Here is a 60948-nt window from a genome sequence, read left to right on the forward strand (position 1 = left end):
ATTTTTTTTGAAAAATTCAGTGCACAATGTTGTATGTTTAATATCTTTAGATAACTCGGTGTGTGTTTTAGCATTAATACTTATTGCATAATGGCAACTACCGAATCTATGTGTCGAAACAGACATTCGTATACCAGCCGTCAATCCATAAAGACCAGGTCCAGGTCAATAATCACAAGGCCAATTTCCAAAGCGACGTCGAACACAAACCACCAAAGAACTAAAAGTACGAAATTAGGAGAGAAGCAGTCAACAGTTTTAAACGATGCTTGCAAGTCATGCTCTCGACGAATGAGTGAAATCAATATTCAAATTGTGTATTATGCTGGTATATTAACTGTCAATAATCAAATGTGTATCTCATTTACGCTTTGATTGCAACTGTTCATATACCCAACGGGGCGCTCTATATACTGCCCTTGACCCCGGGTGAAGCGGAATTAGACAAAATCGGGAAGCGGAGTGCTAGAAATTCTTTACTCACTGTAAAACTTAACAGGGCCACGTCTGCAACAAAATGGTAGGTTCTGATCCCAAACTTCACAGGTGACATTGTAACCCTGCATAAACACATTTTATCAACTGCAACTCAAAATGATGGTTTCTGAAAGCCTCTAAGTCTGTGAATGAAGAAAATTTGTATGAAAACTTTAACCCTGAAAACTTTAACCTTAACCTAAGCCTAAATTTTTGTTGGTAAATCGTCATATTTTTGTTTATTTTACTTCTTAGATTAAATACACCTTGACTGGTTTGGGGGCCCAACAGTTTGGGAATCCAAGCGTTTTCCGGAAGTAAAATGACTCTAGATACGGCCCTGCTTAGAGCAAAGGCGTTTGATGGAATAACCTTGACACACTAGTGTTTGCAGTAATAATTTGTGACGTTGATTGAAATCGCCACATAACACACAGGATCTCACAAAGGCTGTACTAGATATGTACACGCCATATGCAGGACCCATCGGTGTATTGCTAAGTAAGGATAATTTACAAGGTCAAAATAGAAACTATCCCTCTCCTCGTAAAATCTGCGAGAGAAGAAACCGATTTGGTCTTTGCACAAATATTATTATAGATAAGATTTTCCATCAGTGGTTTATGTCTTTCACAGCCTTTGCTATATATTTCAATATACCGTTAAGATTGGGTTTGATGAGCATTACTCCTTCAAAGTTTCTGCATATAGTTGTACAGTGGCGTAGCGTGGATCTTCACGGGGTGGGGGGTGGGGGTGGGGGGGCGATTTGACAAAGAGCGGAACGACTATCACAGTCTTTTAGGCGAGGGGTCCAGGGGTCACCAAGGGCGGAAGCTCCCGCATATTAGATTGCCGGAGAGACAATCTGAATGATTTCGAAGTGTTTTGAATGCACATTTGCCAATGTTTACACATTCATTTTCACATTAAAAAAAAAAACAAACAAAACAACTCAAGTTCAGCTCAGGTGTGGTTAAAAACATGGCTGTCCCTGAATATATAGTATTTATTGTCATGAGTTCCAGCGTTACAAACAGTACAAGTAAAACTGCGGCATCTGTCTTGTCCACCAGACGGAAATGGCTACTGCTGCCTGCGCGGTACGATTTAAGAGAGGTAATTCTGTAAAACACGCCGTCTTCCACCGTAACAATATGGAATGGTTCACATAACAGGACTAAATAGGCCTATATACTATAAATAAATTGGTACGAAATTGAAATATTGGTCTATATAGGCTACAGCAAATATCTGTGGAATGAATGTTAATAGCTAAGTAACAAATAGGCTAAGAAAAATTTTTTTTGTCAATTTGAGCAGAAATTTTTGCGTCCGCACCCCCCCCCCACCCAGCCTACGCCCCTCACGTATGGGGAATATGTTAAAGCTGTCCGATTTCTATTATCATTTAACATTTACATACATGAATTATATATCAGCCAGCGCGGCGCAATGACCCAGGAGCGTCCCTCACCAATGTGGTCGCTGTCAGTTCAAGTCCAGGTCATGCTAGTTCTCTCTCCTGCCGTACATGAGAAGCTCTGCCAGCAAGCCACCTGCGGATGGTCGTGCGTTTGCCCATGGCTCTGTTCGATTTCCTCCCACCATAATGCTTGCCGCCTTCGTGTAAGTGAAATATTCTTGACTACGGCGTAAAACACCAACAAATAATTAATAAATAATTAAATATTTTTTCATTTCTGCTAGGTACATATAGGTATATAGTGTTTTGTGGAATACCCTGTATAACTTCATATAATCTCATAGGCAGATATTCTCAGCATATCACACAGCCACAGTACTGTATCTAATTTTTCGGAGAGATGTACATGTAAATCGATCATGTTTTGTGCTTAGACTGGTGTGAACATTTTAAAATAGGCTCTTCTCTTATATATATATGTACATTCTTACTTGTGATGAAAGCAGCTAGCACGTGTTCATTGCTAAAAATAGACTCCGGGCGATTCTAAAATTTTGATTGGTCCGCTATATTTAGCTGGGACTTACCAGTATATAAGGTGCATTAATGGCGGCGATTCGCTAGGAGTATAAATGAGCTTGACGGGATAAGGTAAGTTAATATAGCTAACTTTTATGTTACTTGTAGCTCTGGGTTTATCTCAACAGCTAATACTTACAGCTGTGCTGTAATTTCTCCCAGGCTAACTGCTGGTCATTTTTTTTTTCTCGTAAATTTTACTGCATATTTCACGATGTCGCTCATTGATGTTTACGTCAAATTACCGTCTGGTAGAGAACATCAGTTCAGAATCTTCAGCCGACAGATCTGGTGGAGAAAATCTACAAGAATGTTGCGGGAGAGGAAGGTGTTGGGATCGAAAGAGTACGCATCAAATACACGGGCAAAGTTCTCAAGAAATCGGACACCATCGGTTACAAGGGAATCTGCCGGGAAACCGTCTTGAAAGGGGAGGTAATACTTATATCCATGCACTGTCCAAACTTTACTCTTTATGTAGGGTGTCCCAGAAGTCGTGCACCATCCAGATTTTCATTTATTTTTTTTTTCTGTGTTTCAGATTTAATAGTGATTTTAAATTTTTTTCTTTCGTTCAGAGTTAATTATGGCTAATAAACTAACAGTACAAGAAAGAGCTGAATTGGTTTTTATGTTTGAAAGAGATGGGGCAACACACCGCTCTGTAGCTCAAGCATTCAACCTCAACCTAGATGGTGCGCGACTTCTGGGACACCCAATACTAGTATGTTGGTTGTTTCATAAAGTCAGAATTCCACCTTTGTTTTTCATTTCGTTTCATCTGGTTACCATCTCTGCCTGTAAATTTCACATGTACATATGACTTTTCTTTCCATCCCTAATCCTCAAGTATTTTTTTTCTTTTTTTTTTTGGTAATTTTTTTTGGATGTGAGTAATAAAATTAGGCTGTGTGCTAAATACTGATCGTTTCAGGAAAATAAAGGAAATAAGTACACAAAAAAAAACCATAGCAGCAGTATATTTTGTACGGAAGCCTATTGGTGCCACTGTGAATAGATAAAATGTGTCAAATTAAGTACTATTCCATTTTTAAAACGGATTCCAATTTGCTAATTCGATATTAGATAGATTGGTTATAGATTATAGATTGCTACTCTGTATTAACGCATTACACGTTTTCACGGCAAAGCCATAAGATTTGCTAATTCTTTATAATGGATTACTATATTGGATTAGTAATCCGTGATAACGAAATCTTATTATCCGTTAAAACGATATTATTGCCTTATGAAATACCATGGACAGGAGAACAATAGGATATCCAAATGGCATGAACCAAGACGAAAGTAAAAGGTGCACAAGTCGCAGTTAACGCCCGTTCTCAAAATGAGACGTTTACATCTGTACACAAGCATCTCTGTTAAACTTCATGCCACTTACATGAAGTCGTCATAAAGAATAGCCATATTTATAGTAATCCATTAAACTAAAAATAATCCATTGAAACGAAATAGTAATCCGTTTATAATGAATTAGCAAATCGTATTGCTATTCTGTCAAAATGAATTGGTAATCCATTCAAACGGACACATTATTTATTTAGAGTGGCACCAATAGGCTTCCTTAATTTTGTCATTTGTCACAATATTAACTTAAAATGTGTTCAAAGTTAACAAAAATTGTTTTATTATTTATTATTATTTTATTATTTCTTCTAATTTTGGGACTGCTCATTTTAACCAATGTATATGTAATTGTAGCGGGAATATTGAGTTCCTTTTTCCTCACATGGTTTTCACCATCTAATGAACAACATACTCATATCTTTACTTTTCCAGAAGGCTGGTAAAGAAGTGTAATATTCTACTGTCAACACTACTATCAGTCCCAAAATTAGAAGAATTAGGGTAACACTTGTACCATCTGTGATTTTGAGAAAAAGGTCATGAAAAACAAATATATACCAATTAACAGCGGCACACTATATTTTCAAGATCATTTTCCCCAAAGAGATGACAGTTATCATCAAGGATCCTTCAGGTGAAAGCTCCATGATAACTGTCACCAATGTAGATCCCATTCTGAAGCTGAAGCGAGAAATCTGTGGCAAATTGGGACACCCAACTTCACAGCAATCTCTACTGGTAATCACCTATATGAAGAATTTTTAAAATGTGTACACAACCACTTCAGTGGCTTAATGGTTATAGCGTCTGCCTTGAAGTCAGGAGACCACGGGATCAAACCCAGCTCGGGTCATACCAAAGACTTTAAAGATGGTACTTGCTGCTGCATCGCTGAGCACGGAGAGGTTAGAGCAAGAAAACATGACTGGTTGTCCTGGTGTCAGTATAATGTGACTGGGTGGGGTGTCATGTCTGGTGTCTTCGGCATAATACTTCAGCGGCGGCGGCACTTTGTCGGCATGGACTCATAAGAAGACAGGGTATATGTAGAGACACACCTTTGAATCTTTGAATTACCTACTCCTATCAGGTGAAACTGTAAGCAGCCACCCATGTGTGTACAGGAAACTTGCATACTGACTGACTATTAGTTTTGGTCGGCATTAAAATGTCTTTTTTTAATGTTTTGTCATTGAGATTATATTTCCTGTTTTTGTTTAATGGCCACCAGGATCCACAGTAGTGCTAAAGATGATATAAGTTTAACAACTTCATCCTCCCCCTCTTAATTGGCAGTTGTGTTTGTTTGAGCATCATTTTATTTATTTATTTGAGTGAATTTTCATGCTGTACTCATTTCACTTATACGATGGTGACCTGCATTATGGTGTGAGGAAACCAGGCAGAGCCGGTGGGGGGGAACCCATGACCATCTGCAGGTTGCTGACAGACCTTCCAATTATTTTAGGACAGACAAACAAATAAATGTGTTCTTTCCAGGCAGGTAATTAATGGCCACTTATTTCATTTGTTATAAATAAAATTTATTTGTTTGTGTAAATAATGAATTCTCACCTATCATTTCAGTACGGAGGTCGTTTGTTGACACCGGACACCCAGTCACTGATGGATGCTGGGGTAACACCTGAGGCTGTAATTAACCTCAAAGTAACAGACCCAACAGGTAAGTTGGCTGACCCTCTCATCCAAGATGTTCCCTCCCTTTATTGTGTTCGTTTCAATCATGCAGTCTGTTTGACTTAATGCCTTATGTAATGATTGTGCCTTGATGATCTGGTAAGAGCCACATGGACTGCCACAAGGCTATCCTCTCCAGGATGAAAAATCATTGGATTCAACTTGGTGATAGTCTTAGCAATTTAAGTGCTTCGTTTTTAGACTTTTATTTCTTGAATTATAGCACTTAATTTTGACTTATTTAAATTACTTATTTAAGTGGATTTAAGTAGCCTGAAAATATTTGCCATCTGATATTCTTGAAAACACTGCATTGAAGTGAATTGTCCATGCATTGTTTCAGTGAAATTTAGAATACATGGTTGTGGTTTGATGTTAATTTGGCAATATTTCAGTCATATTGTGGTGAGTGACATTAAAAGGTAAGAAGATAATATGACATGGTTCATATTGATAACAACTTGTTGTTTATTGTTTTTAGCGACATTTGGATGTAGGTACCAATTTGTTAAACATGTTAATGCTTGTTAACAATGTTAGTAATTAATGCACCAACATTGAAACGTCACTCTTGGTTTCCACCCACCATGATGCCGGCCGCCGTCGTATAAGTGAAATATTCTTGAGTATGGCGTAAAACACCAATCAATAAATAAATAAAATTGAAACGTCGCTAAAAAAACAAAATAAACAAGGAGTTATTTCCCTAATAAATCTGCATTATACCGTATTGTCCATTTCATTTGATATTTGATTTGTTTATTTATTTGATTGGTGTTTTACACGGTATTCAAGAGAGGAAGCCAGCCTAAGCTGGACTTGAACTCACAGTGAGCGCATTGGTCTACTGGGTCACTACGCTGCGCTAGCACACTAACTAACTGAGCCACGGATGTAATATTTGACCAACATATCCTATAATAGGGAGCTAGATGAATCCTATACCACTTTCTTCAAAGCGGTGTTTTCAGAAATGTTGGGCAGTTGTTTTCAGGCCTTGTCATTGTTTATTATGTGCACATATATAACCAAATTTCTTACATTAACCCGAAGTTCCTGCAGAAGATAATGATACAAACAGAACTGAGGCTGAAGCATCTGAAGAAACCAAAGAGGTGAGAAAAGTTTCATGTGGATGGAAAAACAATTTTTTAACATTAGTGAAGTGTGATTCTGTAATAGGGGAGTTTCGAGTTCAAACTCATTTATCATTGAAGGTATAAGAAGTTCAACTGTATCATGTAACCTGTTAAAATGTTAGGCAACTGTTGTTTATCACATTTACTGAAAAGATAGTGTTGAGAATCTGAATGTTTATGAACCTAAAAAGTTCCTAATAAGTAAATACGTGTCTTTTGTGCCTCTGGAAAAGGGTGAGACAAGTGATGAGTAAATCAATTTCAACAAAGGTTGCCTAACATTTTTCACCATTCACATGACACAGTAGGACTGTTGTTACCTTTGGTGACAAAAGAGTTCTAACTTGAAACTCCCCTTTTGCGTCTGAACAGTACATGTGTACAGTAATTTTGCAGAGGTTGGATTGTGGAAATCTTGGATTTAAGCGTACTTAAGCTAGTACATATATTGGCATTCATGTACGTTTGTTATGCTGGCTGGCTGCAGTTATCAGGCCATTGACCAGTACATGAAGTTGTGTGTTCAAATCCCACATTTGCTGTTCTGCTGTTGCTTTTAAGTCATGATGTTTGCCTGGTACCTGGCAAGGAGCAGTGGTTCTATCCAGCCATTCCGACTTCCTCCACCCATAAACCTAACTGATGTACTAGAAGTGAAATATTCTTGAGTACAGCAGAAAAAATATTTAATATTTTAATATTTTAATCAAAGAGATTAAATATATAAAATAAATATTTGGGCACAGATTTTTGTTGCATGTAATCTTGTGAACATGTCGTTGTCTGAAAATATCCCTTGTTAACTAATGGTAGTTGTGTCTTTCAAAATCCTTCAGGCCTTGGTAGTAATAAGAGGTAAACAGTACTTGTAATACCATTTAGGTGCAATCTTACATGAAGTTCCTGAGTGATTGCTGCCTTTGTGCTATACAACCTCCTTATAATTGGCACCTTTGGTTTTTGCTGCAATACAACCTCATTAAAATTGGCTCCTCTGGTTTTTGCTGCAAAACAACCTCGTTAAAATTGGCTCCTTTCATTTTTGCTGCTATACAATCTCTTGTTAAAATCGGCTCCTTTGGTTTTTTGCTGCAATACAATCTCGTTAAAATCGGTTCCTTTGGTTTTTTCTGCAAGACAACCTCGTTAAAATAGGCTTCTGTGGTTTTGGCTGCAATACAATCTCGTTAAAATTGGCTCCTTTGGTTTTTTGGCTGCAATACAATCTCTTGTTAAGATCAGCGCCTTTGGTTTTTGCTGCAATACAATCCGTTAAACTTGGCTCCTTTGGTTTTTGCTGCAATACAACCTCATTAAAATCGGCTCCTTTGGTTTTGGCTGCAATACAATCTCATTAAAATCGGCCCCTTTGGTTTTGGCTGCAATACAATCTCGTTAAAATTGGCTCCTTTGGTTTCTTGCTGCAATACAATCTCGTTAAAATCGGCTCCTATGGTTTTTTGGCTGCAATACAGTCTCGTTAAAATCGGTTCCTTTGGTTTTTGCTGCAATACAACCTCGTTAAAATTGGCTCCTTTCGTTTTTTGCTGCAATACAATCTCGTTAAAATCTGTTCCTATTGTTTTTGCTGCATTACAAAAGACAATTACATTACATTGCTGCTTTACAAAAGTTGACTTGGTTATATCCCTTTGTTTAGGGAGTCCGTCTGTCAAAAGAAAGAAGCCTCCGGAGGGAATTACTGACGTTATAGCCAGTCTTTTCAGCTGAATTGTTGGGTCTTGTTTAGGATAAATCTGTTACACAGTTACTCAGTGACAGGATACGGAAATGGCTGTACCACGTAACTGATAATACCTTGTACAGTAACATTGTCAGTGTATCTTTTGCTAAGAAGTTACAGTTAGTACCATCACTGGGTGATCACAGGCAATTTACTGTCTTTGTGTTGTTTTTTACAGGCAGTTCTGAGCAGTTTTAACTCGGCGGGACGCCCAGTAGAGGTTGTGTTTTCCTTTGACACTACGGGCAGTATGTACTCCTGTCTTACTGAGGTAAGTACTGTCTTAATATAAATTTGGTTGTTTTGATTTTTTTAGTGTGATTTTGCACATCAAGCACAAAATAAACTTTGTGTTTGTTTACCTTCTGTATTCATTTCTGTACCTGATTTGTTTGTTTGTGCATCCAGGTTCGTACCAAGCTGCGGCAGGCTTGCACCAGGTTGTTACGGGACATCCCGAACATCCGTATAGGAGTGATAGCGCATGGGGACTATTGTGATCAACGCTCTCAGTACGTCCTTCGCTCGGTGGATCTGACAAGGGATGTAGACAGCCTGTGTGCATTCGTAAACGACGTGCCATCCACGGGTGGAGGGGACACTCCTGAAGTAAGTGTTTTAAACAAACATTTTGTCTAAAAAAGGAAAAAGAGCTTGTGATTGGGCTAAATTTATTTATTTACTAGATTTCACCCCTTAAAAATAATTTTCTAAACTGCCCAAAGGGCTGTTGTGCTGTGCGAACACACTAACCACTATACCACAAAGGCCCCACCATTGACATGGTACACATTTATGTTGTAAAGGCAACACAAAAAAAGAAAACAAAAAAAAAGCAAGTGAAACACCATGAAGCACTGTTGATTTTTTTTTTTTTGGATTATTTATCAACATAATAAACTGTATTTGAAACTTCAGATTTTGCGGCAGCCTTTTCTGACCCAGTGACGTCACAAAAGGTTTTTGCCACTTACATGTAAACACGCATAGATTTCTAGATTTCATCATTTTCATGATACTGTAATTCTTCAACCATTTCACATGGGTGCTAAATTTTTATTCAAGCATATCCTGAAGACATTCTTCGTTGTAGACTGTTAAAATTGGCCAATCTACCCAATGTAGTTTTGTCTCCAAAATCAAATTACAAATGTGCATAAATTGCACTGAAAGTTGCTCTTTAATATGCGAAAAGACTGAGTAATTAGGGTATATGTGTACTTCTGATTCTGTAGTGCTATGAGTGGGTCCTCCGGAAAGCACAGACCTTAGATTGGTCAGATGAAGCTGCTAAAGCCTTGGTTGTCATTGGTGACTGTGAGCCCCACCCCCCAGGCTACACGGACCAGGGAATTAACTGGCACCAGGAATTGGATGTCCTCGTGGGTATGGATGTCAAGGTAAGTTGATGGGATTTCTAGATGGTCTTACATGAAGTTCATCAGGGATACCTTGCCTTCCTCCAATGTGGCATGGGGGTTGAGATGGTGGCGGGTGAACGAGCGGGACAACAAAGTTTTTCAGTTAAATATTATTGAAGGAGAATGTTTATGCCGAAAAATATGCATAAACCCACATTGTAGGTACAAGTTAGCAAAGATGCCCCCCAAAAATGTTTCTTTTATTATTGTCTGTAAAAGATACATGAAAAGGAACACCAAAATAAAGATTATGGTGGTAAGGGTACCGTAGTGAAGAAAGTTTTGAGGGATGTTTATTTTCTTATTAAACCTACTGTTTAATCATATTTGCCTTCAGTGGTGGAAAATTTTCAGAAATGACTCTTGTCCCAAACAGGCATGACAGCTGAATTGACAGTTATCACTGTTAATTTCATGATAGTCGGACTGCTGGGGTCTTAGAAAAACCTTAGTTCAAAACAACAAGAAAGCTTAAAAGTTTTTTTGTACTTTTCTACATTAAGAAATACCCTGTACTGCATATTAAGAAGTAAAACACAAATATTTCATGTATCTCTGAACAGGTGTACGGAGTTCAAGCTCAGAACCAGTCCGGCGTGAAGGAGTTTTATGAGGAGATGGCAGACAGAAGTGCTGGATGCTACATCAACTTCAAACATTTCAACCTTATCACAGATATGTTTTTGGCAGGTATGAGTAACGGGTGTAGATGTAATTATGTCCCCCCTCGTAATGAGCGGAGGTCATATAGCGATCGCTTTTCCCATCTATCCGTTCGCTTAAGTTAGTGCAGGGCATAGGATACTGACATTCACACAAAGCGAAAAATGACTTTTTCCGAACCTGATTTCCTCCCACCATAATGCTGGTCATTGTCAAATAAACTGATTTATTTTGGATGCTTAGCTAGATGAAGTTTTCTGTTTTGCCACAGCGGTGAGGGTTTAATGATAGAATAAATCAAGTAAGCTCTCAGTAAGGCATAATTTATTTTGGATGTTTCACACAAGAATTGTGTTTTTTTTTTATGTCATGCAGGTCAAGTTTAAAGGTGCCAAGAGTAAACTAGATATTTATTTTGTTATTTTTTTATTGTTGACCTCAGCATTTTTCTGCTATGTGATGCTGGTGAGGTTAAGGATAGAGAAATCCAGAGTATCCTGAATAAACCACCTTCCTTAGCCAGGTACCCGACAAAACCCTTTGCTTTTAAACACCATAGCTGAATCAGGGAGAGCTTGACTTGAGCCTGTGTCTGCCACCTTACTGGTCAGTCCAGAGAATAACACTTCACGCGGGCGCCCACTGCCATTGTACAGTTGTGTGTGCAGCATGGAGAACAGGCAGTATGAAGAATTTTACAAGTGTCACTGACACCAGCTCAGATAGATTAAATGTCAGATAGGCCACGCCAATTTGGGTTGTTGTTTAAGGGGTACAAGAAGATTTTTTTTGTTTTGTGTCGCAAGAACTGAAAAATAAAATTTGAAATAATGTACTTTGTGGAAAAATGTAGACTGACTATCTAGGCAATTTATGAAGACATGTTCACATGATAAGAAAGCCTCGGAAAATAAAAAAAATCATGAAAACATCAAGATCAGCCAAAATAAATAGATAGATATTCAGTTTTATTTTTATTCCATTTTGGCATTTCTTTTGGAGGTTGTTTGCACATAAAACACCAAAAAATTGGTGTCCCCTTAGATATATTGTTGATCATAGTGCAGCTATGTGGTGGTTTCCGTACATTTATGTGGTGGGTTGGTTTCAGTACATTTATGTGGTGGGTTGGTTTCATTACATTTATGTGGTGGTTTCATTACATTTATGTGGTGGGTTTGTTTCATTACATTTACGTGGTGGTTTCAGTACATTTATGTGGTGGGTTGGTTTCAGTACATTTATGTGGTGGGTTGGTTTCATTACATTTATGTGGTGGTTTCAGTACATTTATGTGGTGGGTTGGTTTCATTACATTTATGTGGTGGTTTCAGTACATTTATGTGGTGGGTTTGTTTCACTACATTTATGTGGTGGGTTTGTTTCACTACATTTATGTGGTGGGTTTGTTTCACTACATTTGTGTGGTGGGTTTGTTTCACTACATTTATGTGGTGGGTTTGTTTCACTACATTTGTGTGGTGGGTTTGTTTCACTTCATTTGTGTGGTGGGTTTGTTTCACTACATTTATGTAGTGGGTTTGTTTCACTACATTTGTATGGTGGATTTGTTTCACTACATTTATGTGGTGGTTTCAATGCAGTTATATGGTCGTCTTGTTTCAGTGTGTTACAAGGAGTCGAGTGCAGAACAGCTTGAGGCCTTCTGTGAAGAGGTGCGAGAAGATGGCAGAATGACAGAGGAAAAAGAAGCCATGTTCTCACAGCTAGAGAACACAACTCCGCAGAGAAAACAGAGCACTGGGCAGGTGGGCTATCTGCGAGAACATTTCTGAATGTAGAATTTATATCTGCACTATCATTTATTTGCCTAGGAGGCTTCTGTGGCCAAAGGTCAATCCTCTGTGGCGCGACAATCCAGGAGCCTCTCACCAATATGGTCACTGTGGGTTCAAGTCCAGCTCATGCTGGCTTCCTCCACGAATGGCCGAAGGTTTCCCGCGGGCTCTTCCCAGTTTCCTCCCACCATAATGCTGGCCACTGTTATATAAGTGAAATGTTCTTAAGTACGGTGTAAAATACCTATCAAATAAATAAATCAGAATTTGCCCTCACAAATGAATCCTACCCAGGAACTTGAAAGTTTCTTCCCAGTACCCACAAAAAAAAAAAAAAAAAAATGACCCTCTCTAATGCAACCAACATGTTGCTCCATGCTCATATCTGGTAATATTCGTTACTTAAATTCATGCTCGTATCTCTTGTAGCATTCCAGGCTGTTTGTCACTAGGCTCCATGCTCGTGTCTGTTGTATAATTTCAGGGTGTTCGTTATGTGGCCGCGCCCTGGTGGGACCCTCAGTTAGATACCAGCAAGAGACCTCAATACAAGTACACTGTGCAGACTGACTTGTGGGACACTTACACCAGCCCGCTGTCCTCCGTTACTCTACGTAAGCTTAACCACCAGCAATACACATATTTCAGGGTACAACATTGTAACAACAGAGAGAGCTCCCTTTTACATGACATTTTAGAACAGGGTAGGGTTAATGTGAGAACTTTTACCTGGGGTAGCATATAATATAGAAAACCATTTTTAAACAAGATTAGATTAATCTTCTAAATTTTGCTTTTGGTGTGAAATCTTGCAACAGTAATAATAGTCTGCCCGTAGATTTATACGAACACAAATGCTACCATGTTAAAAGATAGGTGAGTAGCTTTTTGCATTTGGACATCACTCTGTTGTCAGTATGAAAAATTGAAAACCCATAACCCTTTGTCTTTATATCTACTATAGTGTGGTGGCTGCACCTGCCTAATAAACTGCAGATTGATTGATGGATTGATGGATTGCTGTTTAACGCTGGTCTCAAGAATGTTTCACTCACACGTGTATGATTGACAGCCGTCCGGTTGAGCAGTGAAAAAAACAGGAGTGGCCAGAGTAAACTACCGACCTTTGCTTGGCAGGTGACAAACTTCTTGTTTCAGAGTTGCAGCCAAAACAGTAAGGGTTGGATTCGACCATGCAACAAAGTCAGCATCTTAACCATCTGAGCTAACAAGATTGGGAGTATTGTTATTCCCTTGATTGGTGTCTGGTGTTACTATGCGTGGTGTCTTTGACATGATGTTCCAGTGAGGCAGCACTTTAAATACCCTGTATACCCACAATAAAATGCCCAGCTGCTTTGAGACCTGTTATTATGATTGAAATAACATTATAAAGAGGTGCTAAATCCAAAGCGAACAAATTTACATTGTCTACCTTTAAATTCATACTTTTGTTAATACATTGTATATCCACATTTGAAAGCTCCAGCTGCAATGGGACAGTTTTGAGATGTGAGCAAAGTAATGTTATAACCAATATCAAATCCTTTTGAAAAGTTTAAGAATTGAAATCGTACAAAATCAATGATGTGTTGTGTGTAAACACATTCCTCACTATGTTAACAGGTGGCATGTGCCCATCTCCCGTTCACAGTCCACATACACGTAGTAAGAGCCACAAGAAGAAGAAGACAGGCTGTGAAGTGATGTGATGAGAGCAAGCAGAATTTATTATCTTCATCGTCTTCGTCATCTTCATCATTGAAGATCGTTTTGTGTATTATGAGGAGTTCCAAACCTGTGACTCTGAGACTCACTGTGAACAGCCAAGATATCATTGACTCATTGTCAACATCAGACTCGGATATAAGTCTTTCATTGTCAGCAGGCTAAGATATGAGTGGTTCATTGTCAACGGGCTTAGATATGATTGGTCCATTGGCAATAAGCTCAGATATGATTGGTCGAATTGGCAATAAGTTCAGATATGAGTGGTTCATTGGCAGCAGGATCAGATGGCTTAGGCTAAATGTCAGTATGCTCAAATGCCACTCACTGACAACAGATTGAGATATCCACGCTTGGAAATCAGTGATTCCTTTAAAGCAGGATCCTATACCAGTAACTCATTGTGAACAGGCTCAGATATCAGTGATTCCACTATCAGCAGACTCAGTGATTTGGAATCTGTTACTGCACTCAAGAATTTTCACTTCATTGTACGCTGACAGATAGGTGTGAGAGCAAGGAAATTAAGCTTAAGCCTGACAAAGACCACTGCTCTTTCCCAGGTACATTGTACCAAAGACGACAACAAGAGAATAAAGGTAAAATTAAAATTCCTCGCTATTATATTGTCCGATCTTAAATGTTCAGTCTCATTGTCAACAGGCTGACAATATTGGTTTTCTGACATCTTTATAATTGCTTAGTAGACTGCTTTGTGAAAGTCAGAGTTTAACTAGTTAAGGCCATTTTACATGTCTTCACACATGCAGGAGTGAAGAATATTTCTTCAAAGCAGCCTGGAAAAGCCTTCAAAAACCAGAGAGTTTCTTGCAACTACATGTATTTATGTGTAGGGAGCATTGTGTAGTGATGCGTGTATTACCTCCCTCGATGTGTCTCCAAACTAAATACATACTGGTAAACATAGGTCAACACTTCGTCATGAGCCAACACTCACTGACTGTGCAGGATATTCTCTACCAATCAAAAAACTATTTCACAATGTCCAGTCTTGCATGATTAAACTAGAGATATTTACTCTTGAACTTAAATTGTTGATTAATGTCAGTCTTAAATAAATATGTATCCCTTTCAGTATTGCTTAACTTATGTACATGTATGTATGCTTCGGGTTTTACGTACTTAATAAATTTTCAGTCATATGACAACGAGGAGTCCTGAGATATGTGTACATATAATGTTTCTTCTGGTAGCAGGGTGAGTTCATGTCGCTATAGTGCTGCTGCTGTCACTGAAATATCATGCAGAATACACCAGACATGACATCCCACATAGTTACATTATACTGACTCCGGGCCAAAAAGTCCCATTTCCTTGCTCTAACCTTTGTGCTGAGCGCCAAGTGAGGCAGCAACAAGTACCATGTTTAAAATTTTTAGTTTGACCCGATCTGGGTTTGATCTTGGGTCTCCCGACCTCGAGGAGTGGCCACAGAAACAGTTGTTGTATAAATGTATGTATATTGACATAAATGTATGATGAATATCAAGCTTAAATAAACATAATTTTTTTGGCACCTTAATGTGTTTGGTATTTATGTCTCTTTTCCAAATTGTTTTACAAATTTCTTGTAATATTATTACAACTGTTTATATAAGTCATATTACAAGGAAACATGAGTTCAAAATCGATTTTTTTATAAAGTTTTGTGAATGTCTGCCCTTCTGCTTTCTTTATCTGGTTACATGTGTACATGTGTCTTCAGTATCTTAGGGTGACTTTTATTAAAAGATATCATAATCCACAGGTACCAAAAATACACTTTTCATTTTTCCATTCATATTTTGGTTTCTTGGATCACTTGCTTTTAAGTAGGGTGGAGAATAAACTGTATTAAAGGTGAACAGCCGTATGTGGGGAAAGTCTGTCCAACCTGCGGATGGACGTAGGTTACCCCGGGCTCTGCCCAGTTTCCTCCGATCATACTGCTGGCCGCCGTATGAGTACGGCGTAAAACACCAATCAAATAAATAAATAAAGGTGAACAGTAAGTTTTATGAGAGCAGTTCGTCTGGTATACTTCTACAATTTCTCCAATACTAAGCATGGGAAGCTTTTGAAATTCATGTTTTTGTAGTAGATACTTTCAAGATTTGCACAGTTTTGTCTTTTTGTACTCCTAATAATCAACAAACTAGTATATGTTGTTCGTTCCCTTTCAAAAAAAGAATGCCTTGATGACTGGGGGTCAGGATCATCTGGATGCTTTGCCCATGGTGACATGATGAAAAATGACCAATGACACTCTTGGAGCCATTTTGCGCAATCTTACATTTGATTAAACTCACATGGTTTTTATAAATATGATGCGCAAGTCTGTATATCAAACCTGGAAAAGTTAATTGGTAACTTGCCAGTGCTCGTTTATTCCAGGCACTCTGGTTTCCTCCTCCCATAAAAGTGACAGCCATTACATAAGTAAAAAAAACTATGGCATCAAACAGCAATCAAATAAATAAAAATAACTAAACAGAAGTCATCATGTTTCTAGTCTTAGATGTATGGAAAACCAGTTTTACAGTTGGGCCAGCTTGTGTCCAGACAGCAGTCTCCATTGCACAACTGTGAATATTCAAAGATTGTGAAAAGTCCTATAAAAGTTTTGAGAATTACCAGGATTCACTTTCCCATGTAAATAGGTATAAATAAACCTCATTCTTTTGTCTTACACATGGGCTAAATGGAAAATCAGTGTTTTCATGAATTTGCTTTTTGGCAGAATTTTGGTCAAATCTCGAGCTCTCAAAACAATGAAGATAAATCTGTCTTAATGTAGATATACATGTACATTATGGTACTGTAATATTATTGAGGCCTGTAACTTGCCACAAAATAATACTACTTGGCGTGAAACAGATTCTCGTCATTTGAGTTCTAATCCAACATTTGCTGTAGCTTTACGTTTGCTATAGCTTTGCAACAGAAAGCGTACCCTCTGGGTACTTAAAGGGATACACAAGCTTTTCTGTTTGGCTGTTGTGAGAGATAGGCAAGTCCAGACTATGCTTTGCCTACGCTGACTTTTGGGTATGGTACATTTATTCAAGCGTGACCAAAGCCATATGATTTAACCCTGGAAAACCTATTTCCACTTGAACTAATCAGCATCAACTCAGTTGCCCTTTAAAAGTGGCTTTACCAGTATCTCATTCTATATAGGTTACAATATGGGAGTAACTGAAACATGCAGTCTGTCCGATCTTCAAATCTGCATGAGTGATTCATGTGGATAAGTGCTGAAGGCCGAATCTCTCATCGTACGCTTGGTTAACAAAGGTTAATTGATTACCAGCATAGTTCTTGCTAATTTAAGTGACGGCTGTCTAATATATTCAGCTAGCTAAATGATGCCCCTCCTTATTTAACATATTCGTTCTGACATTTATAGAATATGGAGGTAGTACATTTAGCAATGTTGAACCACTCCAGGGCGCTCTCTTTGGTCGATTTTCGCAGCTACTTGAGCGCATGAAACCAGATTTCGTTGCTACTGTTGTAACAGTCATTTGTCAAGTCATGTTACGGTATACATTTTCGGCCTCTGACAAGTGATACACACTGCTTAGATACACACAACTTTTAAATATTCGTAGCCGACTTGCCTATCTTTCGGATGAACCGTGGGTTTGAAACTTACTTGTCCTTCGGACTGCCCATGCAGATTGATTTTGTTTGATCATTGTGCGTCTGACGTGGCGAAAGTGAAAGTTTTGGCTGTCGACGGACCAATCAATGCCCTGAATCAACAAGTCTAACCTTTGACCGCGTTCTTTTCTACCTTCCGTAAGAGAGAGTTCCGACCATGGCGTAGTTGATGTGTTGGCGTCACTGCAACACGGAGGGTATCCAGGAAAGCGAATTGAATGACACTTCTGCAATAATTCTGACATTATGGCGACTTTTCGGTCTTTCAGATACAGGAAAATACCATGGAACATGCTGATCTTGTTCCTGTTCACATGCGGCCTTGTTTACTACTTCATTGTTTACAGGCATAACAGTTCGTGGAGCAAGCGATCGGACTCAAACAGCGAAACTCTGACATTCCGGCGCAACAGATTCATAACTTACAAAGAAAGTGAACGTTCTCGGAAAGGGCCGGGGGAAAACGGCGAGCCGGTTAACTTGGAAGGAGATGAAAAGCAGAGAGGAGAGGAACTGTACAAAAAAGAGGCCTTTAATATTGTTGCCAGTGATAAAATATCATTGGAAAGATCTCTACGCGATAATCGCGACCCAAAGTAAGTATAAATTGTCGATTAGTCTGTTTTTTTTTTCTGTCCAGTATTTGTCTGTCTGTTGGTAAGTCTGTCTGGTTTTTTTTTCCTTTGGCCTCCTGTCTTTTAGCATGTACCATTCACTTAAGGGGTGGTCTGAGTGCACAATGTCATTAACTTTATTGGGATATCAGTACAAATGTCAGTCATTATCACTGTCACAAATTTAATGGCGATTGTAGCATTGGACTTACATGTAGCTGACATTTGAATTGAATCTTGTAGCTGTAAAAGTGAGGTGTAAGATTGTGTAAGATTGCCATACACAGTATATGTTGTATTTCGGCTAGGTAGGGTACCGGTAAGTAATTATAATGCCAAATGGAGCCAAATTATCCATCCCTAGTCACACGTGTGAAAAATATGTCAGACTATTTCAGGTAGGTTCAGAGGCAAGACAGTTGTTCCTTTCCACTCCCCCATCCCCCTGAATAATCTTCAGGGAAGAGAAAAGAATGGTACTATTATCACAGGGGGTTAATGAAAGATCTGTTTCCATGAATCTCATGCAGTTACCACTGTCAGTCTGCAAAAAGAGAATTACTTATTACTAAGTAATATACATGTACTGTACATGGGAAGGTCTGCCAGCAACCTGCGGAAACTGGACAGAGCTCGGGGGAAATCCACGACCATCTGCAGGCTGCTGCAAGGCTTTGAATTCACAGCGACTACATTGGTGAGAGGTTCCTGGGTCATTGCGCCGCGCTGACGTGCTAACCCCCTCGGCCATGGAGGCCCCAATCTAGTAATGACATGAGATCATTAGAAGAGAAAATTTGCTAGTGCTATTTTGCTGTTGTTTGGGTGGGTTATGTGTGTAAGTTCTCCTGTAGACAAAATATCCTCTGTTTTCAAGATCTGTTGTCATAATTAAGAGCGAAGATCTGCAGCAAGCTGCGGAGGGTCATGGGTTTCCTGCGGGTTCCAGATACTGTTATGTGAGTGAAATATTCTTGGCACAAACACCAGTGGAATAAATAAATAAGTAAATGATAATAGACAGTACAACATTAGTTGTACTTTGTTAATCAAGCCTTTATACCTTTATTCATCTGCTTAGATACAGGTAAAAAAAAAAAAAGATGCTGCTAGTGCGGGGCCAGCTCCATTATATATGTCTGTGTTATAATATTCAATATATATATAGCATTAAGTTATGGACAGCAAATTTATTTAGTATTGATCACTTTGCACACAAGTTTAGTTCGAGGCTATTTCTGATTAAGACTTCAAAACTTGGATTATCAAAGTAGGCCTACTTATCAATAGACCTATTGACCGTCAGTGTAACAGGATATGCCACGTACTTGTTGGATTAGGTGGTGCAGCCCCTAGCTAGAAGTCAGTAGAGGCAGGAAAATCAATAGGGGCATGGTTCAAATGAACATTTCTTAGAGAAAAAAAAAGGGGGGCAGGGGGGCAATTTCAGTTGACTACAGTCTCATTGAAATGGCTCTCCTGCAGGTAGCCTCTACCTTATTCATGATCTACTTACTTTTAATTGTGCATGACAAAAAAAGGGCAGGGTGCATATTAATTGTAGGGACTGCTTGCAGCACCCTTCTAAAAATGGTTACCTAGGAATATTTAAGTGTCAGTACTCTGTACTTTGGCCGACCAAGGCATCATGTCTGGTGTCAATGATATGTTGTTGTAGTGAGGCAGCATTGTATGTATCTGTTGGCGTTGAAACCAACCTACTTCAACGAGACACTTAGTCTCTCCATGACAGCCCATGTAAACCTACATGTGCTTATATTAGATCTAGCTTTGTCAAATGACACCTGGGTTTCTGATACGAGTTAACATTTGGCAGTGGCGTTATAAATGAATTACTACATTTCTGATAAAACCCTAATCAAACTTCCCAAAAAACTTTTAAGTGGCCCTATCAGACATGTCAGATGAATGAATCAAACAGAATCAAGCAAAATGTGTCACTTGAAAAAACTTAATGCTACCTTTAAGGTGAAATACAGGAAGTTAAAAAACATGCAAAGTCAGCCAACACAATCATGTTACATTTGTGCAAAAGACAACTTACTGAAAATTTCTGGTTAGTATTCACACCTTGCAAGTTTTGTGATATCAGAAAATCAGACGCACCTACATGCAGGAATTTTAGCATATCGATTACTTCAGACCTATAAGGACTGTGCACATATTATAAGTAGGCCAGACACAGGGACTGTACTGATACCGGTACATTGGCTTGATTAAAAAGGCTGTACCTGAGATTTTGGGCAAAAAATCCATAGGAAGGTCTGTCAGCAACCTGCAGATGGTCAAGGGTTTCCTCTGGGCTCAACCCGATTTCCTCTCAGCATAATGCTGGCTTCCAGTTAAAGGGCCCTTGTGTTTCTATGGCTGTTACATTGGATGACTAATGACTATTACTCTTCGACCATTATGTCAGTACCGCCACGGGTCATACTAAATTCTGACGCTGAAGTGAGAAATCTATGGCAAGTTGGGACACCCAACTTCATAGCAATCTCTACTGGTAATCACCTACACTTGAATATGATGAATTTTTAAAAGGTGTTCACTTCAGTGGCCTAATGGTTAGAGCGTCTGCCTCAAAGTCAGGAGACCACAGGATCAAACCTGGCTCGGGTCATACCAAAGACTTTAAAAATGGTACTTGTTGTTGCCTCGCTTGGCACTCAGCACTGAGAGGTTAAAGCAAGGAAAGATGATGGGTCGGCTTGGTGTCAGTATTACTTTGACTGGGTGGGGTGTCATGTCTGGTGTCTTCAGCAGCACTTTGGCAGCATGGGCTCGCCCTGCCACAAAAAGACACAGTATATGTAAACACACCTAATGACTCCTCATCGTCATATGACTGAAAAAATTGTTAACCACGATGTTAAACCTCAAGCATTCATTTGTTCATTTCATTATGTCAGTAATGTGCAATACAATGTACTGTCAGCAGTGCTATTCCATGGATCTTAAGAAGCAGTGAGTAACTGAAGAGAATTTTAGATCGTACGTGTACAGACATATACATGTAGCAGTTTACTGAAGAGCCCTATATACCACTGGGTAGTGAACACCCTGACTTGCATCGCTCAGAAGTCATGGTTTTGATGACGGGTCTGTGATGTGTGTTCATGAATACACACCTTGCCATCCCTGACAGAAATTACCTGAATGGGTTTATGTTATAAGCACACATGTGTAAAGGCATGCAGTTTGTGACATTAACAGCTTTTTATTCTTTCTATTGACCTATCCAGACAGGTGTGTCTTACTGCACGGCCTTACATGCATAATGCATGTGCCTGAAGATTTACATGTAGCTTAATTTAGCTGCGCACAGGCTGTCTTAATAGGAGGAAGCTAATTATAATCTGCAACATCAGCTTTTTTTTTTTTCTCATGTATATATGTGCTAGTACTAACCATGAGGCTTACACATGTATCTGGGAGGGACGGATTGTAGACAGCAAAAAGTGGTTGATAATAATGGGGGCTTGCCGATAAATATACAGGACTGTGGACAGATAAATGGCAGAGTTAACAGGTATAGCATCTTTGTTGCTACTCATATGGCATTGGAAGTTATGAAGGAAAAATTTTACATACTTATATACATGTATATATATATATATATATATCTGCGTGTAATCAGCCAGCACAGTAAATGTATGTGCATAAAGTAGGTCGGCAGGGCTCTTTTTATTATTTATGATCTTACTAAGCACACTTTAGTGCACAAATATTCATACACCAGTTTTTCTCCTAAATCACTATTAGACCATCCCAAAATTCCCTCCCCCTATTCCCCACCCCCAACCCCTACCCCCATGCCCAAGCACAAATTCACATTAGCTGTTACAGGTCATAGGTCAGATTTCGTGTAGTGTTGAACTCATGTAGGCTCTTTTTATTTTAAAATGAATGGTCCATATTGAAAAATTAGATGTCAGAAACTTGACCGACCGACTGATAGAGAGAGTAACCAACTTGTAACAGCTTCCTTAATAGTCACAGCTAGTAAATAAGCAATGTAGTATGGGCCAAACCCAGAGCTATAGCAATGAGAAAGTTATTTGAGGAGATATTAGCCAGATATGTAAATACTTGTAGCTGTAAATTCTTTATGGTTTTATGGATCAATATTTAGTCAGGAATGGGTTGTTCAGCAGTTATATTCAGGAAGTTGTTTTTTTTTCTCGTTTAATTCAGTGATCACCATCTTGGTTTTCTGCCTACACTGGATGAATATACTTTAGCCCAATATATCAACCTATGGTCCCGTTTGCCCATTAGCATAAAATATGATATTCAGTTGATATGTAAACATCTGATTCAACAGCCTTTGATCGGACTTGGTCTTGTGCTGTGTAAATGTTCTCATGTGCTTATTGTCTCATTGTCGAGTGGCCTTGAGCGTGTGTAAAACGGTATCCGCCCTGCCCATTGTGGCAAGTATGAAGATTAAGGTGTGCGTTGTGCCTGGGCTGTTGGAATCCATGGTTTGGTATTCAGGTTAATTTAGCATTATACATGTATATTGATCAAGGTCGCGCAGTTCCAGGAGGTTCTTTTAGTTGTCACCATGTGGTATTGATAGCTGGATATACACCAGACGTCACTAGAATCCACTGTGTTTCACCTAACATGCCTAAGGCTTGCTGCCTATATCTAATAATGCACTTTCTGAAGCTCATAAAGGCTTTAAGATGACAGTTTTAATGCCACTTTCCTCGTAAGATATTAATCAAAATTAGTCAAAAAACACATTTTGCTGATGTGACAGGCTTTAATCAAGCAACATTTGCCACCTGAAAATGGGTAAACTTTAGGTGGAATACAGTAATACGATAATATGCTATGATTTGTCAATGTTAACAATCTGGATTGTACAATTTTTACCATTACAGTTTTGAGAATGTTTATATGCTCATATTGTGTATATGTCATATTATGGCATATTTTTTTGTCCGTCCTTCTGTTGGTCTGCTCACCAGTAAACTATTAAACCACTGTATCTGCAGAACGACTTCATCTAAAAGTTACATATATAATTCGTTCACTTTTTGCCTCTACCACCAGAGCAGAAGCAGAAGTCACATTTCCTGAGTTATGCTCTTTCATGATATGGAATGGTTTAATAGACAGTCCAACTGATTAATTGACAGACAGACAGACAGACAGACAGACTAACTGATCAACAGAAACTGATCCACAGACAGACCGACAGACAGCCAGACTGACTGATTGACAGACAGACTAATTGATCTACAGCCAGACTGACTGATCAACAGACAGACAAACTGGTCAGCAGACAGACCAACTGATCAACTGACAGAATAACTGATTAAAAAACAGGATAACTGATTGACAGACTAACTTATCAACACACAGACTAACTGATCCACAGATGAACTGATCAACAGACAGACCAACTGATCCACAGACAGACCTACTGATCAACAGACAGACTAACTGATCCACAAACAGACTAACTGATCAACTGACAAACCAACTAATCAATAGGCAAACTAACTGATCAGCAGACAGACTTACTAATCAACAAAGCAAGATGATGAACTAACTGATTAACAAAGAGATCAACTGATCAACAAGGAAAACGAGAGTCAGATAAACTTGTGGAGCAGCTTGTCCAAGCTGTAAGAAAAGAAGTTAATTTAGGTAGGCAATATTCACAAGGTTTTACTATGCGATCCGATTTGTAAAATGAAGTGGAAATCTGGATTAGGTTTAGCATGACCCATTTGTTGTCGCTCATCATGTGACAGCTGTTGCATAGGTAATGTGAATAGGATAAAGGTTTGAAAGAGCAATATTAGATAGGATATGTAAATCAATCTGGCGTAGAGTATTTGATTTCAGTCTTCTAGCTAGGTACAACAGTAGCATATTGTGCTGTATTGTGCAGCTGAGGCTGTAGAAGGGGATTCGTGATCCGTGAGTTAGGCCACACCAATTTAATTTTGCGTTTTAAAATGAAATAAATTCACATTTTTATTTTGTCCAATCTCATTGTTTCTAATGAATTTTTTGCTTTTCAAGGCTTCCTGATCATGTAAATATTTCTTAAAGTGGCAAAATTACCAGGATAGCTCACGTTTTCCTCGATGATTTGATGATTTTCAAGTGTTTATACAGTCCTGAAAGATTGATGAAAGGTTTCTTCTGCCCATAAAATGACAATTAAAACTGGTATAACCATAGTTATCAGACATGATAATACATGTTATGAGATTGTTAAAACATTTTGAAGCATGCTTAAAATGTGATGGACTGATAATTTAAAATGCGATAGGCTGATAATTAAAAATGTGATAGGCTGATAATTTAAACTGTGATAGCTTAAAATGTGATAGGTGAGATATTTAAGGCCATACAAACATGCTACCATGGTAAATGTATGGGTTATCATGATTTATTTGACATCTAAAGAAAAGACAAATATAAGTAACGTTTAGAATAATTTCGAACCTGATGGATTTCAAATCTTAGTATTTAACAGGATACAAAATATAAAGATATTCATTATTAGACATATTATACATGTATATCAGAGATTGAAATTTAAAGGGTTTATTCTAGAGCTGGCGGTCTTTTTGTTGCCCATATAGACTCAAAGATGTGCAGCAAAGAGGAATGTTAGATTTCTAGGAGTCAAGACTCATATTTTAGGTACACGTGGCTCCTAAAATGCCTAATTTATTTCACCCTCTGTATATACATATACATGTACCCCAAATCCTCACCAAATTTGTTCCCAGACTTAATGCATGTTTTGGCATATTAGAGGAATGTTCTCTGAACTTCAGAGGTTATTTTAGTTTTAGTTTTTATGAAGTTCGTATGCACCCCATATAAGGGTGAAGGAAACCAACCAGAGCCCAGAGGAAACGCTCTCATACAATACATGTACATTGGTCTGCATGTCACGTACATTATGGTTGAAGGAAACCAACAAGAGGCCAGAAGAAACTGTCATACATGTACATTTCTCTACAAGTCAGCAACATTATGGGTGAAGGAAACCAACAAGAGGCCAGAAGAAACTGTCATGCATGTATATTGCTCTGCAAGTCAGCAACATTATGGGTGAAGGAAACCGACCAGAGCCCAGAAGAAACTGTCATACATGTACATTGCTCTGCATGTCAGGGACATTATGGGTGAAGGAAACCAACCAGAGCCCAGAAGAAATTGTCATAGATTTACATTGCTCTGAATATCAGGGACATTATGGGTGAAGGAGACCAACCAGAGCCCAGAAGAAACTGTCATAGATTTACATTGCTCTGCATATCGGGAACATTATGGGTGAAGGAAACCAACCAGAGCCCAGAAGAAATTGTCATACATGTACATTGCTCTGAATATCAGGAACATTTTGGGTGAAGGAGACCAACCAGAGCCCAGAAGAAACTGTCATACATGTACATCGCTCTGAATATCAGGAACATTAATGGGTGAAGGAAACCAACCAGAGCCCAGAAGAAACTGTCATACATGTACATTGCTCTGCATGTCAGGGACATTATGGGGTGAAGGAAACCAACCAGAGCCCAGAAGAAATTGTCATAGATTTACATTGCTCTGAATATCAGGGACATTATGGGTGAAGGAGACCAACCAGAGCCCAGAAGAAACTGTCATAGATTTACATTGCTCTGCATATCGGGAACATTATGGGTGAAGGAAACCAACCAGAGCCCAGAAGAAATTGTCATACATGTACATTGCTCTGAATATCAGGAACATTTTGGGTGAAGGAGACCAACCAGAGCCCAGAAGAAACTGTCATACATGTACATTGCTCTGAATATCAGGAACATTATGGGTGAAGGAAACCAACCAGAGCCCAGAAGAAACTGTCATACATGTACATTGCTCTGAATATCAGCAACATTATGGGTGAAGGAAACAACCAGAGCCAGAAGAAACTGTCATACATGTACATTGCTCTGAATATCAGGAACATTATGGGTGAAGGAAACAACCAGAGCCCAGAAGAAACTGTCATACATGTACATTGCTCTGAATATCAGGAACATTATGGGTGAAGGAACCAACCAGAGCCAAGAGAAAATGCTCTGATACACTACATGTGCATTGTTTTTGCGTGTCACGTACATTAGCGGGTGAAGGAAACTAACCAGAGCCCAGAGAAAATGCTCTGATACACTACATGTGCATTGTTTTGCGTGTCACGTACATTAGCGGGTGAAGGAAACTAACTAGAGCCAAGAGAAAATGCTCTCATACACTACATGTGCATTGTTTTGCGTGTGACGTACATTAGCGGGTGAATGTACATTTCAAGGAATATTATGACTGAATGAAAGTAACAAGAACACTTTGTCAAGAAAACGGTAAAAAAAATCACAAAGAATGAACTACATCAAGCATTGGTGAATTTTATGACCACATAAAACTGCACACAAAACTACCTTTATTTTTTTTTTTAGATTTTTTTTTTTTGCAGTTGAAAATAAGTAAATAGACGATTTAAAGTGACCCAAATAATGATGCTCTTGAAGTTCGGGCCCTGCCAACTGTGGATTTGAGCCTGTTCACTTGAACGGTTCTCATTGATTTGGAAAATCTCAGTCATCACTTCTGATCTGTTGAAAGTGGGATATCACAAATGTCACAGATGTCACAGATGTCACTTGTGGATATATACCCACTGATGGATTGTCCTGCCTGATACCTCAGAAGTACCATCTGTCGACTGTAAGCAATACAGCACGTGACACAAACACGAATGCACCAATGATTATGTGGTGTAATGCCACATGTTGTATATTTCATTCAGCTATTTAGGGGGGCCTGTCTTGTTAAAAGTGGAGTGGGGGGGGGGGGGGCGTATTTGCTCCCTAGTGGAGGGTATTAGCGCAGCGCAATGGACCAGGATCCTCCCACTAATGCTGTTGCTATGAGTTCAAGTCCAGCTCATGCTGTGTTCCTCTCCGGTCGTACATGGTAAGGTCTTCCAGCAACCTGCAGATGGTCGTGGGTTTCCCCACGCTCTGCCCAGTTTCCTCCCACCGTAATGCCAGCTGCCAACGAATAAATTTTGACGAACCAATTAAATAAATAAACACAATTATTTTCAGAGCCTGATTAGTTTTCAAATAACATTTTTTACAGATTTTGGACTCTTGATTTTGATTCCTTTGTCTCCATCTTCCCTCATCTACAAAAAGGAGGAGGGGAGTATCTCATTTATTTTTGTTTTATTGACTATCTAATGCCGTACTCAAGTTTACAAGCATTCATGACTGCCTCATTCTGTTCCTTTTTTATACTTACAGATGTAAAGAGATAGAGTATCCTACTGATTTACCTACAGCCAGCGTTATCATCATATTTCATAATGAGGCATGGTCTCCGTTACTAAGGACAGCTCACAGCGTTGTTAACCGCTCTCCCCCAGAGTATCTTCATGAAGTTATTCTATTGGACGATTTCAGTGACAGACGTAAGTTTTTGTCCGATATATTTTCAGATTTCCTGAAATGGGGCACACTCAGAACATTGCTGTTGGCTTTTTCAGTGATTCAACATTGAAGAAAACATAAAAATGATGGAAAATTCAGAAAAAAAAGTCTGAAAGGCTATTTGTAAGGTTTTTTTTTTTTTTTTTCAATTTTTCTTTAAGGAGAAAAGGGTCATTTGAAATCAATTTTTGTATGGTTGGTATCTGGTACCACCTCTTGGCTTTTATCATTTTTCCATTGTAATGCAAAATATGTGAATATGATGCATGTGTAATAAATTTATTTCAATATAAGTCCCATGTCAGTGCAATATGCCCAGGTGAGGTGTCATAAGAGGTGGTAATGGAGTGGACTCAAGTGGGGTGTCATATCTGGTGTCTATGCAGTGCACTTGGGTGTGATGTCGTGCTGTGGGCAATGTTGTGTGCTGGTTAGAGTGTCATGTTTGGTGTCAGGAGTGGAATATCATGTTTGATGTCAATGCAGTGTACCTTGGTGTGATGTTTAATTTGGGATCAGTGCAGTGTGCCTGGGTGGGGTATCCTGTCTGGTTTAAATGTAGCATGCCTGGGTGTGATGTCTTACTTGTGGTCAATGCAGTGTGCCGTCTTATTTGGGGTCAGTGCAGTTTGCGTGGGTGTGATGTTTTATTTGGGGTCAGTGAAGTGTGCCTGGGTGTGGTATATTTTCTGGTGTAAATGTAGTGTGCCTGGGTGTGATGTCTTATTTGGGGTCAGTGCAGTGTGGCTGTTGTGGGGTATCCTGTCTGGTGTAAGTGTTGTTTGTCTGAGTGGGGTTGTCATTTCTGTTGTCAGTATATGACAGTTAGAGGTGGTAGTGTGCCTGGTGTCATATGTTGTACAAGATAAGATGTCCTGTCCGGTGTGTTTCACATGATGGTTTAGTGAGGAAGCACTGTATGAAATAAGACTGTATCTGTTGTATTTACCAGCGGAATTGGGAGAAAAACTACATAAATATGTGCAGGAGACTTGGCCAGATGGGATTGTAAAAATAAAGCGAACAAAGGGAAGGAGTGGATTGATACGTGCGCGATTAGCCGGTGCTAAGGCTGCTACTGGAGATGTTTTGATTTTCCTTGACTCCCACTGTGAGGCTAACACTGGATGGTATGTCATTTTTGTGTTCCGTGGAACCTTTCCAAGTCAGGATTCTGTCAAACAATAGGGTTGCACTGGATTATCTCCCTTGTTGCTCGACCGGGACTGTGACTTAACAAGATTAGTTTTTGAGACGTGAAACTACGAGAAGTGGCACCTGACCTATTAAAACATGCAGTATGTAGGTTATGTCACAACAGTGACAATATTTTCAATGCAATAGAACGTAAAAATAACAATATATCAGCCTTCGAGATTCACTTGAATCAATTCTATTTTTTTTCTACTTAAGAGTTCGCTGAAGCCGTCTGTTGTATTTAATTAGGGCCAGGTTTTTAAAATTACCTGAAAATTGATTTTAAAAAAATAACATTTATCCTGGTCTTCCCAAATAAGTTTAGAAACTGAAGCTCTTTCCTAAAGTTAAGTCTTCAACTACATGTAGTATATGCCACCTTAACTCCGAAACTTGCCATTAGGCATTTTCTGAGGTCCCTCCTAACCATAGCTTACTCCTATAAATACACCTTTTAAATGGGAGAGTGACAAGAAGGGAGGTAATTCGGTGCGACCCTGTTCACAAGAGAATAGTTTTCATGTAGAAATGCTGGTAAGATTGAAATCAAGAAGCATCAATGCAGTTGCTGTAAGCTCAATCCAGCTCATGCTGGCTTCCTCTCTGGTCTGTTATGTAGAAAGGTCTGGCAGCAACCTGCAGATGGTCAAGGGTTTCCCTGAGATCTGCCTGGTTTCCTCCAACCATAATGCTGGCCACAATTGTTTCTCAAAATACGTATTTAGTCCCTAAAGTGTCATGTCACCTTACATGAATTTCACTCAGGTTTTCTTCAGGTGCTGTCCAAGTGAAATTGGTTGTTTTCCGAATGTCTGCGATTTTATGATTCAAGTGTGTATTACAGCAACTGTCTTGGGTTTCCCGCATGGATTCCACCCGGTTTCCTCTAACCATAATGCTGGCAGCCATTGTTCAAGTGAAATGTTCTGCAGTAGACAGTAAAATACAAATTAAATAAATAAATAAAGTGGTTTAAAAGAGTAATGAAATATTCTTCAGTTTTGGAAAGCATACATTTATGAATCCATATTTGTTTGATAGCTTTCTCAAGGAGTTGAGAAAATGTCTTTAATTTGTAAACATGTTTTTGAACTGAAAAAAAAAAAACCCACAAAGACAACAGAACTGTTTGCTTAGGCTTGAACCTTTACTGGCAAGAATCAAAGAAGATCGCAGAGCGGTTCTTTGTCCAGAAATCGATCTGATTGACTCGCACACAATTGGTTACCATGGTTCCGGGAGCTACTCGGTGGGTGGCTTTTGGTGGAGTTTGCACTTTTCATGGCGTCCTATCCCACAGCAAGAAAAAGACAGGAGAAAACACAGCACTGACCCAATGCGGTAATCAAGTCTTGCTACTTCTAGTTACAGCTTAGTGGAGATGTAGGGTTGGGGATTAGTCAGTATTAGCACTTAATAAGGGAGGGGCACGGGTTAGGGCAAGGGTTAATTAACATGTCTGATTTCTGTCCTATGGAGGCACAGAGTGCTTTAGGGCAGGGTTTTTTACAGATATGCAAATTTTTTCAAATAGTGACTTTTGATTGGTCCTTGCTCACAGGCTGGAACCAATATTATTTCGTATCCAAGAGAATCCCAGTGCCATCCTTTGTCCTATACCAGACGCCATCAACGCAAGCTCTCTGGAATATCCCTCAAACGGGAGCATTGCTGTAGGGGGCTTCAGCTGGAGCTTGAACTTTACGTGGATAACAGCACCCCCTATTGGCAATGACTTGAATCAGCCTAAACAAATAACTGATCCCATTAGGTAGGCTTGGAGATTGAGTGGAGAATCGTCGGGATGTGTGGCTAAAATCTGTAGATCACAATTTGGAAAATTGGGCAGTTTTCTGTAGTTGGATTTGTGTTCTACCTAAAACCCTTTTTTCATTTCCTGTGAACTTAATGACACAGTAATCACATCAAAAAGTAGAGCTAATTTTTAATCAAATGGTGCTGGGTGTTTTGATGAGCAGGGTTTTCATTTAGAATTAGAGAAGGAGGTCAGAGTTCAAAACTAGGCGGCTGAATTGAAAGTAATTATGTCACAATTACTGTTAATTTAAATACTAAGAATATTCAAAGTAGGCAGGTATGGGGACAACAGTAGACAGCTGTCTGCAGCCTGCTATTTGCCCTTTTTGAACACCCTGGATGGGTTGTAATATTAAATGAAATGACAAAAATATCATTATGGGAGTTCTGTAGGAAGAGAGCTGGAAACACACCTTAACGGCCACAATCATATGCTTAGTAACTCAGTAAAAGTTTTTAATCTGGAGTTCTTATGATGACATTGGTTGCATGATGTTAAAGCAACTGGAAATACGATATCTCATCACGCATAACCCAGGCACACATGGTCAACCCATCACTCGTATCCCAGGCACACATGGTTACCCCTTCACTTGTATCCCAGGCGCACATGGTTAACACATCACGCATACCCCAGGCACACATGGTTAACGCACCACCATACCCCAGGCACACACTGGTTAGCACATCACACATACCCCAGGCATACACTGGTTAGCACATCACACATACCCCAGGCACACATGGTTAACACAACACACATACCCCAGGCACACACTGGTTAGCACATCACACATACCCCAGGCATACACTGGTTAGCACATCACACATACCCCAGGCACACATGGTTAACACAACACACATACCCCAGGCACACACTGGTTAACACATCACACATACCCCAGGCACACATGGTTAGCGCATCACACATACCCCAGGCACACACTGGTTAGCACATCACACATACCCCATGCACACATGGTTAACACATCACACATACCCCAGGCACACATGGTTAACACATCACGCATACCCCAGGCACACATGGTTAACACATCATGCATGCCCCAGGCAGACATGGTTAACGCACCATGCATACCCCAGGCACACATGGTTAACAAATCATGCATACCCCAGGCACACATGGTTAACACATCACGCATACCCCAGGCACACATGGTTAACACATCACGCATACCCCAGCACACATGGTTAACACACCACACATACCCCAGGCACACATGGTTAACAAATCATGCATACCCCAGGCACACATGGTTAACACATCACGCATACCCCAGGCACACATGGTTAACACATCACGCATACCCCAGGCACACATGGTTAACGCACCATGCATACCCCAGGCACACATGGTTAACAAATCATGCATACCCCAGGCACACATGGTTAACACATCACGCATACCCCAGGCACACATGGTTAACACACCACACATACCCCAGGCACACATGGTTAACGCATCACACATACCCCTTGCACACATGTTTAACACATCACACATACCCCAGGAACACATGGTTAACCCATCACTCATGCCCCAGGCACACATGGTTAACACATCACACATACCCCAGGAACACATGGTTAACAAATCATGCATACCCCAGGCACACATGGTTAACCCATCACTCATACCCCATGCACACTTGTTTAACCCATCACACATACCCCAGGCACACATGGTTAACATATCACACATACCCCAGGAACACATGGTTAACACAACACACATACCCCAGGAACACATGGTTAACACAACACGCATACCTCAGGCACACATGGTTAACACATCACTCATGCCCCAGGCACACATGGTTAACCCATCACTCATACCCCATGCACACATGTTTAACACATCACACATACCCCAGGAACACATGGTTAACAAATCATGCATACCCCAGGCACACATGGTTAACCCATCACTCATACCCCATGCACACTTGTTTAACACATCACACATACCCCAGGAACACATGGTTAACCCATCACTCATGCCCCAGGCACACATGGTTAACAAATCATGCATACCCCAGGCACACATGGTTAACCCATCACTCATACCCCATGCACACTTGTTTAAAACATCACACATACCCCAGGAACACATGGTTAACCCATCACTCATGCCCCAGGCACACATGGTTAACAAATCATGCATACCCCAGGCACACATGGTTAACACATCACGCATACCCCAGGCACACATGGTTAACACATCACGCATACCCCAGGCACATATGGTTAACACATCACACATACCCCAGGCACACATGGTTAACACATCACACATACCCCAGGCACACATGGTTAACGCATCACACATACCCAAGACACACATGGTTAACGCACCACCCATACCCCAGGCACACATGGTTAACACATCACACATACCCCAGGCACACATGGTTAACGCACCACACATACCCCAGGCACACATGGTTAACGCATCACAGATACCCAAGGCACACATGGTTAACGCATCACACATACCCCAGGCACACATGGTTAACGAACCACCCATACCCAAGGCACACATGGTTAACGCATCATGCATACCCCAGGCACACATGGTTAACGCATCACACGTACCCCAGGCACACATGGTTAACGCATCAAACATACCCCAGGCACACATGGTTAACGCACCACGCATACGCCAGGAACAAATGGTTAACGCATCACTCGTATCCCAGGTGCACATGGTTAACATATCATGTGTACCCCAGGCACACATGGTTAACACATCACACATACCCCAGGCACACACGGTTAATGCATCACTCGTATCTCAGGCGCACATGGTTAACACATCACTCGTACCCCAGGCACACATGGTTAACACATCACTCATACCCCAGGCGCACATGGTTAACACAGCACGCGTACCCCAGGCACACATGGTTAACACATCACTCACACCCCAGGCATACATGGTTAACACATAACTCATACCCCAGGCACACATGGTTAATACATTACGCATGCCCCAGGCACTCATGGTTAACGAACCACCCATACCCAAGGCACACATGGTTAACGCATCATGCATACCCCAGGCACACATGGTTAACGAACCACCCATACCCAAGGCACACATGGTTAACGCATCATGCATACCCCAGGCACACATGGTTAACGAACCACCCATACCCAAGGCACACATGGTTAACGCATCATGCATACCCCAGGCACACATGGTTAACGCATCACACATACCCCAGGCACACATGGTTAACGAACCACCCATACCCAAAGCACACATGGTTAACGCATCATGCATACCCCAGGCACACATGGTTAACGCATCAAACATACCCCAGGCACACATGGTTAACGCACCACGCATACGCCAGGAACAAATGGTTAACGCATCACTCGTATCCCAGGTGCACATGGTTAACATATCATGTGTACCCCAGGCACACATGGTTAACACATCACACATACCCCAGGCACACACGGTTAATGCATCACTCGTATCTCAGGCGCACATGGTTAACACATCACTCGTACCCCAGGCACACATGGTTAACACATCACTCATACCCCAGGCGCACATGGTTAACACAGCACGCGTACCCCAGGCACACATGGTTAACACATCACTCATACCCCAGGCGCACATGGTTAACACAGCACGCGTACCCCAGGCACACATGGTTAACACATCACTCGTATCCCAGGCACATATGGTTAACACACCACACATACCCCAGGCACACATGGTTAACGCATCACTCATACCCCAGGCACACATGGTTAACGAACCACCCATACCCAAGGCACACATGGTTAACGCATCATGCATACCCCAGGCACACATGGTTAACGCATCACACATACCCCAGGCACACATGGTTAACGCATCAAACATACCCCAGGCACACATGGTTAACGCACCACGCATACGCCAGGAACAAATGGTTAACGCATCACTCGTATCCCAGGTGCACATGGTTAACATATCATGTGTACCCCAGGCACACATGGTTAACACATCACACATACCCCAGGCACACACGGTTAATGCATCACTCGTATCTCAGGCGCACATGGTTAACACATCACTCGTACCCCAGGCACACATGGTTAACACATCACTCATACCCCAGGCGCACATGGTTAACACAGCACCCGTACCCCAGGCACACATGGTTAACACATCACTCACACCCCAGGCATACATGGTTAACACATAACTCATACCCCAGGCACACATGGTTAATACATTACGCATGCCCCAGGCACACATGGTTAACACATCACTCACAGCCCAGGCATACATGGTTAACACATCACGCATACCCCAGGCACACATGGTTAACCCATCACTCGTACCCCAGGCACACATGGTTAACGCACCACGCATACCCCAGGCACACATGGTTAACACATCACACATACCCCAGGCACACACGGTTAACACATCACGCGTACCCAAGGAACAAATGGTTAACACATCACACATACCCCAGGCACATATGGTTAACACATCACACATACCCCAGGCACACATGGTTAACCCATCACTCGTACCCCAGGCACACATGGTTAACGCATCACACATACCCCAGGCACACATGGTTAACACATCACACATACCCCAGGCACACATGGTTAACGCATCACCCGTACCCCAGGCACACATGGTTAACACATCACATATACCCCAGGAACACATGGTTAACGCACCACGCGTACCCCAGGTGCGCATGGTTAATACATCACACATACCCCAGGCACACATGGTTAACGCACCAGGCAGACATGGTTAACGCACCACGCGTACCCCAGGCACACATGGTTAACGCACCAGGCAGACATGGTTAACGCACCACACATACCCCAGGCACACATGGTTAACCCATCACACATACCCCAGGAACACATGGTTAACCCATCACGTATACCCCAGGCACACATGGTTAATGCATCCTGCATACCCCAGCCACACATGGTTAACACATCACGCATGCCCCAGGCACACATAGTTAACGCATCACTCGTAACCCAGGCACACATGGTTAACGTACCACATACCCCAGGCACACATGGTTAACACATCACGCATACCCCAGGCACACATGGTTAACGCATCACGCATACCCCAGGCATACACTGGTTAGCACATCACACATACCCCAGGCACACACTGGTTAGCACATCACACATACCCCATGCACACATGGTTAACACATCACACATACCCCAGGCACACATGGTTAACACATCACGCATACCCCAGGCACACATGGTTAACACATCATGCATGCCCCAGGCAGACATGGTTAACGCACCATGCATACCCCAGGCACACATGGTTAACAAATCATGCATACCCCAGCACACATGGTTAACACACCACACATACCCCAGGCACACATGGTTAACAAATCATGCATACCCCAGGCACACATGGTTAACACATCACGCATACCCCAGGCACACATGGTTAACACATCACGCATACCCCAGCACACATGGTTAACACACCACACATACCCCAGGCACACATGGTTAACAAATCATGCATACCCCAGGCACACATGGTTAACACATCACGCATACCCCAGGCACACATGGTTAACACATCACGCATACCCCAGGCACACATGGTTAACGCACCATGCATACCCCAGGCACACATGGTTAACAAATCATGCATACCCCAGGCACACATGGTTAACACATCACGCATACCCCAGGCACACATGGTTAACACACCACACATACCCCAGGCACACATGGTTAACGCATCACACATACCCCTTGCACACATGTTTAACACATCACACATACCCCAGGAACACATGGTTAACCCATCGCTCATGCCCCAGGCACACATGGTTAACACATCACACATACCCCAGGAACACATGGTTAACAAATCATGCATACCCCAGGCACACATGGTTAACCCATCACTCATACCCCATGCACACTTGTTTAACCCATCACACATACCCCAGGCACACATGGTTAACATATCACACATACCCCAGGAACACATGGTTAACACAACACACATACCCCAGGAACACATGGTTAACACAACACGCATACCTCAGGCACACATGGTTAACACATCACTCATGCCCCAGGCACACATGGTTAACCCATCACTCATACCCCATGCACACATGTTTAACACATCACACATACCCCAGGAACACATGGTTAACAAATCATGCATACCCCAGGCACACATGGTTAACCCATCACTCATACCCCATGCACACTTGTTTAACACATCACACATACCCCAGGAACACATGGTTAACCCATCACTCATGCCCCAGGCACACATGGTTAACAAATCATGCATACCCCAGGCACACATGGTTAACCCATCACTCATACCCCATGCACACTTGTTTAACACATCACACATACCCCAGGAACACATGGTTAACCCATCACTCATGCCCCAGGCACACATGGTTAACAAATCATGCATACCCCAGGCACACATGGTTAACACATCACGCATACCCCAGGCACACATGGTTAACACATCACGCATACCCCAGGCACACATGGTTAACGCACCATGCATACCCCAGGCACACATGGTTAACAAATCATGCATACCCCAGGCACACATGGTTAACACATCACGCATACCCCAGGCACATATGGTTAACACATCACACATACCCCAGGCACACATGGTTAACACATCACACATACCCCAGGCACACATGGTTAACGCATCACACATACCCAAGGCACACATGGTTAACGCATCAAACATACCCCAGACACACATGGTTAACGCATCACACATACCCAAGACACACATGGTTAATGCACCACCCATACCCCAGGCACACATGGTTAACACATCACACATACCCCAGGCACACATGGTTAACACACCACACATACCCCAGGCACACATGGTTAACGCATCACAGATACCCAAGGCACACATGGTTAACGCATCAAACATACCCTAGGCACACATGGTTAACGAACCACCCATACCCAAGGCACACATGGTTAACGCATCATGCATACCCCAGGCACACATGGTTAGCACATCACACATACCCCAGGCACACATGGTTAACACACCACACATACCCCAGGCACACATGGTTAACGCATCACACATACCCCAGGCACACATGGTTAACGCATCAAACATACCCCAGGCACACATGGTTAACGCACCACGCATACGCCAGGAACAAATGGTTAACGCATCACTCGTATCCCAGGTGCACATGGTTAACATATCATGTGTACCCCAGGCACACATGGTTAACACATCACACATACCCCAGGCACACACGGTTAATGCATCACTCGTATCTCAGGCGCACATGGTTAACACATCACTCGTACCCCAGGCACACATGGTTAACATATCACTCATACCCCAGGCGCACATGGTTAACACAGCACGCGTACCCCAGGCACACATGGTTAACACATCACTCACACCCCAGGCATACATGGTTAACACATAACTCATACCCCAGGCACACATGGTTAATACATTACGCATGCCCCAGGCACTCATGGTTAACGAACCACCCATACCCAAGGCACACATGGTTAACGCATCATGCATACCCCAGGCACACATGGTTAATGCACCACCCATACCCAAGGCACACATAGTTAACGCATCACACATACCCCAGGCACACATGGTTAACACAGCACGCGTACCCCAGGCACACATGGTTAACGCATCAAACATACCCCAGGCACACATGGTTAACGCATCATGCATACCCCAGGCACACATGGTTAACGCATCACGCATACGCCAGGAACAAATGGTTAACGCATCACTCGTATCCCAGATGCACATGGTTAACATATCATGTGTACCCCAGGCACACATGGTTAACACATCACACATACCCCAGGCACACACGGTTAATGCATCACTCGTATCTCAGGCGCACATGGTTAACACATCACTCGTACCCCAGGCACACATGGTTAACACATCACTCATACCCCAGGCGCACATGGTTAACACAGCACGCGTACCCCAGGCACACATGGTTAACACATCACTCATACCCCAGGCGCACATGGTTAACACAGCACGCGTACCCCAGGCACACATGGTTAACACATCACTCGTATCCCAGGCACATATGGTTAACACACCACACATACCCCAGGCACACATGGTTAACGCATCACTCATACCCCAGGCACACATGGTTAACGAACCACCCATACCCAAGGCACACATGGTTAACGCATCATGCATACCCCAGGCACACATGGTTAACGCATCACACATACCCCAGGCACACATGGTTAACGCATCAAACATACCCCAGGCACACATGGTTAACGCACCACGCATACGCCAGGAACAAATGGTTAACGCATCAGTCGTATCCCAGGTGCACATGGTTAACATATCATGTGTACCCCAGGCACACATGGTTAACACATCACACATACCCCAGGCACACACGGTTAATGCATCACTCGTATCTCAGGCGCACATGGTTAACACATCACTCGTACCCCAGGCACACATGGTTAACACATCACTCATACCCCAGGCGCACATGGTTAACACAGCACGCGTACCCCAGGCACACATGGTTAACACATCACTCACACCCCAGGCATACATGGTTAACACATAACTCATACCCCAGGCACACATGGTTAATACATTACGCATGCCCCAGGCACACATGGTTAACACATCACTCACAGCCCAGGCATACATGGTTAACACATCACGCATACCCCAGGCACACATGGTTAACCCATCACTCGTACCCCAGGCACACATGGTTAACGCACCACGCATACCCCAGGCACACATGGTTAACACATCACACATACCCCAGGCACACACGGTTAACACATCACGCGTACCCAAGGAACAAATGGTTAACACATCACACATACCCCAGGCACACATGGTTAACCCATCACTCGTACCCCAGGCACACATGGTTAACGCATCACACATACCCCAGGCACACATGGTTAACACATCACACATACCCCAGGCACACATGGTTAACGCATCACCCGTACCCCAGGCACACATGGTTAACACATCACATATACCCCAGGAACACATGGTTAACGCACCACGCGTACCCCAGGTGCGCATGGTTAATACATCACACATACCCCAGGCACACATGGTTAACGCACCAGGCAGACATGGTTAACGCACCACGCGTACCCCAGGCACACATGGTTAACGCACCAGGCAGACATGGTTAACGCACCACACATACCCCAGGCACACGTGGTTAACCCATCACACATACCCCAGGAACACATGGTTAACCCATCACGTATACCCCAGGCACACATGGTTAATGCATCCTGCATACCCCAGCCACACATGGTTAACACATCACGCATGCCCCAGGCACACATAGTTAACGCATCACTCGTAACCCAGGCACACATGGTTAACGTACCACACATACCCCAGGCACACATGGTTAACACATCACGCATACCCCAGGCACACATGGTTAATGCATCCTGCATACCCCAGCCACACATGGTTAACACATCACGCATGCCCCAGGCACACATGGTTAACGCATCACGCATACCCCAGGCACACATGGTTAACGCATCACCCGTACCCCAGGCACATATGGTTAACACATCACACATACCCCAGGCACACATGGTTAACGCATCATGCATGCCCCGGGCACACACTGGTTAACATATCACACATACCCCAGGAACACATGGTTAACACATCACGCATACCCCAGGCACACATGGTTAACGCATCACCCGTACCCCAGGCACACATGGTTAACACATCACGCATACCCCAGGCACACATGGTTAGCGCATCACGCATACCCCAGGCACACATGGTTAGCGCATCACACATACCCCAGGCACACATGGTTAACGCACCACCATACCCCAGGCGCACATGGTTAACACATCACGCATGCCCCAGGCACACATGGTTAACACACCACGCATGCCCCAGGCACACATGGTGAACGCACCATCATACCCCAGGCACACATGGTTAACACATCATGCATGCCCCAGGCACACATGGTTAACGCACCACGCATGCCCCAGGCACACATGGTTAACGCATCACCCGTACCCCAGGCACACATGGTTAACACATCACGCATGCCCCAGGCACACGTGGTTAACCCATCACTCATACCCCAGGCACACGTGGTTAACCCATCACTCGTACCCCAGGCACACATGGTTAACGCATCACGCATACCCCAGGCACACGTGGTTAACCCATCACTCGTACCCCAGGCACACATGGTTAACGCACCACCATACCCCAGGCACACATGGTTAACACATCACGCATGCCCCAGGCACATGTGGTTAACCCATCACTCGTACCCCAGGCACACACTGGTTAACACATCACTCGTACCCCAGGCACACATGGTTAACACATCACGCATGCCCCAGGCACTCGTGGTTAACCCATCACTCGTACCCCAGGCACACGTGGTTAACCCATCACTCGTACCCCAGGCACACGTGGTTAACCCATTACTCGTACCCCAGGCACACACTGGTTAACACATCACTCGTACCCCAGGCACACGTGGTTAACGCACCACACGTACCCCAGGCACACATGGTTAACGCATCACGCATACCCCAGGCACACATGGTTAACACATCACGCATGCCCCAGGCTCACATGGCTAACACATCACGCATAACCCAGGCACACGTGGTTAACCCATCACTTGTACCCCAGGCACACATGGTTAACGCATCACGCATACCCCAGCCACACATGGTTAACCCATCATGCATACCCCAGGCACACATGGTTAACCCATCATGCATACCCCAGGCACTCATGATTAACCCAGCACTCGTACCCCAGGCACATGTGGTTAACCCAGCACTCATATCCAATGTGCACATGGCTAACATATCACGCATGCCCCAGGCACACATGGTTAGCGCATCACGCATGCCCCAGGCACACATGGTTAATGCATCACGCATACCCCATGCACACACTGGTTAACACATCACACATACCCCAGGCACACATGGTTAACACATCACGCATACCCCAGGCACACATGGTTAATACATCACGCATACACCAAGCACACATGGTTAACTCATCACACCTACCCCAGGCACACATGGTTAACGCATCACACATACCCCAGGCACACATGGTTAAGGCATCACACCTACCCCAGGCACACATGGTTAACGCATCACACATACCCCAGCACACATGGTTAAGGCAAACGAGGGTTCAGGGATGTGAGCAGAAACAGCTGTTCTCTTATTTTAGAGATAACTCACATATGATTGGTCAAAATTGACAAGGTGGCAAAGCTTTTTGTTTTCTCAATGCATGTGATTTGTGGACTTTGAACTGTGATAGCTCAGGTATGCAACATCACAAAAGTAAAAAGGTATACTTTCAAAAACTTATGTGGAATATGTTATTCATGCATACATTTGGTCTGTTGTTGTCTTTTCTTTTAAGATTTCGTAGCGAGGGAGTAATATCCTTTGACATAAACCTCAGGAGATGGTCAGATGAAGTGACACACCCCATATTTTCCGTTTTATTTCTTTACCTCTGCTATTTTTTTGTCTGCCTGTGTTTCTCTTTGGAGTAGCTTTACTAAAAAAAATTAACCGGGGATTTGGATGAAATTTTTATAGATAGGTTGGCCATGGGAACAGTACTAATCCGTCAAACCTTGGTTGTGATCCATGTCTCAGGTCTGATGCAGGACTTTCAGGTCTTTCAATGCTACCACACTCTAACACCAAAAACAATCCTGTAACAAAAGGTGTGCTAATCACACTCCTGTAACAAAAGATGTGCTAGTCACACTCCTGTACCAAGAGGTGTGCTAATCACACTCTTGTAACAAAAGGTGTGCTAATCACACTCCTGTAACAAAAGTTGTGCTTGTCACACTCCTGTAACAAAAGGTGTGCTAATCACACTCCTGTAGCAAACGGTGTGCTAATCACACTCCTGTAGCAAAAGGTGTGCTAATCACACTCCTGTAACAAAAGGTGTGCTGATCACACTCCTGTAACAAAAGGTGTGCTAGTCACACTCCTGTAACAAAAGGTGTGCTAATCACACTCCTGTAGCAAAAGGTGTGCTGATCACACTCCTGTAACAAAAGGTGTGCTAGTCACACTCCTGTAACAAAAGGTGTGCTAATCACACTCCTGTAACAAAAGGTGTGCTAATCACACTCCTGTAGCAAAAGGTGTGCTAATCACACTCCTGTAACAAAAGGTGTGCTGATCACACTCCTGTAACAAAAGGTGTGCTGATCACACTCCAGTACCAAAAGGTGTGCTAATCACACTCCTGTAACAAAAGGTGTACTTGTCACACTCCTGGTCATGTGTAAGGGGTGTGATAACAACAATTCAGTGAATAATTGTAGTGGTGTTCTTTTTCAGTCATGTAAGCACTGAGGGGATTTATGTGAAACAGAAGTTTGCACTCCAAGAGTGCCTTCTGCTCTGAAGAAAAATGTACCTCAGTGCAAAAAAAGAAATGCAATAAGCATCAGTGGAAGACTGTGGCCACTAAAAACTATACCAGATGAAAAACAATGCTAATGGCTTAAAGATAATGTAACAAAAGATATTGGCTCAAGTCAGTCTTGAACTCATGATCTTGATTAAAATCTCTTGTGTAAACCGACATATTTTAATTCAACTGACATTTCTTCATCTAACTGACATTTCTTCATACATTAACTGACATTTCTTCATCTAACTGACATCTCTTTATCTAACTTATCATCATCATATGACTGAAAATTGTTAAGTATGAAATTAAACCTCAAGCGCTCACTTACTCATCTAACTGACATTTCTTCATCTAACTGACATCTCTTTATCTAACTTATCATCATCATATGACTGAAAATTGTTAAGTATGAAATTAAACCTCAAGCGCTCACTTACTCATCTAACTGACATTTCTTCATCTAACTGACATCTCTTTATCTAACTTATCATCATCATATGACTGAAAATTGTTAAGTATGAAATTAAACCTCAAGCGCTCACTTACTCATCTAACTGACATTTCTTCATCTAACTGACATCTCTTTATCTAACTTATCATCATCATATGACTGAAAATTGTTAAGTATGAAATTAAACCTCAAGCGCTCACTTACTCATCTAACTGACATTTCTTCATCTAACTGACATCTCTTTATCTAACTTATCATCATCATATGACTGAAAATTGTTAAGTATGACTATAAACCTCAAGCACTCACTTACTCATCTAACTGACATTTCTTCATCTAACTGACATCTTTTTATTTAACTGACATCTCTGGTTAGTGACATCTCTTCGGCTAACTGACATCTCTTCATCTAACTGACATCTCTTCATCTAACTGACATCTCTTTATCTAACTAACATCTCTTTATCTAACTAACATCTCGTCTAACTGACATCTCTTCATCTAACTGACATCTCTTTATCTAACTAACATCTCTTATAACTGACATCTCTCCTCCTAACTGACATTTCCTCCTAGCTGTTTTTACAACTTCAAATCCAGTCATGTCTCTGTAATGATTGTATCTTCAATCAGCTCCGTAATGGTCAGTAGTAGTTTCTATGGCATGTTAGTGGTGACTCGAGGAGTGATATTCGAACTACCTTAGCCTGAAACTCAAACTCAGTGGAAAATGTGTCAAAGGCGACATGGGAGCTGCAACCATAAAGTATGGTAGTGCATGGTATTTACCTCATCCTGATCATTTTATTACAATTCCTTATCTTCTAGAAACTCGTCCCCTTGTCCTTATTGTGTGGAACCTTGTCCCATTATCTTCATACCAGGGAAGGTCTACCAGCAACCTGTGGATGGTTCTGGGTTTCCTCTGGGCTCCTTCCGGTTTCCCTCCATCATAATGCTGGCTTCCATTGTCCAAGTGAAATATTCTTGAATACGGCGAAAACTACAAAGAAATAAAGAAACAAATAATTATCTCTGTTTATAATGTTCCTTATTGTGTGGAACCTTGTCCCATTATCTTTATGTAATTTCTGTTGGGATCCTTATTGTGTCCAAGTACATGTATTTTTATATGTATTAAGTACCTATTTGTATAGAACCTTATGCCATTATTCTTTTCCTGGTACAGTACCCTATTGTCTGGAACCTTGCCCCATTATTATTTTTATAAGGTCTCTTGTCTTCTGGAACCTTTTCACATTATCCTTATCAGGTGTCTTATCTAGAACCCTGGCCTGTTATCCTTATTGGATGCCTTATTCCCTGAAACCTGGATTATGGTTTCTCATTTTAATGAATGGTGCCCCATAAGGCTGTAAAACTCCATTTGGTATATGAACAGGTCACAATCTACACAAAACTTGTACATTCATTCACAGAATCCTTGCATGTCTGCTAGGGGTTATGGTTTTGGAGGTGCTGATCATTGGGGTTTAACTGGGGAATTGAGTTGTCTTATTTTTAACACTATATTTTGAAATATTACTTTTGAAATTGTATATATTGACTGTGTAAGGTTAAATTTAACTCTGTGTTACGATTTTATACAGGTGCAAACCTGTCAGGCAAATTTTCACTTATTTATTTTTTATACAAACTACATTTATCCTGCATTGTTAGTGTACATTAAATTTAGCAGTAAAGAAGCATATACATGGTCATATAACTGTCTTTGTACAGTACATTTTCTTTCATAATTTTATTAATATTAATAGTTAATATTGTCTTTTGGCATACTTAAATATGATTCTTATGAATAATATGATTTTCAGATCCCCAACAATGGCAGGAGGGCTGTTTGCAGCCAGTCGTGTGTTTTTCTTTGAGATTGGTGCGTATGATCCTGGGATGGATGTGTGGGGAGGAGAAAACCTGGAGATTTCATTCAGGGTAGATAACTCCTACTTCATTTTGCCTGTGCAGTGCTATCAATATTAACATGATTGAAGTCTGAGTGGAGTTTTGAATTCAGTCCATTGGTTTCATGTTTTTATCACAGTATAAAAAAAAGAAAAAATAATTATAATTTGGGATGTTTTTGTGTGAATTTTGGCTTTTCGTTTGTTTTATATCTGAAACTTAAATTGGGACTAAGAAAACTATAAATTGATATTTGAATGTCATTCATAAAATATGTTAAGAATTAAGAATCTGAAAGATTATATTTGAATGTGCAAAGTTTCTGTACTTTTTTGCAATATATGTATATGTTGATGACGTGGCTTCTTTGAAACAGAAGTGACATGCAGTTTTGCATTGCTGAATATCAGTTACTGCTCTTCACGTAAATTTATCATTTTTCAAGAGACACATTTTTGCTTGAATCTGATTGATTTATTCACCTTATGAGAGTTTTTTTTTGTGAAGTTTTGCATGATTTATTACCAGAAGAACTGTTGATATTTCATTTTAAGGCCTTTATGTGCTTCTGAAAGTGGATTTTTTTATATATCAAACTTCAAGTGAAATGTATAAATTGATGAAGTGACTGGCTTGAAACACAAATGAAGACAATTTTGCTTTGCTAAATACCCTAATCCATCATCCTTTTCACACTTGAAAGAGCAACTTTCAGTGCAGTTTTTGCACATTTTATATAATTTGGTTTTGGAGACAAAACTACATTGGTTAGATTGGCCAATTTCAGGGCTTCACAAAGAGTATAATTTTATCAGTCTACACAGAATAATACCTTTATATGTTTAAATAAACACCTTGCAAACATGCGAAAAGGTTGAAGAATTACAGTATCAGTTACATATACATACTGTTAGTCATAATAACAGGCCTGATTGTTCACTTGTAGACGTGGATGTGTGGCGGGTCGCTCGAGTTCATCCCATGTTCACGAGTTGGCCATATTTTCCGCTCCAGTCATCCCTACACATTTCCTGGTAAGTTCATGCATTCTCTTTTTTTAGAGCTGGTAAGATTTGTTCATTTATTTATTTGATTGGTGTTTTAATTACCACTGGTTTTAGCTGCGGCATTGATTCAGAAAATTTGTTTTTATGCTGTTGGCTTGGATTAATTTCTCATAGCCAAACTAATAATACACTGGATTATAGAACATGTGACCTCTTAAATCATTGGCCAATAACTTGTTGTTTAGGGCAAGGCTAATACTCAAGACATCAGTGTTACCGCCTTACACTGAAGAGTTCACTACTACTCCCAGCTATATGCACAAGAACATTAATTCCTGAACCAGTTCACGCGAAAGAGTAAATTTCATTGTGATTTATGAACTTTTATATTTTGACTTTGGAGACAAAACTACATGGGTTAGGTTGGTCAATTTCAGGACTCTACAAAAGTATAATTTTATTTATCTGCACAAAATAATATCTCTGAAAAATGCTTGAATAAACATCTTAAACTTTGCTTTTCTTGCTTGGAATTTACGCAAACAATTATTATGAAAATGACATTAAATATAATTTGTTTGTGTCATTATAGATGCAAGCTACATAAAAGTGTGCAAATTTTCTCTATACCCTTAGCTCTCTCAGAATGTTTCAAAGTATTGAATGCAGAGGTTTAAAAGGTTGAAGAATTAAAGTTTGCAAAAAGGTTGAAGAATTAAAGTTTGCAAAAAGGTTGAAGAATTAAAGTTTGCAAAAAGGTTGAAGAATTAGAGTTTGCAAAAAGGTTGAAGAATTAAAGTTTGCAAAAAGGTTGAAGAATTAGAGTTTGCAAAAAGGCTGAAGAATTAGAGTTTGCAAAAAGGTTGAAGAATTAGAGTTTGCAAAAAGGTTGAAGAATTATAGTTTGCAAAATTGCTAAGAATTAGAGTTTGCAAAAAGGTTGAAGAATTAGAGTTTGCAAAAAGGCTAAGAATTAGAGTTTGCAAAAAGGTTGAAGAATTAGAGTTTGCAAAAAGGTTGAAGAATTAGGGTATGCCAACAAGACTGAAGAACACTGATTTGTATGTTTCAGTCCCACGTTCTGGTGCCTGTATATCTGTACTTGATATCACACCTGCATAGTGTGATTAAGGGAGAGTTAGTTGTATACACAAAAAGCATATAAAACTAGAACTGCAAAGAAGTTGCCACTGGGACCCAGGTCATTCTCTCTCATAGTTATTACTGTACACTGTCAAATTGGAGACAACTGAACTGTATCCAAATGCACAACTATTTCGAGCTCCCATAGTTTTTGAGTTACAAGTCATTGTAATTACGTAACTAAATTTTATATTTTTGACTATATTTAAAAAGTTACAGATATAGACAAAAAATAAATGCAGATTCGGAATCAGCGGCTCAAATGCACCAAAATACGTTTTTAAAAAATGAACTTTTAAGACCAGTTGTGCTGTCAAAACCTCGACCAATGGCGAGCTTCCACAGTTTATACCGAAAGTCAACGATTTTTTTAAACTTGTTTTAACTTTGTTATCAGGAAACAAAGACACTCATGGGATCAACTCTATGAGGCTGGCTGAAGTCTGGATGGATGAGTACAAGAGGTTGTTCTATATGCACAGGCGGGATTTACTGGTAATACTCACATGCTGTGTTCTATATTCACAAGTGAGATTTACTGGTAATACTCACACGCTCTGTTCTATATTCACAAGTGAGATTTACTGGTAATACTCACACGCTCTGTTCTATATTCACAAGTGAGATTTACTGGTAATACTCACACGCTCTGTTCTATATTCACAAGTGAGATTTACTGGTAATACTCACACGCTCTGTTCTGTATTCACAAGTGAGATTTACTGGTAATACTCACATGCTCTGTTCTATATTCACAAGTGAGATTTACTGGTAATACTCACACGCTGTGTTCTATATTCACAAGTGAGATTTACTGGTAATACTCGCACGCTGTGTTCTACATTCACAAGTGAGATTTACTGGTAATACTCGCACGCTGTGTTCTACATTCACAGGCGGGATTTACTGGTAATACTCACATGCTGTGTTCTATATTCACAAGTGAGATTTACTGGTAATACTCACACACTCTGTTTTACATTCACGGGCGGGATTTACTGGTAATACTCACATGTTCTGTTCTGCACTGACAGGCGTGATTTACCGGTAATACTCACATGCTCTGTCCTATATACACCGGCGGGATTTACTGGTAGTACTCACACGTTCTGTTCTGTATTCACAGGCGTGATTTACTAGTAATACTCACATGCTCTGTTTTACATTCACGGGCAGGATTTACTGGTAATACTCACACGCTCTGTTTTACATTCATGGGCAGGATTTACTGGTAATACTCACACGTTCTGTTCTGCACTCACAGGTGGGATTTACCAGTAATACTCACATGCTCTGTCCTATATTCACCGCTCTGTTTTATATTCACAGGCGATATTTATGTTATTGATGCCCTGTATTTGTGTTTATTAATGTAAATACAAAATTCCTGACTTTTCTGCATTAGAAGCCTTTTTAAGGTAAATGTTCATTCACAGGAGGGATTTACTGATAATACTCACGCTCTGTTCTGTATTCACAGGCGGGATTTACTAGTAATACTCACATGCTCTGTTCTATATTCACCGGCGGGATTTACTGGTAATACTCATACGTTCTGTTCTGCACTCACAGGCGTGATTTACTGGTAATACTCACACGTTCTGCTCTGCACTCACCGGCGGGATTTACTGGTAATACTCACACGTTCTGCTCTGCACTCACCGGCGGGATTTACTAGTAATACTCACACGCTCTGTTCTGCATTCACAGACGGGATTTACTGGTGATACTTGCACGCTCTGTTCTATATTCATAGGCGGGATTTACTGGTAATACTCACACGCTCTGTTCTGTATTCACAGACGGGATTTACTGGTGATACTTGCACGCTCTGTTCTATATTCATAGGCGAGATTTACTGGTAATACTCACGCTCTGTTCTGTATTCACAGACGGGATTTACTGGTGATACTTGCACGCTCTGTTCTATATTCACAGGCGTAATTTACCGGTAATACTCACATACTCTGTTCTGCATTCACAGGAGGGATTTACTGATAATACTCACGCTCTGTTCTGTATTCACAGGCGGGATTTACTAGTAATACTCACATCCTCTGTTCTGCATTCACAGGAGGGATTTACTGATAATACTCACGCTCTGTTCTGTATTCACAGGCGGGATTTACTAGTAATACTCACATGCTCTGTTCTGTATTCACAGGCGGGATTTACTGGTAATACTCACACGCTCTGTTCTGTATTCACCGGCGGGATTTACTGATAATACTCACGCTCTGTTTTGCATTCACAGGCGGGATTTACTAGTAATACTCACATGCTCTGTTCTGTATTCACAGGCGGGATTTACTGGTAATACTCACATGCTCTGTTCTGTATTCACCGGCGGGATTTACTGGTAATACTCACATGCTCTGTTCTGCATTCATAGGCGGGATTTACTAGTAATACTCACATTCTCTGTTTTACATTCACAGGTGGGATTTACTGGTAATACTCATACGTTCTGTTCTGCACTCACAGGCGTGATTTACCGGTAATACTCACACGCTCTGTTCTATATTCACAGGCGGGATTTACTGATAATACTCACATGCTCTGTTCTGTATTCACAGGCGGGATTTACTGGTAATACTCACATGCTCTGTTCTGTATTCACAGGCGTGATTTACCAGTAATACTCACATGCTCTGTTCTGTGTTCACGAGTGGGATTTACTGATAATACTCACACGCTCTGTTCTGTATTCACAGACGGGATTTACCGGTAATATTCACATGCTCTGTCCTATATTCACCGGTGGGATTTACTGGTGATACTTGCACACTCTGTTTTACATTCACAGGCGATATTTACATTATGGATGCCCTGCATTTGCGTTTATTAATGTAAATTACAAAATTTTTCTGCATTAGAAGCCTTTTTAAGGTAAATGGTCAGGTACTTTGTGTATTGAGCTACAGTTTCACTTCCATGTATCTCTTACACGTAAATGCCGTATTGTTTGTTATGGGCATATTTAAAAATCAAAGCTGTTTACATGTTTAAAGGTCAAAACTTAGAGATATTTTAGTCACATATTGTTTTCACACGTTCTAGGATCTAGAGGATATTTTAGTCACATATTGTTTTCACATGTTCTAGGATATAGAGGATATTTTAGTCACATATTGTTTTCACATGTTCTAGGATCTAGAGGATATTTTAGTCACATATTGTTTTCACATGTTCTAGGATATAGAGGATATTTTAGTCACATATCGTTTTCACATGTTCTAGGATCTAGAGGATATTTTAGTCACATATTGTTTTCACATGTTCTAGGATATAGAGGATATTTTAGTCACATATCGTTTTCACATGTTCTAGGATCTAGAGGATATTTTAGTCACATATTGTTTTCACATGTTCTAGGATCTAGAGGATATTTTAGTCACATATTGTTTTCACATGTTCTAGGATATAGAGGATATTTTAGTCACATATCGTTTTCACATGTTCTAGGATCTAGAGGATATTTTAGTCACATATTGTTTTCACATGTTCTAGGATCTGGAGGATATTTTAGTCACATATTGTTTTCACATGTTCTAGGATCTAGAGGATATATTAGTCACATATTGTTTTCACATGTTCTAGGATCTAGAAGATATTTTAGTCACATATCATCCTTTCACATGCTTTAGGGTCGAGACGGGGAATATCTCAGATATGTATATGAGCCTGCATAATTTCTATTGGCATGCATGTTAGGGTCAGAACTATGGGATATTTGAGAGACATGTTGTAATTTCAGCTGCTAGAGGGTCAAGACAGGGAATTTTCCAGATATGTACATGTACCTGCATGTTTTCTATTTGAATGCATGTTAGGGTCAAAACTGTGGGGATATTTTACGGACATGTTGTATTTTCAGCTGCTAGAGGGTCAAGACGGGATATTCCAGATATGTACATGTACCTGCATATTTTCTATTTGAATGCATGTTAGGGTCAAAACTGTGGGGATATTTTAGAGACATGTTGTATTTTCATCTGCTTTAGGGTCAAGACTTTGGAGATATTTCGGGTCGCCTGGAGTTGAGGAAGAGACTGAACTGTAAAAGCTTCAAATGGTACCTGGACAATGTCTACCCCGAGAAGTTTATCCCTGATGAAAACGTCCACGCCTGGGGAATGGTACGTCAGGGAGGTTCTTGGGGGACAAGATTTTCTGGAGATTTTGTGTGAAGACATGAAATTTACTTACCGCATTTCACCTTAACTTCAGCTTTTTTTAAGTGACATATTTGGCTTTATTCTAATTGTTTCATCCAGGTTATAGGGCCACTTAAGAGGATTTTTTGTGAAGTTTGAGTAATTTCTTATCAAAAATACTTAAGTGTTCACTTTCAAAGTATCATTTTAAAGCCATTATATACATTATGTAAAGGTCAAAGTTCGGGCGAAATACTTTTTTCTTTGTGCAATGTTCCAGGTCAAAATCGGCCATAATTTTCTCGTACATATAAAGTATTTTCACTAGTTAGCTTTCCAGACTAAAATAAACCGACAAAAGCAGGTGTTGTCACTGTTCAAATATCATTTGGAAATGGCAGATGTGAGCTGACTTCATTTCGCAAGTTTTAACATAGCAGAGCACTGTTTAGCATGTTAAAGTGGAGTAGAGTCCACATTGAGTTCATAGTTGTGTCAGTATTGTAGAAGATTCAATCTCCCTTTAAATACAAGGATTGCGAGTTTGTTTCGCCTGTTTAACTTGTTGCCTTAATAGGGGTTAACATGGTGAGACAAACTGAACAGCAATACATGTATCTCTGGGATACCTCCGTTGGTACTGTACATGGATTGCCAAATACAGTTCACAGTTTGCATATCCATGATCTCTGCAGTGAATATATGCATGGTGCAGTAAAACACAGTGCCTTTAAGCACCACAATGATTTACAACTCCATAACATATGAAGTCACTGCTCTGCAATCGTTACGCATACGATAAAACAGTCTTAGTTGTGAGAGTATAAAAATTTTAGCCTTTCTTGTTTATTTAATTGCAAGATCTTAGTACTGTCTAATAAAGAGGCTCATACCTGTGTATGACAGTGTCAATCATTCTTCTTTATTTTGGTTTGGAGGTCCATATTTGAATGTATCTCATGAGTTGAACATTATACAGGGTCATGAACTGCTTATTCAGGGAGTCACCCTTATTCTCTGAATGACTTTTTTTGTTTTTCATGGACAGCTTCGTAACCCGGCCAGCAATCTGTGCCTCGACACTCTTCAGAAGGATGAGAAGACAGTGTTTGACATGGGCTTGTTCAGCTGCCAGAGCGGCGCCAGCGCTAATCAGGTAAGATACCTGTTCTTCCTTCATCATAACTGCATCAGCTGCGGGTAGTAAATTTGTCCAGAACTTACCCGTTAATCAGGTAAGATACCTGTTCTTCCTTCATCATAACTGCATCAGCTGCGGGTAGTAAATTAGTCCAGAACTTACCTGCTAATCAGGTAAGATATTTGTTCTTCCTTCATCATAACTGCATCAGCTGCAGGTAGTAAATTTGTCCAGAACTTACCCGTTAATCAGATAAGATACCTGTTCTTCCTTCATCATAACTGCATCAGCTGCGGGTAGTAAATTAGTCCAGAACTTACCTGCTGATCAGGTAAGATACCTGTTCTTCATTCATCATAACTGCATCAGCTGCGAGCACAATGTAATATATCACAGTAAATTAGTCCACATGGGACTTGAGTGCAAAACTGCGACTCAATACAAACAGCGCTCAAGTCATGAATATGGTGTTTAATATACATTGTTTATTGTGCTTGAACTCAGTACATGCACTATTGAACTCAGTACATGCACTATTGAACTCAGTACATGCACTATTGAACCCAGTACATGCAGTACTTGTTGAGATATCACCCCAAATATTTACTTTAACATTCATACTTATGCAGAACACACTAATTCATGAATTTTGTAATTTACTGTATTTATATGCTCATGTGAATCGAAACCTGGCCTAAGCACATGCCGTACTTTTTAAAATACCATCCCTGACATTTACTTTAGCGTTGTTTTCCCTGTTATTGGACATCGATGACGCTAAGGGTTCGATGCAAGCTAGTTATGAATTTTGCAGTTAATGGTGATTATTATGCGCACAATGAATGCAATGCATGCAGTACTATTTAAGATCACACCCCTAACATTTGTTCTACGTTGATTCTAATACTTTCTAAACAAATTCATGAATTTTGTAATTTATGGTGATTATTATGCACACAATGAATGTAATGCATGCAGTATTATTTAAGATCACACCCCTAACATTTGTTCTACGTTGATTCTAATACTTTCTACACAAATTCATGAATTTTGTAATTTATAGTGATTATTATGCACACAGTGAATGTAATGCATGCAGTACTATTTAAGATCACACCCCTAACATTTATTCTACATTGATTCTAATACTTTCTACACAAATTCATGAATTTTGTAATTTATGGTGATTACTATACACACAATGAATGTAATGGATGCAGTACTATTTAAGATCACACCCCTAACATTTGTTCTACGTTGATTCTAATACTTTCTACACAAATTCATGAATTTTGTAATTTATGGTGATTATTATGCGCACAATGAATGTAATGCATGCAGTACTATTTGAGATCACACCCCTAACATTTATTCCACGTTGATTCTAATACTTTCTACACAAATTCATGAATTTTGTAATTTATGGTGATTATTATGCACACAGTGAATGTAATGCATGCAGTACTATTTAAGATCACACCCCTAACATTTATTCTACGTTGATTCTAATACTTTCTACACAAATTCATGAATTTTGTAATTTATGGTGCTTATTATGCACACAATGAATGCAATGCATGCAGTACTATTTGAGATCACACCCCTAACATTTGTTCTACGTTGATTCTAATACTTTCAACACAAATTCATGAATTTTGTAATTTTGTGTTTAATATGCACACACAGTGAATCGATGGGACATTCGCCTTGTGTTGGTGTACAAAACCTGAAGTACATGCTGCACATTTTAAAATGCCACCCCTGTAAACATTGCTTTTCCTGTTATTGGACATCAATAACCCTGAGGGTACAGCACATTCTGCATCTGTGTACTTTGTACAGACAAGCTAAAAAAGACCACGGATCTAATAGTTAACAGAAGTTACTTCAGATCACAATCTTCCCATGGTTATACTGCACCAGTATGTGTAACAATCTTGGTTTTTGTTAGGCTGACAATGTCATCGACTGTGACCCATCTACATCTCTTCGATATGGTAAATGATTTAAAATTTCACCCCAAAAAGACCAATACATGCCGTGAAATGTTACTTTTCGTTCTTAAGCTTACAGTTTTCCAAAAGGTTATCATCCTACCTTCCAAACATGTCTCGCAATACTTTTGTAAGATCAGTGAAACTCACAGAATCAGATGAAATGTGCAACTTTTTGTTGATTCACTACGGGCGAAACATTGTCTTAAAAAACATGTCTGCCTTGAAGTCAGAAGACCTGGGACCAAACCCAGGTTGGGTCGTACCAGACTTTAGAAATGGTACTTGTTGCTGCTGGCGCTCAGCACTGAGAGATTGGAGAATGGAAACAGGACGGGTTGGTCTGGTGTCAGTATAATGTGACTTGGTGGGGTGTCATGTCTGGTGTCTATGGAATGATACTTTAGTGACTTCAGCAGTATTGACTCACCCTGCCACCACTAGAAGACATGTATACATACCTAATGCTTGCTCGGCGTCACCCAAAGATACACAGTGTCACCAAACACGAAGTTACTGAAAACATTTCACTGACTGAATCAGACCAGTGCACAGATATAACCAAGGATTTGTTACCTCTGTCTTCTCCCCAGGTGCTGTCATGGAGTTTAAACAATGAGATTCGCCGCGAGGAGAGTTGTCTGGATGCTGCGGGTGGGGATGGGAGCCGCGTCAAACTGATGCCCTGTCATGGGGCGGGTGGTAACCAGAAGTGGGAGCATGACAAGGTAGGTGATCACAATAATTAGTGACAACCAGGTCTGCCATATTCCTGTGAAACAAATTGCTTGGTTTCTAGATTTATTTTTTTTTTTTTTGATTAATCAAGTGGCCCAGGGGTTGGTTATTTTTCTCGAACGCTTCAAAAGAATGGTATTACATGTATGTTGTTTAAGCAAAACACTTTCTCAGTGGCTGTGGCTTTGGTGTGTTTGATTTCAGATTGATGGCACCGTTAAGCATGAGAATGGCCTGTGTTTGGACCGAGCGGATCAGAAAAGTGGGGGCTTTGTTTTACTCAAGACGTGTTCACCAAATAGTCCCTCCCAGAAGTGGGCATTTGAACATTACCTTCGTAGAGTTTGATGACTGATCCATTGATCACGAGCATTTAGGAACAAAATCAGAGGCTGTAAATCTTTCGATGCATTTTAATACTGTAGGTGCTGAATCAGTTTACTTGGATGGGTTCATTTTTAATAAACATGTACATAGGTTTTTTAAAAAAAAAAGGAAGAAAAAAAAAATACATGAGGGGAATGATATAGCATATATATGAGATGTCAGCACCAAAAGGATGAATAAGAAGCAATGGTGGCTTCTCATGATTAGTTGGCATACTTAATCCATTAATGTTTGAAACATGCATGCATGAAAGCATGAAAATTGTCTAGAACATGAAAGAAGTGACTCTGAAGCCAACCAGAGATTAGGCTTCAGCCTGTCAGTTGTGAGATTGTAGCTTGCTAGTGGTTTGCCAGTTGTGAGCCTGTAGCCTGCCATCTGCGAGAATGTACAGCACCTTGCCAGCAGTTTGCAATTAGCATGTCAGTGGTGAGGATGAAGCCTGCCATTAGTGAACCTGTAGGCTGCTAGTGCTTTGCCAGTGGTGAGCCTGTAGCCTGCAGATGTGGAGCCTGTAGCCTGCCAGTGCATTGCCACTGATGAGGCTGTAGCATACGAATGGTTTGCCTGTGAGGCTGTAGCATACCAATGGTGTGCCTGTGAGACTGTAGCATACCAGTGGTTTGCCAGCAGTGAGCCTGTAGCATACCAATGGTTTGCTTGTGAGGCTGTAGCATACCAATGGTTTGCCTGTAAGGCTGTAGCATACCAATGGTTTGCCAGTGTTGAGCCTGTAGCATACCAGTGGTTTGCCAGTGTTGAGCCAGTAGCATACCAGTGGTTTGCCAGTGGTAAGCCTATTGTCTGCCAGTCATATTCTACCTGAAAGGTTATTGGTTGAGTGTGCAATAGGGCTGAGGAACCAAATATTTGCATTCTTAAGACTTGAAAACAAAGTATAGTATGCAGGGGACCAGTAGTGTGAGTGTGCAGCAGAACTAGGAAACCAGGTATCCATCAGGCATGGGGCATAGTGTGCAACATAATTGTCTGATTGGAACATCAGGATGGGGAAACCAGTTGTCCCGGTGGGTATATGTTAAGCAATGTACTCATGTATCATGTCAGCAGCATGAGCATATGTGAAAGTTAACTTGTTAAGCAAACAGTCGTGTTTGTGAAATGCTTACATGTGCATGTGCTGTCTTTGATGTGGGGTACTCTGGGATCATCGGTTTTTATGTGTTAGTATCAGATGTGTAATGTACTTAATTTTGAAAACCTTTGTAAACAGAAACAATGCAGTCAGTTCTCTGGTGTTGGTTTGGCCTACATGCTTGTGTATATGTGTACCACAGACAAGGTGTACTCTTGGTTTAGCCTACATGCTTGTGTATATGTGTAGTACAGACAAGGTGTACTCTTGGTTTGACCTACATGCTTGTGTATATGTGTGTGCTACAGACAAGGTGTACTCTTGGTTTGGCCTACATGCTTGTGTATATGTGTGTACTACAGACAAGGTGTACTCTTGGTTTGGCCTATATGCTTGTGTATATGTGTGTACTGCAGACAAGGTGTACTCTTGATTTGGCCTATATGCTTGTGTATATGTGTGTACTGCAGACAAGGTGTACTCTTGATTTGGCCTATATGCTTGTGTATATGTGTGTACTACAGACAAGGTGTACTCTTGGTTTGGCCTACATACTTGTGTATATGTGTACTACAGACAAGGTGTACTGACATGCACAGCATTAAGTGAATATGTATGAATGAAGTATGTTGTGAATTTTTATTGACAGTGGTAAGTTGTTGTCATTGTTTGTGCAGAAGGTCAGAATATTTGTATAATTTTATTTTTCTATTGTTCATATATATGTATTGAAACCACTGTTACCAACAGTTTTATGATACATTTTCTATACACACAGTATACCTGTTATGTATGAATTTGCTCATTGTTGAAATTCTGAACAAGTGCCCTTTGCAGGTAACATGTGAAAGGGAATGAAACCTTGCTGTATCATATTGTTTGCACAATGTTTTGCCTGGAACAGCCATATGTAGAGGCCTATAACCTGATCCAACCAGTTCAGCCATATCTAGAGATCTATAACCTGATCCAACCAGTTCAGCCATATCTAGAGGCCTATAACCTGGTCCAACCAGTTCAGCCATATGTAGAGGCCTATAACCTGATCCAACCAGTCCAGCCATATGTAGAGGCCTATAACCTGATCCATCCAGTTCAGCCATATGTAGAGACCTATAACCTGATCCAACCAGTTCAGCCATATGTAGAGGCCTATAACCTGATCCAACCAGTTCAGCCATATGTAGAGACCAATAACCTGATCCAACCAGTTCAGCCGTATGTAGAGGCCTATAACCTGATCCAACCAGTTCAGCCATATGTAGAGGCCTATAACCTGATCCATCCAGTTCAGCCATATGTAGAGGCCTATAACCCGATCCATCCAGTTCAGCCATATCTAGAGACCTATAACCTGATCCAACCAGTTCAGCCATATGTAGAGGCCTATAACCTGATCCAACCAGTTCAGCCATATATAGCCTATAACCTGATCCATCCAGTTCAGCCATATCTAGAGACCTATAACCTGATCCAACCAGTTCAGCCATATGTAGAGGCCTATAACCTGATCCAACCAGTTCAGCCATATGTAGAGGCCTATAACCTGATCCATCCAGTTCAGCCATATCTAGAGACCAATAACCTGATCCAACCAGTTCAGCCATATGTAGAGGCCTATAACCTGATCCAACCAGTTCAGCCGTATGTAGAGGCCTATAACCTGATCCATCCAGTTCAGCCATATGTAGAGACCTATAACCTGATCCAACCAGTTCAGCCATATGTAGAGGCCTATAACCTGATCCAACCAGTTCAGCCATATCTAGAGACCTATAACCTGATCCAACCAGTTCATGATTTGGAATTTTGTGCATTTTGTATGTTGTAACATCTTTGTTCATTATGTAGAAAATGTCACAGGAGAAAAACCTGTAAAAAAAATGCAAAAGCTGAGATAGTCCTTTTTTGGTGTAATTTACATGAGTATGTAAATGAGCAGGCTTATTGTTATTTCAAACAGTTTTGGAGAAAGATAGCAGTAGAATGCATAGTGTCTATATTAGCCATAACATGAATTGCCAGTTGCTCAAGAGGGAAATTTAGCAGGTTCTAATAACATAGTGGTTTGTCTTATTGGGTGTTGTGTGAAATTCTTTATCTTTTGTATATAACATCCTGTTATTGAAACTTAATCTTTTAAACATAGTAGATCAAGTAGATTAAGCTACCAAGGGACACAGCTCTAATCCCATAATGTCACAATCGCAAAATTCTGTGATAAAACAGAAAATGTTAACATATATATGCAGTATGTGTTCCTTGTTAGTACTGCAAGTCTTATTCACTGGCATTCATATCAGAGTTATCTGCCCCTTCCTACACAGACAGTCAAGGGGCAGATAACTTTGATATTAATTAAGAGTTCTGTGATCTTATTCATTGAACTGCTGAAATGGATCTTCTGTTGCACCAGTGTCCAAGGGCCGAAAATGTAGCATACACATAACAGCATAGAGAGTAGAACTACATGAAGAGCAGTGATGTCAGTTTACCTCAGTTACGGTTTATCCCAACTGTTCACAGAAATGATTAAATAGTGGCAATGTATGCAACCCCTAGCATCATGGCTTAAGTCAAGTTAAAAAAAAACCCACAAAATAGAAACAGAGTAACAGTGTAAATGCAATTCATTAAATGTCACTGGTCTAGAATAACTCAAAATGCTGTGTTGTCAACACATTTAATATACTATCACAAAAAAAAAGCAAAAAAAAAAAAAAAACAGGTTGTCAGGGAACTCTCTAGTCTGCCAGCAGAGTCCTGGTTTAATTGAAAAACTTACCCTTTCTTCCTGAATTGTAGGCCATCATAATTCTGGGGGATTCATGAACATGTAGGGAGAGTTGATTGTGTATAGACTTGCAATATGTGCGAAATAATTTAAATGTTGTGTTCAATTTGCAATGAATGAATGCAAAAAAAAAGTCTTAAATTTCTTGAAATTTATTTGTGTGGTTTTAGTAAAATACTTGAAATTTGAATGTTCTTGTGAAGTTTTACCTTAAAATAAATAGTGTATATTTACAGTCAATTTATGTGAAAACAATCGATGATTCTGTGCCTTGAACCAATATCTCATATTCAAGTTGTAAATACTGCATCTCTCTCTTTACAACCCGGAGAAATATTGCCAGTGTTAGGTTACTTGAAACATGTAGGCCTACTTTCCCGATTGTAATTGCCACAAGTGTTAGCAATCGAGGGATACAAATTTTGTGTTTCAGTTTGAAAACGTATCGGTAGGCCTACTCTGAAGTTCATCTGAATCTCTATTGCCGTCCAGTATCTGTTAAGCTTTGGGTCACCATGGTAACAATGCGTTCAATTTGCATATGAATAACAAAATTTTACTGTTTTAATAGTCCCGTCTGGTTTCTGTAATCCTTCAACCTTTTTGCATGCTTGGAAGACTTTAATTCAAGCCTATTCCAAGAGCATTATTCTGTGTAGATTGATAAAACTATACTTTTTGTTAACCCTTTTAATTGGCCATTCACTGTAGTGGTTTTTTCAAA

At 40.6% G+C, this 60948-nt stretch overlaps 2 protein-coding genes across 3 annotated transcripts; both read left to right on the forward strand.

Annotated features, from left to right (window-relative positions):
- Window positions 1-2696: 2696 nt before the first annotated feature.
- LOC135478168 (uncharacterized) lies at window positions 2697-14070 on the forward strand. The gene is given in 13 exon segments (XM_064758439.1): window positions 2697-2735; window positions 2738-2917; window positions 4439-4588; window positions 5438-5534; window positions 6030-6041; window positions 8348-8394; window positions 8610-8702; window positions 8840-9040; window positions 9667-9831; window positions 10416-10542; window positions 12142-12284; window positions 12799-12928; window positions 13941-14070. Coding segments are annotated over 13 exon segments (1470 nt in total). The 3' UTR covers window positions 14027-14070.
- Window positions 14071-17875: 3805 nt separating this feature from the next.
- On the forward strand, window positions 17876-60345 carry LOC135478072 (probable N-acetylgalactosaminyltransferase 9). 2 transcript variants are annotated; one of them, XM_064758340.1, is made up of 12 exons: window positions 17876-18304; window positions 27655-27821; window positions 28793-28970; window positions 30175-30378; window positions 30599-30808; window positions 45680-45797; window positions 46714-46801; window positions 48315-48412; window positions 51922-52056; window positions 53123-53230; window positions 55803-55937; window positions 56152-60345. In XM_064758340.1, the coding sequence occupies exons 1-12, from the start codon at window positions 17955-17957 to the stop codon at window positions 56293-56295; spliced, it is 1935 nt and encodes a 644-aa protein (XP_064614410.1). In that variant the 5' UTR covers window positions 17876-17954; the 3' UTR covers window positions 56296-60345. The 2 variants fall into 2 exon arrangements, with proteins under 2 accessions (XP_064614410.1, XP_064614409.1); XM_064758339.1 differs by lacking the exon at window positions 30599-30808.
- Window positions 60346-60948: the final 603 nt, after the last annotated feature.

Source organism: Liolophura sinensis, chromosome 11, assembly GCF_032854445.1.
Source record: "Liolophura sinensis isolate JHLJ2023 chromosome 11, CUHK_Ljap_v2, whole genome shotgun sequence".
Taxonomy (NCBI): domain Eukaryota; kingdom Metazoa; phylum Mollusca; class Polyplacophora; order Chitonida; family Chitonidae; genus Liolophura; species Liolophura sinensis.

What these genes read in the sequence shown, in the direction of transcription:
- LOC135478072 (XM_064758340.1), top strand. Translation starts at nt 17,955, where the DNA reads ATGGCGACTTTTCGGTCTTTCAGATACAGGAAAATACCATGGAACATG. An exon ending in GCGGCGCCAGCGCTAATCAG is followed by an intron (nt 53,231 to 55,802) that starts GTAAGATACCTG and finishes TCTTCTCCCCAG; the next exon opens with GTGCTGTCATGGAGTTTAAA. An exon ending in AGAAGTGGGAGCATGACAAG is followed by an intron (nt 55,938 to 56,151) that starts GTAGGTGATCAC and finishes GTTTGATTTCAG; the next exon opens with ATTGATGGCACCGTTAAGCA.